The sequence below is a fragment of the Nicotiana sylvestris genome, chromosome 3 (assembly GCF_000393655.2).
Source record: "Nicotiana sylvestris chromosome 3, ASM39365v2, whole genome shotgun sequence".
NCBI lineage: Eukaryota > Viridiplantae > Streptophyta > Magnoliopsida > Solanales > Solanaceae > Nicotiana > Nicotiana sylvestris.
Window position 1 is genome coordinate 124,730,004 of NC_091059.1, and position 71,497 is coordinate 124,801,500.

The following is a 71,497-nucleotide window of genomic DNA, read 5'->3' on the forward strand; positions in this document are numbered from 1 at the left end:
ATTCCTGAATTTGTGCACAGAGACCACAATGGTGGGGTTGCAATTATAAATAATTTACAGTAGTCCAGTATCGATTAAATAAATAAACTATAGGACCAAGATATATAGCTTTACTAAAAAAAATTGGTGTTGATGAGGTCAGTCCTTACCCCTACTTGTTTATGGAGACAAGGCAGACAATCATGGCATCTTAAGGACCATTAAAAGATCACGCAATCCTAACAAACCTATCTTCCCTTCTTTATTATTGCAATTATATATCTCCATTACTTCTTAATATATAAATACATATCACCTCTAGCTGGAAAACTTCCTCAACTGAAGAAAGAAGAAGAAGAAGACGGAGGAGGAGGAGGAGGAGGAGGAGGAGGAGGATAAATAATATGTATTCTTTACAAGAAAATGATGAGTTGGTGTTTCAGATTCTGTCTAATCCTTGCCAACAAAGCAAGATCTCCCAAGATCTGGTTATGGATTATGCTTCTCTGGAGACACGTACTCATCATGATCCTTTAAATATTAACAATTCCCAGGTCAATAAGAGACTACCCAAAAGAATATTAGGTACTACTGATAATAATATTCCAGATCATAAGAAAGATGAAACTGCTGCTGCTGCTCCTGCTGATGATTTCAAGCTTAGAAGAATTATGCATAGAGATATCGAACGTCAAAGAAGACGAGAAATGTCTGCCCTTTACTCTTCCCTCCGTTCTCTCCTTCCTCTGCAATATGTCAAGGTAATATCATTACACACACAGACACACATATATGGTGTTTTCTTGTTAATTGGAGTATATCATACTCCTGACTAGTACTCTTCAGTAAAACTTAAATACCATTAAATTTAATTTAGGTATTAGTTAGGCTAATCTGATCAGTTCTTTGTGTTTATAGGGCAAGCGTTCGGTATCGGACCACATGCATGAAGCCGTGAATTACATAAAGGAAATGCAAGCAAACATCAAAGAATTGGAGAAACGGAGAGACTTGCTAATTAAGTCGTCTTTACCTGATTCAATCCCACATGGAACTGGAAATTTTAGATCAAATAATTTCACACTTTCCCCAGATTGTGTTACGGTAAGCCCCTGCCTGCAGGGTGGCATAGAGATCTTAATCAGCGTTGACTGTAAATCGCAAAGTTTTCCACTTTCAAGAGTGCTGCGGGAGCTTCTGAAACAAGGGATTAATGTCGTCAGTTGTGTCTCTGCTAAAGTGAATCAAAGGTCCCTCTACACAATTCAGATCGAGGTGCTGTATATGTGTATTGAATTAAGATCTAATCATATTTTGTGAATTAAGTGTAAGGAATTATACTATCAGGTTTAGTTAACCTATAACAATGGGCTAATCTCATCATATAGTAACCTGAAAAATAGAGATTATAACATGTAATAACCGGTTAAATTTAATAATGTAAAAGTTCTTTATCCTATTATGTAGTATAGAATAACTTGAGCTCAGATAATTGGAGAAAATTTTCTTTCATGCTTTGTTAATATGTTTCTTGTAAATTGGCTTCGTAATCTAGTTTAAGCATTCATTACCTTCTTTAATGAATCATCCATCCTCCTGCAGGTGTGCGATATGAACAACATTGATCACCAGGCATTGCAACAAAAAGTGATTGATTTAATCAATGTGGACTTGTAGTTCTCGAGTTATTACAACTAGTAACAGACCATGCAGGTGCATTCATCTTACAAAATTTAGCATTTAACACATGGTCAGAATTCAATACTCAGAACCGTTGCCATATATTGTTTGTAGAGAGTGCATTATTGCAGCTTTAATTAATAGTGTGATGCGGTGAATGCCTCCCTCCTCTATATATCTTTTCTTTTAAGGGAAAAATATCTTGATGGACAATAAAAAAAATCCATCTTCCTGTAGTTTAGACAAATTCTGATTTCCATGTTATACTTTTATAAAAAGTCGGAGTTCAGTTGATTAATAAAGCATTCAGAAAAAAAGATTTTCTTCTTTTACTTCCGAATTTGACTATCAATTGAGCTCGTTATATACTATTTTTGATATGCAAGCTATCAGTATGAAGATATATAGAAGATGCTAATGGATACTTACATGTACTTTGCTCATGATCTTCTTTAGACATGAAGTGAGCAATTAATCTTGTTTTGATTTCAAAGTTAATTCCTCTAAAAAAATATTAGTGCAACTTAACTAATAATTAACTAGATGCTCATGCATATTGTTGAATGTCAAACTAGTCAAAGAAGAAGATATGGAATGTAATCCTCTTAGGACATGCAATTAATGTTGAAAAGCACAAATATCTGTCTGATGTGATTGCAGCCACTATTAAACACATTCAGATGGAGGCAAATAAATGTACATTTTTTCTAGCACATAATTGGTCATAACCATGAAGATGATTAGTTAATTAATCCGGAAAATTGTGCTCAAGAAAATGAAGTTTATTCTCCAATCAGATTTACCTTATATTCTACATACAAAAGGTTTTAAAAGCTTTTAGTTAATTAGTGCTCTTTACAATGTAACCTAGCCCTGGGTGTGGGGGGAAGATGCTCAGATCTGTGGAGTGTTTGTTCTACAGACTTATCTGTTTCCACCAATATTGGATTCTGTGGCTTATACAGGAGCAGACGTTTTTTTTATGTGTTTTGACAGGAGAAAAGGAACACGAACTATTAAGTGAAGACATAACAGCACTCCAATCATTAGCAATCTCCCCCTGTGCTTGTGTGTTTTTAAGCAAGTAATAGTAAATATACTACTATCTCTATTCTAGCCATCTTGTAACCAGCTATATGTTTGGTTTGAAGTTCTCTTTATATATCTTGAGTAATGGTATATTAAACATTTGTCCCTAGCTTAGTTTCATTTTATTTATCTTTGTTAGAAGTATTTCAGCTAGTACTTGTAATATTTTGGCCCGCTTTGAAAGCAATTATGCTCTAAGTAACATGAACACTTCAGTCCGTAATAGTCTTAACTAGTTATTAATATATTATAACTAGGGAAAATATCCGTGCTCCGCGCGGTTATAAATAACTCTAATAGTAACAATGAAATTAATATTTTAATAACTGAACACTATAAATAGCCAAAAGTTCAACTGTATATTTTTAATGTACTTAAATATATAAAGAAAATTCCTTTTGAGCCCTTGGCTTGTCAATTTATCGTTGAGATTTGTTTTGTTTTGAAAAGTAAAAAGTATTCCTTTAATTCCAAACTTTGACATAATTCCATCATTATTTTATAAATATTTGATTATAGTTACTACTTATATTAGTGTAATTGTGAACATTTACTACTTATATGTGTAATTGTGGACATATATTTACATACATAATATTCTTTAATATAAATGTTCATATTTCTTAGTACTTTTTCTTGAAGGTTTTAAAAATAATTAATTTAATTTAATGTGTCTTATCTAACCAATTCAATCGGTTAGAAACTCCAATTTAATTTATAGAATAACATTAAACACAAGAAAATAAGCAATCTATATAAAATATAAGAAAGTTCCAAACCCCTTTTACTTCTTTTTTCCTTTTTCATGAATAAACAATCTAGAAATTTGTAATAATATGAACTACTCTACTTGATATTTGCAATTTGATTCTAATTATAACGACTAAAAAATAATTGATCGCCAAAAACCTATAACCTTTTGGGATATTCATTAAAAAATCATCTTGAAAATATTTACAATACTCACAAAACGATCAGGCATAAGACAATGTCTTTCTCAAAGCTGAATAGATCAAGAGATGTCTTCCTCAGGATCAAGCGAAATGCAGCCGGACACTTCTTATGGAGAATAATCTGGAGAGGATCAAGCGAACAAACCAATTAATTATAATCAAGATTGACTGATAAGATTACTCCTTTTCTAAATAAAAAATAAAGAATAATTCATGGGCTAAAATCGGAAGAAACTACATTAATGAAACATGGGAAGCCTATTTCATACCCTTTCATAGATATTTCTTATTTCAATGCACAGACAACGTGTATAGAATAAGATTTTCTAATCATTCTAGATTGCAGATCTTACCCTTGTTTAATTCACAAGTAATATACATAAATAATACTCCCTCTGTTTTAATTTATGTGAACCGTTAAATGCATGATAAATTTTTACTCTACTGATTAGAGATATTCTTTTGATTTAATTTTCTTAACATTTCTTTGCTTTCTTTCTTTTTCTTCTTTCACCCGCCACTAATTTGGATAAATTTGAAATAACAGCTTTAAATATAGCCAAATCTCCTTTTCTTCTACAAGTAAAATATCTTAATAATACTCCATCATCTCAGAAGATATATTTATCATTTATAACATTTACCACCTTCTTCCATATAAATACTATAACAAAGAAGAGTAACCATATAGTGGCCACGTTTTCACTATGGTCCTTAAGAATCAACATACCACCAGGATTAAGCACAAGTAATTTTTTTTTTTTTGGGGGGGGGGGGGGGGGTTAAGCTTTAGTTTCTTTGAGGAACGCCCATCTTAATTCCGTGTTCTTTTCATCTTAGAGACCAGAGCACTTACATCAGTATCAGAAAGCACGCTCTTTAACTTCATGTTGTAAAAGTGTGCTTGCCAATATTCTTGAATTTTCTAAGAATTGAAAATAGTATATATTTTAGTAACTATATTAGTTAAGCCTTAATCTCAAGATCCACATATATTATCGTTCTATTGTAATATTAGTTTCATGTGTCAAACTTTCCCCTTGTTTTTTTTGTAATACCAGCTTCTCTTTAATGTTTCAGATCCTATCTATGAGTCTATTTAATTAAACTAAACTATATTAAAACATGAAACTATTATATATTTTTGTACTTTTCAAGATTATATAAAGATAAAAATAAGGTACTATTTTTGTATTATTTTTTTTTACTTTATGAAAGGTACATAAAATAAAATATTTTTGTAATTTTCATTTTCTTGTAATAAAATAAAGTAAAATAGTCAAATTAATTAAAATAACTATATTAGGCCTAAATTAAATATTTACATGCTAAAATATAAAAAATCTTGGGGAGGGTCAAAAATCACATGTCTACAAGCCTTAATCTCAAGATCCACATATATTATCGTTCTATTGTAATATCAGTTTCATGTGTCAAACTTTCCCCTTGTTTTTTTTGTAATACCAGCTTCTCTTTAATGTTTCAGATCCTATTTGTTTCAATTGCATCAAATAAATCAATATTTATTCAACTACGTACAATAACTTGGAGATTATCATCGCATTTAAATGATAGGTAGAGACTCAGATGTTTTTGAAGTTTTGTACATCCCCAAAGGCATATATCTCGCCTTCCATTAAATCTTTGTTAATTAGTTCCAGCAGGCTGTTAATTTCGTTGTACTATATCCCTCTTTCCCATGGATATCGACGTTATGCACACCACTCCATTGTTTATCACCACATGCAAATGAAATAAAATATGAAAGACAGGGAGGAAACTCTATACTTTAAAACCCAAAGTTAGTAAGTTATATAAAATTGAAGAACATTAAATGATAACGTTACCTAGTTATTTGAGCAATTAATTTGGATGAGTGATCAAATGTGAGGGAGGTAAAGATAACGTGGAATATTAGAAGTCATGGAAGAGAAAAAACTACTAATATATTAAATGATTTTGAACAAATCTGTTCTGTCAAAAATGTAACGGTTTGGAGTAGTTGTAATCGAAAGAATGTGTTTGATCACTTGTTTAGATAGATTAGAAACGGTGCAAAACAATATGATTACTACTTAATAAGTGAAATTAAGTGGAAATTGAGTGAAATTATCAAAAAATTGAGAAAAAAGATAAATAACAATGCTAGTCATTGGGCCAAGTCACATTTTTCATTCCCTCCTTTATATATATAGACTAGTTATTAGAATAATATATTACTCCTTTTTAAAAAAAAAAAATAGGCATGAAGTACCCGTTGAATCATGTGGTATTAAACATGTTTTGTTATTCCTCATTAAGGATAAACTAACTAATGATAGAAAAATGCTATTCTTTTTTAAATAGACCAAATAAAAAAGTAAGCCATTGAAACAAAATAAGTACTCCTTTTGGGATGTCATTCTGCACTCTCTTTGTAGGCAACCCTCTTAGATTGATCATCCCAAGTTTCAGACTGCAGAACTTACAAAGAGACACTGTAGGGCGACCCAAAGAAGGTCAAATTCAAAATGTTTCCTCTCTTCAAGTTCTCAATCAAATAACGTTCCTGAAAATGAGAAGTCAGTAGTGTTATGGATTTTAGAAAATATATAAGCAGCAAGAAGGTTGAAAAATAGGATTGAAAAGCTGTCTCTAAAATTTTATTAATCATAGGGCTTTAAATAGCCAAATAAATAAAGTAGTATATATACTCCTCCTACAACTAAATTATTAAACTCTAACTATAATAAAAATTCTAAATCTTCTAGCAGACTCCTCCTAAAACTAAACAACTAATTATTCTAGAAAACAGTAGCAGTAACAGATGCAAAATCCAACACTCCTCCTTGCTTCTGTTGCTGCAGTCTAAAGAAGGTCATCCTCAATTCCTTCTTCTGCTATTAGTGCTTGTGCATGAGCATCTTTAAACTTACACACTTTTGTAACATGACTTTTTTGCTTGCAATTTCCACATAATGCATCAGGTCTCCACCAACAAAATTTTTCTAAGTGTGTTTTCTTTTTGTAATATTTGCAATAAGGATAATCGACTTTTTCGTTTTGGTGTTTCGCATAAAAAATACCCTCAGTAACTTTATCTTGTCTGAATGCCCTTCTTTGCTCTTGTGCTTGAAGAACACTTATTAATTCTACAACAGAGATGGTAGAGAGATCTTTAGACTCTTCCAGAGAGGAAATTTTGGATTCAAATCACTCGGAAATTGTCACAAGAATTTTTTCAACTATCTTGTCGTCTTTGAAATCCTCGCCAAGCAACCTGATTTTATTGACAATTAAAGAAATTCGGTCAGAATACTTAGCGATGGTCTCATCATCTTGCATTCTAAGGGATTCAAAATCTCTTTTCAAATTTAAAATCTATTTTGTCTGCCTTGTTCACTTCCTTGATACTCCTGTTTGAGTGTTTCCCAAGCTTTTTTTGCTGTCTCACATGCAATGATTTTAGAGAAGATTGAATCTGAAACTGAATTTTGAATTATAGTTTTGACTTTGTATTTTTTGGTTTTCTCATCTGAATGAGCTTTGATTTGGGCAAGGGTAGGATTTGCAGGAAGTGGTTGTATAAGTCTGTCTTCCATTACAAATTCCCATAGATCATAAGCTTCAAGATAAGATTTCATCTTCACTGACCAAATCTGATAGTTTTCACCAGTGAAAGTTTGTGGGGTATTCAAAGAGAGACCGTTGCTTGCCATTGTTAAAAATTTGGTTAAAAATCGGTATGGGTAAAAATGCGTATGGTTTAAAAGTGTTGAAATTGGTTGTTTTTCAGCGAATTCAGAGATCCGTCAAGATCAATCAATGGAGGCTCTGATACCACTGTTATGGATTTTAGAAAATATACAAGCAGCAAGAAGGTTGAAAAATAGGATTGAAAAACTGTCTCTAAAATTTTATTAATCATAAGGCTTTAAATAGCCAAATAAATTAGTAGACTCCTCCTACAACTAAATTATTAAACTCTTACTATAATTAAAATTCTAAATCTTCTAGAAGACTCCTCCTAAAACTAAACAACTAATTATTCTAAAAAACAATAGCAGTAACAGATGCAAAATCCAACTAGTAGCAATATTAGTACGCCATACAGGCTCCAGAAGATATAAAATCTAGTTTTCTCAAGGGATGGGTGCCAAGTAGAGAATGTAGGGGTCGTTTGGTAGGGGTATAAGAATAGTGTTTAATATGATAAAAGGCAATGCAAAATTGATGTGGCAAATGCACGAAACTATCATGGAGATTAGAAGAATTATTTTGCGGGCTAATGTGTTATTCAACATTGCTAGAGAGAGGCAAATCAAGTTGCCGATGCCCTTGCAAAATACAGTATTTAAGACATGGAAGCAGTTTTCTATGATCCTAAAGATCTTCCAAGGAATGCGATAGGCCCTTATGTTCTTGATAAAGCTCAAATTGCGTCAATAAGGCATAGACAAAGGAAAAATCTTTTTGTGTGATCTGGTATTTTTTGCTGTATCTATCTTAGATTACAAGACACTTTATAGCAGGATATACTATTACTTGTCTCTACTATGTTGTCCATTTGTAATCAGTTGCATTTGCCGGAGGTTTTGGCTCAAAAGCCCCCCTCAGTTTTTGTATAATCTTTTGGTTTGCAATAAAGGCCAGCGCCACCTAAGACGTGAATTATATATATATATATATATATATATATATATAAAGGAATAGGGTATATTAGTAATGCTGACATTAGTTATGCAGAGATTATTTCTTATCCACTGTTTGATTTGGTGTATTAAAGCATTACATAATTTCTAAAATATGAGTTGTTTACAAAAATACCCTCGTATTGTTTAACTTTGTACACTAGACAACGTTTTTTTACAGTAGAGCAAAAATAAAATAGAAAACCAATTGGAATAGTAAAGGTAAAAAAGAAGGAAACTTAATTGCTATGACATATAATACAAAATACCAATTATTAAAATAATGGGTAGATTTTTAACAAATAACGAAAACTTCAGTGTATACTTTGACCGAATTCAAAATCAACTTAGTATTAAATATGATATAATCTAACATATGATATTATTTTGATTATAGTAGAATGCTAAAGCGAAAAAATTATCACAATATGACGAAAAGTAATTGGAATAGATTTTGAGGGATTTGAGGGGCAGTTATGTCTTTAACTACATTTATGCAAGTATTAAAAATTCTTACATTGCTGATACCATGCTTTGCTATGTATTAGTTATACATTGGATAATACAAAATAGAATGTATAATTAATACTTGTACTAGTTAAACAAATGCTTGTATTAGTTTTACATAGATTAAAAAAATGTACCAAGCAAGCAATTAAATAATGCACAAAGCTAATGCTTGCTTTTTTTTTTTTTTCTATTACTCACTACCAAACTACTAAGAAAGATAAGAGCTTTTTAAGTTATTTTTGTGAAAGAAAAAAGTGTTAAAATTATGATTATTTTTCTTTTCACTTTTCAGACTTTTCAACGAAACAAGTTTAGAGAGTAGTGTTCCAAGTTTTAGAAAAACTGAAAACTCTCTAATAGCTTTTGGTTGAAAAAACATTCCGATCATTTTATTTTTCAATTGTTTTCCCCCAATTTTCTGACAAATAAGTGAAGTGGTCAAGATATTTCCATATACATTTTTGGATGCCCTTTTATAGAGAAAATAATCTAAATCATAATTTGAAGAAAAGAAACTGACATTACAAATATATCATGTACTTTAGTTACTTAATTATCTCCTGTAAAAAAAGCCATACAGCTAAATAATATTGTTAATGGGCTATGGCAACCTTACCCAAATGTAGTGTAGGATGTTAAGGTCCTGCCGTAGGTGTTACATGATTTTAGTTTTACAACTGAACTTTAATGCAGGTTTACGTATTTAAATTGGCGTGCCAAAGGTTTTAGTACTGTATGAAAAGACTATAAGTATCAAATAAGGGATAAAGCAATGCTTCTTCCGTATTTTATAACAGATCATTAAACAGCATCGTATCTGCTACCAGTGTAAAGAGATCCGAATTTCATATTTTTTATGTTTGTTAATTCCTTTTTTTTAAAAAAAAATAATTTATTGTTGTAAAGTAGCAGCTAGCTAGGGTATTAGGTATTCGACACCCAGTCCAGTGAATGTTACTAAACCCTACAAACACTTTTGAACCTTCTCTTGTTTCTCCTCTGTCCTCCATCCTAAGGGCATATATAGTATATAGCAGCCCTTTATGTTTGAATTTAAATTTAGAAGAATCAACCCCCCTCCCCCCATCCCACACAACCGCTTAACTAAAATAAGCTACTAGACGTATAATTCGTGTATAATTAATACATAATTAATTTATGGATACCGGCTAGTTAAAAAAAGTAAACATTAAACTCGATCGGTTATTTGTGTAGAGATTCCTTTAATTTATGTACTAATATTGTAATATATTTCTACACAATTAATATATTTTAACCAATTATAATATGCTATTCAATTCATTTTAAATTATTAAGTTAAAATTTACAATATATATGGTTACCTTAATGTAGATAATTTTAATATAGTGTGGAAAAAGAATTGTACGGAAGTTGAACTTTTTATATTTGAAATTATTGGTCCTCTTAAACCCAATTTCTATCCTTTAGAATTATGCAGTTGAGTGTTTGCTCACGCATGTGCCATATTTTATAGATAGTCCAAACACATAAACCACTTAAGACGACGCATTTACAAAATAATGATCCCTTATCAGAGGCAACTTTTGATAGATGAAATGGTACAAATTAACTAAATAAAATTTCAATAGAAATTATCGATCTCTTATGTTTTAACCAGACAAATTCTTGGGAAATAGATCATATAACTAAAAGAACATCTGTAATAATTTATAACATTAAACTCCCTTTGATACTCTCAAAAGAAAATGTAAAATTAAATATCAGAATTTCTTGACTTGAAAAAAGAAAAACCAAAAAGCTATGTTTACCATTTGGCATCATTGGACTATGTGTTGGGAATAAACCCCTTACCAAAATAATATTCACGGTAATAAAGCGGAATAATAATGTAGCACCGAGATACGGTAATTAACAAGAATAAAAGAGTAACAATGACACCAAGATTTTTACGTGGAAAACCCTTCTGAATAAGGGAAAAAAAACCACGACCCCGAGAGGAGCAACTGATATCACTATAGTAAGGAATTTTACACTTTGTAGGTCGGAGGTAAATACTCCAAAGACCACTACAACACTCAAAAGAAATAACCCTCTTTTGATATTCCCACCTCACTACAATATCGCTCACTCTCTATTTTCCTCACAGACTATTTTCTTATACCTTGTCTGTGAAACCTCACTCTTTCTTTCTCTCTTTGTTGGTGTGAAGAAATGAGAGTTGAAGCTCTCCTTTTATAGCCAAAGCTTCACCCTCTAAAGCCTACAATATTTGACAATTTACACACATTTTTCACAATTCAACAAAGTTGGCTACCAAACCAAAGAAATTCAACAAGGTTGGCTACCAACCAAACCAAGTCAACAAGGTTGGCTACCAAACCAAAGAAAACTCTTATTAGGCACATGCCTAATACTTCTTCAATGAGATGGACATCATCAATCTCCCCCTCCAGTCTCATTCATCCAGAGGAGGTAGCACTGTCTTCTAGTTTGAATGCATGCCGACAAGTTCTTTGCATAGCTCGAACTTGTTCCTTGGTACCACCTTGGTCAGCATATCTGCGGGATTCTCATTTGTAGAAATCTTCAAGACTTTTAGAGATTCATCATCTACCATTTCTCGAATCCAATGATATCTCACATCAATGTGTTTGGTCCTTGCATGGTACATAGAGTTCTTGCTAAGGTCTATTGCACTTTGACTGTCACAATAGACGACATACTCCTTCTGATGCAATCCAAGCTCTTGAAGGAATCGCTTGAGCCATATCATCTCCTTGCCAGTTTCTGTAGCAGCAATGTACTCTGCTTCAGTTGTTGAAAGTGCAACGCACTTTTGCAACTTAGACTGCCATGATATAGCTCCCCCTGAAAATGTAAACAAATATCCAGTACTGGATTTTCTGTTGTCAATGTCACCTGCCATATCAGCATCTGTATAGCCCTTCAAGATTGGATCAGATCCTCCAAAGCACAAACAATCTCCCGTGGTACCTCTCAGGTACCTGAGTATCCACTTGACTGCTTCCCAATGTTCCTTTCCAGGATTTTCAAGAAACCTGCTGACAACACCAACTGCGTGAGCAATATCAGGTCTAGTACATACCATTGCATACATCAAGCTTCCGACTGCTGAAGAATAAGGAACTTTAGCCATGTTCCCTTTCTCTTCCACTGTTGTAGGACACATCTTTTTACTCAACTTTAGATGACCAGCAAGAGGTGTGCTGACTGGCTTAGCATTCTTCATGTTGAAGCGTTCTAGTACACGTTCAATGTACTTCTCCTGAGATAGCCACAACTTTCTACTTGTTCTCTCTCGAACTATCTTCATCCCTAGAATTTGTTGTGCTGGGCCCAAGTCCTTCATATCAAATGACTTGGACAGATCTCCTTTCAACTTTGCTATCAACCCCTTGTCTTTTCCTACAATTAGCATGTCATCCACATACAACAACAATATAATAAAGTTATTCTCAGAAAATCTTTTGAAGTATACACATGGATCAGAATAGGTCTTTAGGTATGTTTGACTTTTCATGAATGAATCAAACTTCATGTACCACTGCCTTGGTGCCTGCTTCAATCCATAAAGACTCTTATTCAATTTGCACACCATGTGTTTCTTTCCAGCTACTTCAAATCCTTCTGGTTGCTCCATATAAATCTCCTCTTCCAAATCTCCATGAAGAAATGCAGTTTTCACATCCAACTGCTCCACTTCAAGATCTAGGCTAGCTGCTAAGCTCAAAATTGTTCGAATAGAAGTCATTTTAACAACGGGGGAGAAAATTTCGTCAAAATCAATACCTTTCTTCTGTTCGAAGCCTTTAACCACCAATCGAGCTTTGTATCTGACCAGCTTGCCATCTCCATCTTTCTTGAGTTTAAAGACCCATTTGCATTTGAGTGGTCTTTTACCCTTTGGAAGTTCAACCAGCTTGTATGTGCCATTTTTCTGGAGAGATTCCATCTCTTCTTGCATAGCTTTCATCCACTGGTTCTTTTCTGGATGGGACAACACCTCCTTAAGACTTTCTGGCTCCCCCTCATCACTGATGAGGACATACTCTGTGGAAGGGTACCTGCGTGACTCTACCCTTGGCCTCTCTGATCTCCTCAGAGGTTGATGTTGTTCTTCTCCCTGAGTGGGGTGCTCCACTTCCTCGACACCTTCATCAAGTTGCTCCCCCTGCTCAATAACCTCACCAGGTTGCTCCCCCTGCTCGGCAACCTCGTCGGTCGTACTTTCTGCACTTGTGGGATTGTTAGAAGTAGAAGGAATAGTAACAAAGTTAGGAATTATACCATTCTTCGCCTTTTCTGACATATCAGCAGCAGTTCTAACTTCACTTTCTCGGAAGACTACATCTCTACTTCTGATGACCTTCTTCTTTACAGGATCCCACAGTCTGTACCCGAACTCTTCATCTCCATATCCGATAAATATGCAGGGAATAGATTTATCATCCAGCTTTGTTCTCTGCTCTTTTGGTACATGTGCAAAAGCTCTGCAACCGAACACCTTCAGATGCGAGTAGGACACCTCCTTGTTGGTCCAGACTCTCTCTGGGATTTCAAACGCCAACGGAACTGATGGACTCCTATTGATCAGGTAACAGGCTGTCTGAACTGCTTCACCCCAGAATGACTTAGGCAGTTTAGCCATTCTGAGCATGCTTCTCACCTTCTCCACAATGGTGCGGTTCATCCTCTCGGCTACGCCATTGTGCTGTGGGGTTCCAGGAACTGTCTTTTCATGTCTGATCCCATGACTTGAACAATACTCTTCAAATTCCCTTGAAGTGTACTCACCTCCATTGTCACTTCGGAGACGCTTTAGCTTTCGACCCGTCTCCCTTTCTACTAGAGCATGAAACTTCTGGAAAACTTGAAACACCTGATCTTTGGTTTTCAAAATATAAACCCATAATTTTCGTGAAGCATCATCAATAAAAGTAACAAAATATTTGTTACCGCCCATTGATTCAATTTCCATTGGGCCGCAAACATCAGAATATACTAAATCAAGTATATTCAATTTTCTTTCAGACGATGTCTGAAATGAGACTCTATGCTGCTTACCAAATAAACAGTAGTCACAAGGTTTTACAGTTGTACCTTTGGCATAAGAAATGAGTGATTTCTTGGCAAGAATCTGCAATCCCTTCTCGCTCATATGACCCATTCTTTTGTGCCATAAATCTACAGAAATCTCATCTTGTGCCGCGTTCAATTCACCTTGGCATATTTCTGCATTTGTCCTGTACAACGTGCCACGAGCAACTCCCTTTGCAATCACCAATGATCCCTTAGTGAGTCTCCACTTTTGATTTGCAAAATAACTCTCGTATCCATCTCGGTCTAAAGCAATTCCCGAGATCAAGTTCATCCGCAAATCAGGTACATGCCGCACATCCTTTAGAACCAATGTGCATCCGACATTTGTCTTGATACAAATGTCACCAATCCCCGCAATCTTTGAGTAACTTGTGTTACCCATTTTCACTGTGCCGAAATCACCTGCTACATATCTGCAAAAAAGATCTCTTACCGGTGTGGCATGGTGAGATGCCGCTGTGTCAACCACCCATTCCGACTCTGGACCTGACAGGTGCATGCATTCCTCTTCCTCATTTATAAAGAGGACAACATTATCATTATTTTGCACCATGGCGGCTGTGTTGTCGTCATTCTTCTGGCCACTGGTTTCACCTTTGCCCTTCCTTGGATTTGGGCAATCTCTTTTGAAGTGACCTGGTTGATTACAGTTGTAGCAATTTCTGACTCTTGATTTGGATCGGTTCTTTGACTTCCCACGAGCTCCGGATCTACCATAGTTGTTCGAACTCCTTTGATAACTCCTGCCTCTACCTTCTGTGATGAGAGCCTGTCCTTGATTTTCAGGCTTCTTTCTCATCTTCTCATTGAGTAGAAGAGCCGATGTGACATCTTTCAACTCAATAGTAGTCTTACCGTGCAGGATGGTTGTTGCCAAATTATCGTACGAAGATGGCAACGAGTTCAATAGCAAGATGGCTTTATCTTCTTCCTCGATTTTCACTCCGAGGTTGGCAAGCTGTGTGATTAGTCCGTTAAACACATTTAAATGTGACAAAAAATTCGTACCTTCACTCATGTGTAGGGCGTATAACTGCTTCTTCAGGTACAATTTATTTGTCAGCGTTTTGGACATGTATAGGCTTTCCAACCTTGTCCAAATTCCACGTGCAGTGTCTTCATCAATGATGTTATTTACCACATCATCTGATAAGTGCAACCTGATTGCACTAGCAGCTCTTTCATCCAAGTCAGCCCAATCCTCAGCTTTCATGGTATCAGGCTTTTTGGAATCAACATCTAGAACCTTGTGTAATCCTTGTTGGATGAGCAGATCTCTCATCCTTCTTTGCCATGTTGAGAAACCGTTATCTCCATTGAATTTTGCTACCTCGTACTTTACTCCGGACATTTTTATTTTTCACCAAGTATAGTACTACCGACAGTGAATAGTATTTCAGTGAACGAGCAGAACCTGTGCTCTGATACCAGTTGTTGGGAATAAACCCCTTACCAAAATAATATTCACGGTAATAAAGCGGAATAATAATGTAGCACCGAGATACGGTAATTAACAAGAATAAAAGAGTAACAATGACACCAAGATTTTTACGTGGAAAACCCTTCTGAATAAGGGAAAAAAAACCACGACCCCGAGAGGAGCAACTGATATCACTATAGTAAGGAATTTTACACTTTGTAGGTCGGAGGTAAATACTCCAAAGACCACTACAACACTCAAAAGAAATAACCCTCTTTTGATATTCCCACCTCACTACAATATCGCTCACTCTCTATTTTCCTCACAGACTATTTTCTTATACCTTGTCTGTGAAACCTCACTCTTTCTTTCTCTCTTTGTTGGTGTGAAGAAATGAGAGTTGAAGCTCTCCTTTTATAGCCAAAGCTTCACCCTCTAAAGCCTACAATATTTGACAATTTACACACATTTTTCACAATTCAACAAAGTTGGCTACCAATCCAACAAGGATTCAACAAGGTTGGCTACCAACCAAACCAAGTCAACAAGGTTGGCTACCAAACCAAAGAAAACTCTTATTAGGCACATGCCTAATACTTCTTCAATGAGATGGACATCATCACTATGCTGTTTAGCTTGGCCCATCACTGCCCATAAGCTTATAAGCGTGAGCTAAGATCAATTTTTATTAATTGGTATATAGATGGTAATATTTAAGAGGAATTGAAAGGTGAAAAAAATAACATGAAAATAATTCTCATTATCTGATTTGACCAACTAACAATTATGAGGCTTTTCCCGAAACCTAAAGACGAGCTTCTGCAAAACCTATGCATTTACGTCCTTAAATAACAGTATAAAAATTAAATTTGGCGACCATATGCATGCCGTTTCAAAAAAAATTCAAAATTAGATTGTGCCTTCCTGATCATGTGTAAAGAGAACCCTAAACCCGAATCTTAGAGTAAGGCTTACTATTCCGTGATATAAAAGAGTAAGAATACGACAAGCACAGAGTGCGAAAAGGATTTCAAAATTATAAACAGGTCACGCAATTATTTGGTCAAACCAACTTCTAATAGAATTAATACAGACAATATCCCTATAAGTCACCAATGTAATCAGATCGCAAACCTAAAGATATGCTCTTGTATTACATAATAACATCTGCTTGGAGTAGTTGGTCAAGTAACAGTATTAATTAAATCAAAGTGTTTGGTCACTGTGCTACGGAAAAGATATTGATAATTAGTTTAAAAGATACTCTAGGTATGGTGTTTGGTCCACCTGTGTGAATGCACTTAATTAGCCCGATTTGGTTTAAAGGTAGTACACAAGTACAGTGACCAAACACAGCATTAAAAATAAAAATTTAAAAAAAAGATTTGCTAGTGAGATTCATTCTTTTTCTCTTTGATTTGATCCTGACAACAAAGCCCCTCTCCCCTCAAGATTTCCCAAGTCACAGCCTAGTAAACAACCTCTTTTTTCTTCCTCAAATTCCTTCATTTAATTAGGGTTTGTATTTATTAAGCTTAAAACGTATAATTAACTAGTGGAAGCACTGATGATGGATAAGGATAATTTCCACTCACTTTTTCCTTTTCAACAAAATGATGATAATGATAATCACCGGCTCCTTTATCCACCAACAAACACCAATTCTTCGTCTTTTCTATATTATCAAGAAGACAACATCCAGCTGCAAGATCTGGTTACAGATCTTACTCCATTCCATTCATTGGAGGTGGACACAAACAATGTTCAAGTGAACAACACGAACAAAATTAATAAGAGAGGCAAAAAGTCGCAGAATTCATCATCAGCTGTTTCTCTTCAAGTTGATGAAAACAATGCTGATCATTGCAAGCAGAAGAAAATAATACATAGGGAGATCGAACGGCAAAGAAGACAAGAAATGTCTAATCTTTATGCTTCTCTTCGCCAACTACTTCCTCTTGAGTATCTCAAGGTTCAAATATTCTTTTTGATATTATTGTCTTGTATTTGCATTTCTAATTCTCAAATCTTCCCCTACCATTCTATTTAATTAGAAGCTGACGAACTTTCACTAAGGAAGGGAACCTTAGAACAAAGGTAAAGTTGTTTCCATGTGACCTATAGTTCGCAGGTTGGAGTCGTGAAAACAGCAATTAATACTTGCATTAGGGTAGGCTGTTTACAACACACCTCTTGTGGTGTGGCCCTTCCTCAAACCCAGCGTCAAGACGAGATGCCACTGCTTTTTTTTCAACTTTTTCTAAGCAAATAGGTAATATTTTGGAATCTTTTTCAGGGAAAACGTTCCACATCGGACCACATTCTTGAGGCTGCGAATTATATAGAACACCTGCAGAAAAAAGTTAGTAAAATGGAAGATAATAGAGATAAATTAAAGAAGGCATTAAGTTCAAGCGATGTTGAATATCCCAAAAGTGGATGCTCGTCATCGGCAGCAATTATAACAGTAAGGCTATGCTTGGATGGCATGGAAATATTGACAGACTGTAGTGATACGAACGAAGGGTTTTATATATCAAGGGTTCTTGAAGTACTACTTCGTGAAGGTCTTAGCATTGTGAGCTGCAGCTGCAACAAAGTTAATGGAAGGTTACTTCACACTATCCGAACTGAGGTATATATATAATTACCCTAGTTAGCAAATTGATAAAATCAACTCATATAAGTATGTGTTGGGTATTATTTTTTTATTAAAATTAACTCCTCGTGGGGGGTTTTCTATTGATCCTACCTTGTTTATTATCCCAACTAAAATTACATAGGAGGGGGACACAGAAACCTAACCTCCCTAGCAATATACAAGTAGGATACAGGAAACAAAGTTATTAGTGTCTCCCATTAGATAGTTAGCTTACAAAAATAGAGGTTTAATTTTCTGACCAGGTTAGGATTAACTACTGAACAAAGATTTTATTTTTTTATTTTGTGTTGTGAATATTGTTGCAGGTTTGTTCTCCCTCAAGTATTGATGCATATGAGCTCCAACAAAAATTGGCAGCTACGGTTAATTCAAACTGATATAAGCTTCAAGTAACTCTCCGTTGGATTTTGTTAATTTAGTACTGCAGCACTATAGGATATGGATTCTTCATATATCCACTGCAGGTTTCCTGAGAGCTTTCTTGAAATGTGACATATTCCACATATTTCTTTTATAGCCTTAGCCGTTCTGTTCAATGTTTGCCTAATGAGTATAAAAGGAAAGTAGCAAATTGGCTGCTAACCCTTTTTTCATGGTTGTTTTAGCCGCAACTTGGCTTGTGCATGGTTGTGATGCTGGCAATAATAGGTATGCATTTCAGCTATATGTTCTTGTTAAGACAAACAGGCAGTAAAAGACACATCAATTAAACACTGTATAAAGACCAAGACAGAAGAAAACATTAGCATTAGAAGTTCCTCTACGGTGTACCTCTGCTCTCAATTCGATAGTCGTGCAAATTGCAATGTCTCACAAAAAATTCTATCAATAATACATCTAGCTTAACAGCTTGTTTGGATGGTTGTTACCAGTTGTATTGTATCGTATTGTTACCTGACATATAATGTTTGTTTTGATTAATTGTTACTTAAATTTTATTGTATCGTATCATTAAATCCGTCATTACGTAACGACGAAAAATGTCACTTTATGGAACGACTGTGTCACGACCCAAAAACCACCGGTCGTGAGATGGCACCTAACTTGACCCGCTAGGTAAGCCAATTAACTAAAAGAAACAAACCAAATAACTTATAGAAAAAGGAAGTTAGAATTTATTTGAAATTTCACAACTTTTACCCAAGAACTGGTAGTACAAGTCATGAGCATCTAGAATTTAGAATTTACAAATCTAATACAAGCTATCACACGATCTGTTTGAAAACTACATAAACAGATTAAAAGTGTCTACAACTACCAAGGACAAGTTGCATCTATATCCAATCGCACGAACATATTCCGAATCCGCATCCGACATCACCAACAACTCCGCTCCAAAATCTACACGAGACGTGTAGAAGTACAGTATCAGTACAACCGACCTCATGTACTGGTAAGTATTTTGTCTAACCTCGTCGAAGTAGTGACAAGATTTTTAGTTAAAAGATGTTTATTATTATAACATGTACATTAGTTTAGCAGTAAAAGCAGTTCGAAGCATAATAGACAAAATATCATAAACAACTCGACGAGACAGTCAAAATTTGCAAAAATGAACCACAGTAGAATATTTACGATCTTTCCTGGTATGAAATATATGTCCAAAATGTCAATTGAGAAATTATATGGCACGGTAACACCATTCGTGCTTCTATCTCATCCTCACCATGTATAAATAAATTATGTAATATTCCAATTAGCATGGCAACACCCTTCGTGCGTTCAACTCATCCTTTCAAATGAACGTATCATAGAACCCGCCATATGACAGAAATTACAAAATAGGGAATACGCAAATAACAACAATGAAAAAGGATATACATGTGAGCAACAATAAAGAACTAAACCAAAAGCACATGGATAATAATAACAACTGAAAATCAAGGAATATCAACTTCAATTAACTAGCATATTGGAGGCCTAAGTACATTTATAGCAATTAAAACGGGAACATGTGATCTTCGCAAGAACAAGTAAGGGCATGAATGGCTAGCATGGTGAAAGACTTAAACTGAAGCGCAACAGAATAGATACAACATGAGTATATTTATCAAAGCAGGAAGTAGACACGGTATTCGCAAGTTAAGCAAGTAAAAGACACGGACAATGTAACAACAATTGAGATAAAGGTCAAGTACAGGAGAATAACAACAAGTTACACAAAACACGTAAATACAACAAGTACAGCTCAAGGTAAGGCACAAACGTATACACGGAAAACAGATATCACATCATAATGCATGCCCCTCGTCCTCACTTGCACGAAAACACTCTTCGTGCCATGACCTCACCACAACATACATCATAACAATATAAATGAAATGTCACGACATCACCCTTTGTGCTTTTACTCTCAAATGATATGGCACGACATCACCATTCATGCTTTTACTCTTAATAATATGGCACGCCATCACCATTCGTGCTTCTTTTTTTCATGAAATTTTCCCAGGTTGCCTGAGGGTGTTGTATTAGTAAAAATAGAGTTTGATCATACAATACAAGGGTAGATAAGACCCTTCAAAAAAAAGTGAGGCATAGGCGATTATAAATAGTTCTCCCCCTCACAGAAATTACAAACTAGCTAACAAAAAAATTGGCCTTGTCATATTTGTTCCTTATGGAAGGAACCTGATCTTTGTCCAGTAAAAAAGGGCCTTTTACCTGACTAGGTAGCTGTTGGATAGAATAGAAGTAAGCTGACTGTTGAGTGTTAACTGCCATTTTAGCCAAGCAGTTCGCTAATTTATTGGCCTCTCTATAACAATGGTTAATCTAAATATTGAAGGTGTTGATAGCCTCTCTGATCTTGTTGACTATTTGACTAATCTTGTAGTTGTTGAGCTTTCTTTACGAATGATCGCTATAATGTAAAGAGAGTCCAATTCAAGAATGACTTGAGTGAAACCATTTTGTATGCACCAATTAGTACCAATCCAAGCTGCTTGAGCCTCTGCGATGTTGTGGTTTTCAGCATTGTATGGAATCGAGAAAGCCATGATAGTATCCCCCTGGTCATCTCCGATGACTCCTCCTAGCCCTGCTTTTTCTTCCCCATGTAGAAAGCTCCCATCAGTGTTTGTCTTGACCTATTCCCTATCCGGTTTTTTTCAGAGAACGACCATGATTTTGTGCATAGGTTGAAGCCTTGTTAGAAAGTCATAGAAGCGGTTCCATGGAAGTTTTAGATTACAATTGGGAAAAGCTTTGCTGACTGCAGTCTCAATACTCCAAGCTATTTGTTGTTGTAATTTATAACTGTTGAAGCTTTTTTGATCTCCGTACTTGCACACACAAAATTCTTTCCAAAGAAACTAGCAAATAATGATGGGGTGTAATATTTAAAATAAGTCTGTGGACATCATTAGCAGCCTTAGAAGCCCACCATTTATTAAGCATATATTTAATTGGGTAGGGGTGGTACTCTATGCCAAGAGCTTTTCCAAAAAGTTTCCAAGTGTAACTAGCATCTTGACCCTCTACAAATACATGGTTCATGTTATTTGTAGTTGGATTTTTGCAATGGTTACATCTGGAAATAATTTATTTGCCAAAATTAATAATGACATCATCAAAAGGAAGTTTACCATACCAGAGCCTCCAAGCCAGGAAAGACATTTTAAAAGGGATAGTAGAGTTCCATACCTTGTTGATGAATTGCACTTTTGGACTAGCTTTCCATACCAAACTCCATGCACTTCTGTTTGTGAACTTACCATTTTCGGATATTTCCCAAAAAACTTGATCCTCCTTGGTTTGATTGCCTATAGAAATGGTTTGGATATGTTGTACCAAATGATATGGTAAGAGTTCCTTAAGTTTGTTGATGTTCCATTGACCATCAGATATGAGCTCTCCAACCAAAATTTTGGCACTCTTTGGAATATCAAGTACCAGCATAGCCAAAGGTCCCTTAAGAGACCGATTATCCCACCAAAAGCTACTTGATCCTGAATTTACCTGCCAAACAATATGATTCTCTACAATATTCCTTATTTTGAGAACATGATTCCAAGCATGAGAATCTCCTGGAGCCAATTTTTTGAGATCAAATGGGATTTCACACTGTATTTGTTACTAATGAATCTAGCCCAAAGAGATGATGTGGATCTTATCCTCCACCACCTTTTCATAGCTAACATGTTACTAATATCTTCCAATTTCCTAAGACCTATGCCTCCTTCATCAATAGGGAGAGCAATATGGTTCCAAGAACTCCAATGATACCTCTTGTGTTCCTCTGAGGTACCCCAGGAAAAATTAGCAAAATATTTCTCAATTAGTCTAAATACTCCTTTAGGGGGAGTCATAACAGAGAGAGTGTAGATAGGGATAGATTGGAGGACACTCTTAATCAAAGTAGCTTTACCACCATGAGAAAGCAACTTGCCTTGCCAGCCATTTATCCTTTTAACAATCTTACTAATTATGTTATCAAAAAACTCTATTTTTTTCTTCCCACATATAGAGGACATCCTAGGTAAGCAAAAGGAAAAGTCTTGTCCATAAAGCTAGAACACTTTCTAATCCTGTTAATTCTAGTTGCAGCATTATTAGGAGCAGTCAAGAATTAACTTATATCCCTATTAACCAATTGACCTGAGCTTTTTTCATAACTACTAATAATCTTCATGACCAATTTACCATAAATAGATCTACCACTATAGAATATAACAATATCATCAGCATATGCTAGGTGGTTGATTCTAGGAACATTAGGAGACATAGAGAAAGGAATGAAATTAGGATTTCTATAGAGAGAGTTAAGAGATCTTGATAAGACCTCAACACCAATTATGAAGAGAGTTGGGGAGAGAGGATTCTCTTGCTTAAGCCCTTGAGAAGAAGAGAAGAAACCATATCTCATACCATTTATTATAACAGAGTACCACAGATTAGAGAAAAGATTATAAACTAGACCAATCCAATTTTCTGAAAAGCCAAATTTCCTAAAGACAGCCTAGATAAAATCCCAACCTATTCTATCATAAGCCTTAGCCATGTCAAGTTTAATAACAACATTACCACCATTATTTATATGAGTAATATTGTGAACAATTTCTTGGGCTAACAGAACATTCTCAGAAATTAGCCTATCTTTAACAAAGCCACTTTGATTCAAGGAGACTAGCTTATGCAACTAGGTGTTTACTCTAAGAGAAACAAATTTTGAAATAATCTTATTAGTAAAATTAGATAGACTAATAGGTCTAAAGTCAGCAAAAGTAGCAGGATTGTCAATTTTAGGAATTAAAACTAGACAAGTGTGAGAGTAGAATTTGGTCAAACCTTTTTCTTTGAAGAACTCTTTCACAAAAGCAATGACTTCCTTTTTGATTATGTCCCAGCAATTCTTAAAAAGGTGCCATTGAAGCCATTTGGTCCTGAAGTGCTGTGAAGGCTAAGGCTAAAAACTGCATCCTTGATTTTATTATCCTCTGGAATTTTGCTCAGCATGTTGTTGTCCTCACTTGAGATGCAATGAGGAATATAATCTAGAATAAAATTGTTGATCGTAGTAGGAGTAAGGTTGAAGATTGTTTGAAAGTGCCTAACAGCTTTCTTGGCTATCTTCTCATCTCCCTTGATCCATTTTTCTTTACGGTTTTTGATGCGATTTATCTGTTGCCTTCTTTTTTTTTTTTTCTCTCTGAGAATAGAGCCAAAGTATTTAGTATTCTTTTCCCCTTCTTCGAACCACTGTGACTGAGATTTTTGTCTGAGCATGGATTCTTGAAGACTGAGCCACCTAACATATTGAGCATGAGCCTTATTGACATTTTCTCTACTTTTTCCGAGTTATCTTCAATATCTATGTCCTCTAGCTCTTGGAGTTTGTCCTCCCAATTTATAACAGCTTCATTGATATTCCCAACTTCATTTCTAGACCATTAGGAGAGCCTTTTACTAAGAGCCTTGAGCTTATTTTGAAGAATCCACATAGGATTCCCAGACACTTCAGTATTCCAGGCCTCCTTGACAATGTAGTGAAAACCTTCAATGTTTGCCCAGCAATTCAGAAATCTAAAGTAATTAATATGTTGTTCATTACCAACCAAGTTCTTCATAAGAAGTGGTCTGTGATCTGAACCAGTCCTTGCAAGGTGCCTAACAGAACATCTTTGGACCATTAACAAATATTCTGTCTAATCTTTTCCAAATCCTCTTTGCAGGTCTTCTGTTATTACACCAAGTGTAACTGGAACCATTATAACCAACGTCAATGAGACCAGAATTATTGATACAAGTTTGAAACTCCAATCTTCTATACATTCTATGAGGCTTACCCCCAAGTTTTCATTAGGATCCATAATAATATTGAAATCCCCCTATGCACCAAGGAACATCAATCACCATATTGTCCTGTTCAAGATACTACCAAAGGTCCCTCCTGTCTTTGGATTTGCATTTAGCATAAACGGCAGTAATGCAAATATCCTGCATATCAATAACATTATTGATTTTGATAGTAATATGTTGATCACTGGAGGCAGTATCCTTGGAGGAGTTGAATGCATTCCAAAACACCAAATTTGACCATTGTTGTTGAAGCAACAGTGTTGGAATCCTAAAAATTTCCTGCAGCCATCTAATTTTTCTTTTGAAACAAAAGATTCAAAGATAGACACATATTGAGTGTTATTGAGGTTGATCAGTTTCTTTAGCCTGTGAATGGCTTTTTTGGATCTAACTCCCCTAATGTTTCAAAATAAAGTACTAATCATTGAAACTATTAGGGGTGTTGTCCTCTTTTTGGTTCCTTCTCACTGAAGGTTGAGTCTTGTTCCTGTGTCTTTTGCCACTTTTCCTTGTTTCACTTCTCCTTCTCTTTGTATTTTGTTGTTGATCATCAGTAAGAGTGTGGGAATCTTGATCTTCCTTTCTCAAATCTTGCTGGTTGCTAACTTGATCAGCTTCTTGAAAACTATCTGAGCTATCATTCTCCTGATTAGTGTTGTTGCAGTCTTTCTTGTTCTCATATAAGTCCACGGCCAATTGAAGCCCTAGCTGATTCCTTATCTCCGTAGGGACAGTAGAAGAGCTAGACTCACAACACTGATCCAGCTTTTCTATCCCCTCAATTCTGTTCTCTTGACTGACTTGCCTAAGGCCATTTTGCATTTGTTGATCTTTTTCTATATCAAGCTCATTGGCTTCAGAAAAGGTTTCATTGTTGTTATTCTCCTCGCTCTGATCTTGCTGTAAGGTTTTGTCTTTTGTAGTAGGGCTTATGATACTTTCTACTATGGATTGCTTTGAGAAATCATTTTGTTTAGCTGCAGAATCAGACTTGTCTTTTCTTTTGCTGCTGGCTGGTTTGAATAACACTTTGCTATTCTTTTTTGGCATTTCTTAGTCTTTTTTTCTTGGTCTTCTTCCTGCTATCTTTTTTGATTTGAGTTTGTCATCTTCAATTTGTTGATTTTGAGTGGACTCTGAATTCTGAAGTTTTTGGACTTCTTCATTACTGTTGTTTGTTGGAATGCTTCCCTCTTTCCCTGTGGATAGCTGAGGGTCTTTATCCTGAATCTGAACTTCTTCTTCTTCTTCTTCTTCTTCTTCTTCTTCTTCTTCTTTGTTTTCAGCTTTCCTTTTTTCAGGAGCCCTACAATTGACCATATAATGACCAATTTTCCTGCAATGTTTGCAATATTTTAGGACCCATTCATATTTCAACTTTTGAGTGTAACCTTTGAGAGGTGAACCCTCATACTCTTGTCCAACAAAAACACTTTGAGGTAATGGCTTCAGCAAATCCACTTCTACTCGGATTTTAGCCATGCTTGGCCTTGTTCTACCCATAGTTGCAGCATCCAAAGCTAGAGGAGTACCGACTGAGCTTAGAAGTTATTTTATGTAGTGCCAATCATGCATATGGAGGGGCAAGCTGGGAAATAAAACCCAAGCAGGAGCCATCGGAAGATCATCCTCTGGTTTGAAATTTGGAGACCATTTTTGCAACCACATTTGCATTCCGTCAATTTCAATGACTCGCCGGAACCACACAGTTTTCCAATCATCCTCGTTGAATAGATCAATAAAAACATTGTGATTATCAAAAACCCCAATTCTTACTGACCCTTTTAGAGGAATAATTTCTTTAAATCTAGACCTAATATTGTCAATTTGGGGACGGGGTCTAAGAAATCGACCCACAATCATAAATTTGAAAGATTTTTCCATAATCCCATAATAATCAAAAACTTTGAAGATGGCTGCAGGCATACCATTGTGAGTTGTGTGTCTAGCTTTCACCTTCTCTTTGTCTTGTTTGAAATCAGCCGGAGAAGAGCTTGATGGGGATGAAATTTTATCAGTATATGAGTGTTTTCCTAGGGGATTTCCTTGCATGTGAGAAGTCTCTCCTTTAGACTGATTTTGTTCATCTTGACGCGCTAGTTGGAGGCCTTCTGGTGGCTCCATCTGGTGGAGCATGGTCAGAACTCACTTAAAATAGAGCCGTTAGATAAGAGACGTTGAGGAGAGAAGAGAGAGGATAATGGAACTTGAGGGGTTTATTGATACAACAAGGTAAAGTATTTGGACTAATGTTCATTCACCCTTCGTGCTTTTACTCTCAATAATGTCGCACGACATCACTCTTCGTGCTTTTTGCTCTCAATAATATGGCACGATATCACCCTTCGTGCTTTTACTCTCAATAATATGGCACGACATCACCCTTCGTGCTTTACACTCTCCCTCACATGATAATGTATAAACAATGGCACAACATCACCCTTCGTGCTTTACTCTTCCTTACCAAGCATATATAAAACAAGGAAAAGCGAGGCAGGAAGCATAAATGACATCAAGGAGAGTGTTTTAACGGATATTCCAAACAATTTCCAATCACAACTTTCCAAGTCAACAATGATTCAACAATCCTCAAGAACCGTATTATTCCAATACTTCCACAAATATCATAAATGATCCACAACACAAGTATAGAGTCTAGCATCTCAAGAATATCGTTTATAGAAATGTAGTAATGATTTCGTTTTGCATAGAGATGGCCGGATTAGATACATTAATGTATTCTTACAATTTTCATCAAGTTTGATAAAGTTATAACAAACTAGGTCTAAGAGTCAAGTAAGGCATTTAACAGAATGTCACAAAACTCTACAAATACAAAGATAACATAATCCACCCCCTGAGCATGATTAACCCTGGCACATACATATGCGCTCATCACCTCATATATGTATCACTCTCGCTTGTGGCAAACAATGGCAAATAAGAGGAAAAATTCTCCCAACAAAGCTAGGCAAAACACTTACCTCAATTTGGCTAATCCAACACTCAATTTAATCTTTTCCTCTACAAATTCGCCTCCGCTCGACTCAATCTAGCCAATGACGACTTGAATGCACCACACAATGCAAGAAAAAAATAAATTCAATTAATAAAACTATGATTTTCATTCAATTTCTAAAAAGTCAACAAAAGTCAAACCCTGGGTCCGCCCAGTCAAAACCCGGGTCTAAGGGTAGGTCTTGACTACCCATAGCCTCACGAGTCCAAGTATGTGTTTTGTTTTCAAATCCGAGTCTTATTCGACTCTTAAATCTCAAATTTTTATTTGTCAAAACTTTGACAAAATTCCCAAATTTTTTCATAGATTTCCCATGAATTTGATGTTAAATCTTGTATAAAATCATGAAATATAGTTGAAAGTTGGTTAAAGATACTTACCCAGTGATTTGGTATGAAAATCCCCTCTCAAAATCCCCTCACCTCGAAGCTAGGGTTCAAAAATGTGAAAAATAAAGCAAAAGTTCGGAATTCTCAGCACTTAACAGGCCGCAGATGTTGCATTTGAGACAGGGGGTTCGCAAATGCGACCCTCGCAAATGCGGCAGAGTCCTTCGCAAATGCGAACTCTGCCCAGCAGCTCAGACCTCGCAAATGCGATGGCTGCTTCGCAATTGCGGCTGGTGCATTTGCGACCAATACATCACAAATACGATGATACCAGTACCAGCTATCAAAATCTATGAAAAATCATTCTGAAACCAATCCGAAACTCACCTGAGCCCTCGGGGCTCCAAATCAAATATATACAATAAGTCTAAAAATACAACACGAACTCGCTCGCACACTCAAATCATCAAAATAACTTCTAAAACCATGAATCGGACGCCAAAATGCATGAGAATCAAACTTAAACTTCAAAAACTTCTAGAATCACAACCGAGCATCCGAACCCTATCAAATCAACTCTGAATGGAGCCAAAATTTGCAGACAAGTCCCATATGACAAGACGAACCTACTTTAAGCTTCAAATTACACATGGAAACCTCGAACCGATGAATCACACTTCAAGCCGAAATTAATGAACTTTGAAACTTCAACTTCCATAACCGATGGTGAAACCTATCAAATCACCTCCGAATGATCTCAAAATTCATGCACAAGTCACATTTGACATTACGGACCTATCCCAACTTTCGGAATCGAAATCCGACCCCGATATCAAAAAGTCCACTCCCGATCAAACTTCCCAAAAATCCAACTTTCGCCATTTCGAACCAAACTCAACTACGGACCTCCAAATTACAATCCGGACGCGCTCCTAAGTCAAAAATTACCCAAAGAAGCTAACAGAACTGACGAAACTCTATTCCGAGGTCAAATGCTAGAAAGTCAAACTTGGTCAACTCTTCCAACTTAGAACTTAAATCTTGAAGTTCATTCTTCCAAATTGCTTCCGGATAACTTGAAAACCAATACCGATGATTTATGCAAGTCATAATACATCATGTGGAGATACTCAAGCCCTTAAAACACCGAGCAAAGTGCAGATTCTCAAAACGACCAGTTGGGTCGTTACAGACCGATTTGGTGTGGTCGCGTCGTTTCTATATATTTTTCTCTCATCTTGCCCTTCCTTGTTATTAAATAATCTTATTTTATCTTTTACTCTATCTTTTTATATAGCTTACTTTTTCTTAATAATATTGCAAGTTTATTTTTTATATTGTTGGTGCATGCATGACATGATGAAATGACGGCAAACAATATAATCTATCCAAACATTGTATGCATCAAACCAATACAGTACAATATAATGCGATACATTAAGAAACGATGCGTAACAACCATCCAAACAAGCTGTAACTGAACTTTTGAACTCTTGGAACTTACAGTCAAGCCAGCAAACCCTTCTCATTATCTGTCCCTTATATATAATAATGCTGGAAATTGTTTGTGAAGTCCTTAATTATATCACGAGAACGTTAATGGTTATCGACTGCTATTAATTTGTTGGAAGAGAGACATGAAGGAAGATGATTGATCAACGTTATCATAGTTAATTTGCAATATGACTGTAATTTTTTTCCGATTTAATTTTACTCAGCTTTCTGTTCAAATTTTATATATGTAAGAATCAAATAAACTAAATTCAATTTGAATGAAATGAATTTGGTCCATCTTACAGTTGACAATTAATATTTCAAAGAGATCATATTTTAATTTGGTCCATTTTCACCCTACTCAGTTACTTTAGTACTGCTATACTACAGAGTAAAAATCTTTTGAATACAGCTGATGATGTGTATGAACTATGAAAATACTACTTGATAGTTCCATTCTGGATTCATGTACTTAAAATCTATATATTTACATGAAGATTATCTTATGCATGCATTTATAAATCATCGGAGTTGTACTCTCACGGTTAATTAGAACTTTGCAACAGTTCCCTTATTGGCGAATTGAAAATTAGCATGCTATTGAATCAAATTGCGGTCATAAGCAGTGTATACTCAAGCATCACCTTGAACTCATGGGGATTTGAAAATTTTAAATAAATTGAGCCGTTAGAATAACAGTATTGTGATTAATAAAATTGAATAACACATGGTTAATTGGCTGAACTTTTCTCTTATGGTGGGGGAGAATAAGATAAAGAATAGCTTCTGTTTTTTTTTTTCTTTTTCTTCTTCTTTTTCTTAACTCTTTTAGAAATACAATCGATTTAGATTCAAATCATTGGACGGCACCAACAACGTGACACTTCTTTTGGTTTTCTTTTTCATCATTTGGCACGTCGCATTGATATATAATTATCAGTATATAAACATGTAAACAGTGTCGCGTCAAAGTCATCCCCTTGACGTGGAAAAAATGGTAAAAGTTCTCTTGGCGAGTTTAAAAAGGAATGACGATGAAATGCAACTTCGGAGAGGAAATATAAAAAAATGGTCCCTATATTCGGGGCAGGTCTAAAATAATCTGTCAAATATATTCTCGAGTAAATTTGATTATTCACGTTTTCAAAAAATTAGCACTTTTGTTATTCGTCAAATATCTTATTGATGAATTCTGGCAGTAGATTTAACGAGAATTATGAAAAACATTTAATGAGACCTCGTATTTGGGGGTACAGTTTTGTAGTTTATGCTATTTTTGATATATTCCTGGTGTTTTTTGCATCTTTTAAAGCGCAATTTCTGTTATTTTTGTACTATTTTTTGTGTCTCATTTAGTTTTCAGTGTTGTAGTTCCTGAAACTAATGACTTTTTTTGTTGTTTCTGGTTAGATTTTGTTTATACTTCCTGTTAAATCTAGTAGTTAGAGTTTATTATTTTACAAAGACCAAAGTACTTACTTTTGATAGATTTAAAGGACCAAAATTACTCAAGAATATATATAATGAACTATTTTAGACACACTGCCAAACATAAGAGATCATTTTGTCAGTACACCAACTTTGGAAAAGTATACTATCCGTTGGCGGTTTTTCACCCATGCCCTATGTCCCCTTGGACGTGCCCCATCGCGTCCTGGCATGCCTCCCAACGCCTAGCGCCATGGACGGCCCCGTGGTCTTGGCCGCGCCAAGTGACAAGCGCCTATGTCGCCCCACCGATAACCTTCGCCAATGCCCAACCGCAAGCAGATGCCAACAGCACCGCGTGCAGACTCTGATGTTAAAGACAATGTTGCTGTCAACAGACTTGCTTCTACTTTGGAGGAATCTAAGTCCTTTCCATTGTAAATATAGAGTAGTTTTACTTCCTGTATTTTCATTATGTCTCTCTAGTTAGGTCAAGTCCTGTAACTTTACTTTATTTTTTTAAGCATTATTAGGGGGGAAACAATCAAACTTTCAAGCAAGCAAATAATTTTATGTACTGGTGTCTCTCCCCCTCGACACCATGTTGCTTTTCTATAATAATTTTTCATTAATGCAATCAAACTTTCTTTCATTCACAATTCCCTTTTCTGTTCTCTCAATTGCTCTTGACATTGGTTTTTTTCATACAGCACTAACAATCTTGTTTAGAGTATGGAGGGGATCCCAATTGGCAGATAATAACTGTACAAGGCATCGGTTTCTTAGCCTTACGTCGCCCTTCCAAGGAACCTCAAGAAGGCGCCGCGTAACAGTTGGTATCAGAGCCTAGGATCGACATTGGATGAGGGAACACATTGCCATTACCACCATTTCTGGTCATGTGAATAATGGGGACCACATTGTGGCCCTTGAAGAGACGGTTGATGTATTACGACCATCGTGAATATGGTGCCTGATCTAAGAACCAGCCTAGTGCAAAGGTTGGACGACCTGGACGCAGGATGCGGCAGACCTAAGGTGACATCGCGAACATCAGTCGCGAATTTGAAGGAGACCGGGAAATGGTAGCCATAGAGACAGCCGAACTTTTTGGTAAATTCGAGAGCCTCCAACAGGAGCGGACCGAGGATTTATCCTATAAGGCACAAGAGGCAGACAGGGTGACTGCCATGCAGCAAACCATAGATAACTTGACAGGCCAACTCAATATTTGTCAATATTTCACTGCAAGGCCTACTTCGAGGAGGCCAAAACCAGATCGGGGGTGCTGTCAACCTCGCCCAAAACCATACAATGGAGCTCAGAATGCCAAGGAAGTAGAGAACTTCATCTTCGACATCGAACAATACTTCGATGCCGTGGGGGAGTTAGAAGAAGCAAAAAAGGTAGCAACAACTTCCATGTATCTTCAGGGTGATGCTAATCTCTGATGGCGGGTGAAATACGAAGCCATCAGGGTTTGGTGAAGATACTCTCGAGACATGGGCAGAACTGAAGGCATCCATATACCTACAGTTCTTCCGAGAAAATGTTGAGTACAAGGTGCGGAGAAAGCTATGAGAGCTCTACCAGACCAAGTCAGTGTGGGATTACGTGCGGAAAGTCTTCGTGCTCATGCTGAACATATGGGATATGGGGGGACAAAGAAAAACTCTTCACATTCTTGGAAGGTTGGAAACCTTATGCCCGTATAAAGCTGTAATGACAAAGAGTGGACACTTTACCCAAGGCGATCCATGTAGGGAATGCCTTGGGGACTATCAAGTGGAAGCTCGAAAAGATAGGTGTCACGCCCCGAGCCTGGGGCCAGATCGACACCTAGTGCCTCTTCTATCCTTATGTACCACTTGCAACTAAGAGACTCTGAACATATAATGTCATACTTTGGCTATTGTCCACATTACAAAATAATGTGCGATACAAGATATAAAACTTAAATGGAGACTAACACTGACTAATGTCAACATAAAGCTGGGCAGGCAAGGCCGTCATAACTGGACTGACTTAGACTTATTATAGAGTTAATATGACCTATGATGGGCAAGCAAGCGAGCTAACTATGCATCGGAAAGCTTTTTGTTGAACGAGAAACTAGAGTCAGACTTAGAATTACTATAATTGACAAGCCAACAAAATATTTGTACAGGGCCTACAAGCCCAACATACTGCACTAACCGACAAGATATGTCTACAAGCTCTACTGACAGATGTACTATGATCGGAATAGGGCCCCGACCTACCCGTAACCTATATACATATATACACAAGATATACACCACACTGCTGGACCCGAAAACTCCGAAAGAAGGGGTGATTACCGATAAAGATGAACTCGAGCAACACCTACTGAGGAGGTGTATGCGTCTGTCTATCTAAACCTGCACGCATGAAATGCAGTGCCCTCAGAAAGGGACGTCAGTACGAAATAATGTACCAAGTATGTAAGGCAATATACTGGAGCTGAAACTGAACTAATAATATAATAACTGAAAGCAACTGGGGATCAAAGATAATCTGAAGAGATGCTCATCAACTGATACTGACTCATGACTCAACTCTTTGAGTAAAATAGCTGTCCGACCCTATAAAGCTCGTTATACATATATATCTGCTCTGCCATAGTAGGCTTGCTCATAAGCGCTCGACCATACTAGGCTCTGTATCTCAACCAACTGGGCTCACTCATAGGCGCTCGGCCACAACATGCTTGGTATATAACTTACCATTTGATCAGAGGTTGCCCAATAGGAGCCTGCCCATCGATTATAGCTCGATGGTAATGAAAATACTGTGTATATAAATTTTATGCTCTTTTGATTGGAATAAGAAAATACTTAATTTAATAAGAAGTTCTGGTAAGGAGAATATTGTAACTTACAAAACTAGGAAAATATACGCAACTTGCGAGACTAGCATAATATACGTAATTCCGGGATATGAATTTTTCTTTATACTTCGTTATCAAACTTGTGTAATGATGAGATCATGCCAAATGAACGAAGAGCTTAGCCTTAATATACCTGTTCCAGGAATTATTTTAACGAACCTTCTTCTGCGAAATATGGACGAAATTCACACTTGGACAAACTTGAAATTTCGGACGAACTCAATCTACTTTTAACATTTTTTTGAATGAAATGTTGCTGAGGATTGAATTTGAACAATATGTTCCTACTCTCTCACATTTGTTGGTTAAAGTCAGAATGCCAAAAGTTTATTCTCTTGTTTTTGGTTCAAGACAGAATCTAAGAATAGTTCTTGATCTTGAAAATGAAGTGTTTATCACCTTTTGATTGATAAAGCTCACAAAAAGTCTTGATAAGACTTTGAAATTAAGACTTTTAACACATGTAAAGCTCAACAATGACTCATCTTATACTAAAGGGGGGCTGCCACGTTTCTCTTTTGGGGGGTGGGGGGTGATTTTGGTAATTTATCCACTTATTTGTTAACTGGGTAATATTTTATTACCCAGTAATTAATCTATTACCCGCATAATTTAAAAATTATCACAAATTACTTAAAATTCTATTTATTTTGAAAATACTTCATATATACTTTATATATTACACTACCGTGGTCATATGGTACCTTACATGATACTAGTTCATAATTATCGGGTATTATCGCTCGACCTGTATTTTTATTCCAAATTGTCCATTTTCAACGAAACTCAATTTCTTTAATTCGTATACCCCTTTATCCTTCATAATACTTATTTAACGCTTGTTATAAATGGCATAAGTACGTTAATGTCAAGATGATCTCATCCCCGCGTCTACGTCGGTTAACTGAAAATGAAATTATAACGTACGAAAACACGAGATGTAATAATAGGCCTCTGGTAAGTTTGGATTGTGCGGCCGCAGAACCTCCAAAAGGGAAATTTTGTTCGAAATTTCCAGTTGTGTATAAATAGACTTCTTTCACGAAATTAGATCAAGTTTTGAATATCTGAACATCTGTAGCCGTTTTCCTTTACTACTTTAGGAACCTTTAGCTTACTTTAGTGATTAAACATTAGTATTTTGTATTTTAATCTTTGAATATGAGTTTAATTATCTTTTATTCTCTATTTTCTTCATTACCCATTATGAGTAGCTACATTCTTAGCTAGGGTTGTTCCCAACCCTAGTGTGTAAACCTTATGGGTGATTAATTTTATGCTTGTTTTATGAATGGATGTTTTTTATTTAGCTAGGTTTATGCTTTATTTGTGAATTAATGGTTGCAAACATTGATTTATGCCTTTTTGACTTAGTCTCTTCTTGAGAAAGAGAAACCTAGTCTAGGTCAACTTAGCTAACAAGGAATTAGGTCATGGTCACAACCCTAGTCCTTTTACAACATTTGAAAAACAACCAAACATATCATTTTTTTTAGTTTCAATTACTTGGTTGCACTCTTAGTTTAATTTAGCTATAAAACCTATCAAGTTTGTAGAAGTGCAATTTAGGAAAATTCAAGCTCATATACCATAATATATACTCTTAAATCCCAATCTCATCGCTCCCTGTGGAATTCGACTCCAACTTAAAGTTGGGTATTACTATTGCATCGACCATTTCACTACCTCAATAGAGGGTGTGACGTGGACGAGATCAATTTTTGGCGCTGTTGCCGGGGAGCTAAAAACGGATTTAGCTATATATTTAGTTTTGTGTGTGAATTATCTTCTTTTCCTTCTGAGTTACTAATCTTTTTGAGAAACAATTGTAGGTGAACAATGGCTCTCAACAACAATGATCCTCTTGGAAACATGCCTATGGGGATGTGGACCTGGAAGATGATTAAGTTGAGGAGGTTCCTCTTGAACCTCAAGCAAATAGACGGGGCCGACCGCCTCAAGACAATGTTTGCGTTCCACCCCCACATCTACCAATAGTGGCTCCACACCGGGTATTGCCAAATGAAGAATACGCAAGTGCCATAGTCCTGACTTACATTAGGGCAGGCAACTTTCAAATCACAACTGTTATGCTTACGTTGTTGGAACAACGGGGATTCTTTACCGGGGCTCCGAATCAAAATGCATACAATTACTTAAAAGGATTTATTGACACTTACTGGGGGAGTAAACATACAAACGTCTCCGTGGATGCTTTATAGTTGAGGCTATTCCCTTTCTCTCTACGGCGGAAGGCCTTGGATTGGTTAGAAAGACTGCCAACTCATTCTATCCATACATGGGATGAATTGGCCGAGAAATTTAGTTCCTAGTTCTTTTATCCAGGGCATATGACAACTCTTAGGGATGAGATTCTAGATTTCAAACAAGAACCCGACGAGCCTTTGCATGAGATATGGGAGAGGTACTGAACAATGGTCAAAGATTTCCCCAATAATGACATGACGGAGACTATGATTCAACAAACTTTCTATAGGGGGATCAATACTACCAATCAATGCGTAGTCAACCAACTTGCCGGTGAAAATTTCATGACAACACCATATGCGAAAGCTTGTAAGATCTTAGATGAAATGGTGGATACTTCATCGGCATGGCAAAGTAGAGCAAATGTTCCTCAAGGTGATCCAAATGTGATTCACTTGCATAAAGAATTACATGATCATGGGCAAGAAATTACCGAATTGACCACCACAATGAATCAACTAGCCAAAGCTCAACTTCAACAAGTGCAAGGTCCTAAGCAAGTCGATGAAATGGAGGGAGCTAGTATGATGGTAAACAAGAGAAGGCAAAAGGCTCCACAAGTGCAAAACCATGTTGAAAATTATGTGCAAGATGATAGTGGGTTTGATCAAGATGAACAATACAATGAACAAGAGGAGGAAGTACAATATGTGAACAACTTCCAAGGGCAAACAAACAACAATCAAGGCCCGATTCAACAACAATGGTGACCTCAAGGAAATCAAGGGAATTGGAATTCAAACAACCAAGGGAATTGGAACAATCAAAACAATCAAGGAAATTGGAATGGTCAAAGAACCAAGGCAATTGGAGTGGCAATAGTCAAGGATATTGGGGAGGCAACAACCAAGGAGGGTGGAACAACAACAACAATTAGGGGTCGGGTTTTTAAAGGCCCCCGTTGTATCAAAAACCGAGTAACCCACCTTCCTATCCTTCCCAAGGTCCGAGTTCTTCCAACAATGAGATGGGCCGAATTGAGAACATGTTCAAGCAAATGATGGAGAAGAATTCCAACTCCGATGCTCAACTAGCCTCTCACAACACTTCAATTCGCAATTTGGAAGTTCAATTGGGGAAAATCTCGCAAGCTTTGTCATCCTAAAGGGGTACTACCAAGTGATACGGTGGTGAACCCAAGGTGTGGGAACAACGCGAGACATGCCATGACCATTACTACAAGGAATAGCAAATGTGGGGAAGCAACCACCTCAAGTCAGAAAAAAATTGTGGATGATGAGCAATTGGTACAAGAGGATGAGATCTCGGAAAACGAAGTGCAAGAGAATGGTAAGGTGAGAATTGATATTGATGACACTGTGGAGGAGACTCATGAAGAAGTGAACCCATCTATGGAGCACATTGTTGACATACCGGAAATGGTAGTGCCAAAGGCTAAGACACCAATGCCAAGGCCTCCTCCTCCATACACTCAAAGGCTTGCCAAGAAAAATGGAGAGAATCAATTCAAAAAGTTTATTGACATGATAAAGAGTTTATCCGTCAATGTGCCATTGGTTGAGGATTTGGAGCAAATTCCGAGTTATGAAAAGTTCATGAAGGACTTGGTGACAAAGAAGAGATCGTTGAATTGTGAAATTATAAAGATGACTCATCAAGTGAGTGCAATTGTGCACTCTATGGCTCCTAAGTTGGAAGATACCGATGCTTTCACAATCCCTTATACCATTGGGAGTTCCAACATTGCCAAAGCTTTATGTGATCTTGGAGCAAGTATCAACTTGATGTCCTACTCGGTTTTCAAAACATTGGGGATTGGGCAACAAAGGCCCACATTTATGAGGTTGCAAATGGCGGATCATACCATGAATAGACTGTTAGGTATTATTGATGATGTGTTGGTTCGTGTTGATAAATTCATCCTCCCAGTGAACTTTGTGATTCTTTATTGTGAAGTAGACTATGAAGTGCCAATTATTTTGGATCTACCTTTCCTTGCTACGGGGAAGGCTCTTGTTGATGTTAAAGCCGATGAGCTCACTTTCGGGGTGGGTGATGAAAAGGTGGTTTTCCATGTGTGCAAATCTATGAGGCAACCAAATAGTAATGAAGTTTGTTCATTTGTGAATTTGGTGAACGATGTGATTATTGATGAAACAAGTGCCGTGATGAATGTTGATGATACTTTGGAGGCCGAATTGCTCCATTGTGATGATCAAGAAATGGAGGGTTATGTAGAATGTGCGAATGCATTTCAAGGAATGGGGTCGTACACTTATGAACCCCGCAATTATCCTTGGATATTGAAAATTGGAAGACTCCTCCAACCAAGCCTTCAATTGAAGAGCCTCTCATCTTGAAGTTGAAGCCATTGCCTCCACATCTCAGGTATGAATTCCTTGGTGCTTGTCTACTTTACCAGTTATTCTTTCCTCTTATTTGACTAACATGCAGGTAGACTCCACATTGGCAGTGCTACAAAAGAGTAAGAAAGCTATCAGATGGACATTAGCGGATATTCGGGGAATAAGACCCACTTTTTGCATGCACAAGATTAACTTGGAAGAAGGTGTCAAACCATCTATTGAACATCAAAGGAAACTCGATGAATCCATGCAAGAGGTTGTCAAAAAGAAGGTCATCAAGTGGTTGGATGCCGGGGTTGTTTACCCCATTTCTGATAGTTCGTGAACTTCCCCGGTGCAATGTGTCCCAAAGAAAGGGGGCATGAAAGTGGTCACCAATGACAAGAATGAGTTGATTCCTATAAGAACGGTGACCGGGTGGAGAGTGTGTATGGACTATCGCAAGTTCAACAAAGTCACAAGGAAGGATCATTTCCCATTTCCCTTCCTTGATCAAATGCTTGATAGGTTGGCCGGCTGTGCTTTCTATTGTTTCCTTGATGGGTATTCCGGCTCCAATCAAATTCTTATTGCTCCGGAGGATCAAGAGAAAACTACTTTCACATGTCTTTATGGTACTTTTGCATTTTTGCAGATGCCACTTGGGTTGTGCAATGCACGAGCGACTTTTCAAATGTGTGTGATGGAAATCTTCACGGACATGGTGGAGGATTTTTTTGAAGTCTTCATGGATGACTTTTCGGTGGTCGGGGATTCTTTCGATGATTTTCTAGCAAATTTAGACAAAGTGTTGGCAAGATGTGAATAGACGAACTTGGTATTGAATTGGGAGAAATGTCATTTCATGGTTGAGGAAGGCATTTTCCATGGCCACAAAATTTCAAAGAATGGCATTGAGGTTGACAGGCAAAAATAGAGGTGATTTCTAAACTTCCACCTCCAACATCCGTGAAGGAAGTGAGGCATTTCTTGGGTCATGCGGGGTTTATCGCTGTTTCATCAAGGATTTTTCCTAAGTGGTGAACCCCTTATGTAAGCTTTTAGAGAAGGATGCCAAATTCCATTTCAATGAGGATTGCATGAAGGCATTTGAATGGCTCAAGTTCAAATTGACAACTACTCCTATTATCACCGCACCGAATTGGAGCTTGCCTTTTGAGCTCATGTGTGGTGCAAGTGATGTGGCGGTCGGAGCAGTCAATGTATAAACAACATCTTCCATCCGATCTACTATGCTAGTAAGACCATGAATGATTCCCAATTCAATTACACGGTGACCAAAAAGAGCTCCTTGCTATTGTTTTTGCTGTGAAAAAAATTTGCCCATACTTAATGGATACAAGGGTGATTGTCCACACGGATCATGCAGAACTTTGGTAATTAATGAGCAAAAATGATTCAAAGGCGCAATTAATGAGATGGGTACTTCTATTTCAAGAGTTTGATCTAGACATTCAAGACCGCAAAAGTAGTGAAAACCAAGTAGCGGCCACTTGTCTCGCTTGGAGGAGGAGGGGAGGCCACATGAAGGCCTTAAAATCAATGACTCCTTCCCTGACGAGCAACTTCTACTCATTTCAATGACCAAGATGCCATGGTTTGGTGATTTAGCAAATTATCTTATGAGTGGTATTGTACCGGATGAGTTCTCTTCAAACCAAAGGAAGAAATTCAAATGGGATTGCCTTGACTACTATTGGGATGAACCGTACCTCTTCCAGATTTATACCCATGGTATGATTAGAAGATGTGTGCCAAATGAGGAACAAGTTGAAATTCTTGGGTCTTGCCACTCTTCACCATATGGTAGTCACTATGGTTGAGCAAGAACGGAGGCCAAAGTCTTAAGTTGTGGTTTCTATTGGCCCACTCTCTACAAGGATGTTAGTGAGCTTGTCAAGAGTTGTGATGAATGCCAAAGGGCCGGTGGAATCTCAAAGAAAAATGAAATGCCCCTCACCACCATCCTGGAGATTGACATTTTCGATGTGTGGGGTATTGACTTCATGGGTCCGTTTGTGAGCTCTTGTGAAAACACCCATATCCTAGTCGCGGTTGATTATGTGTCCAAATGGGTTGAGGCTGTTGCTTTTCCCAATAATGAAGTGAGGAGTGTGGTGGCATTTTTGAAGAAGAACATCTTTGCAAGATTTGGTACTCCAAGGGCTATCATAAGTGATGGGGGTTCGCATTTTTGCAACAAGGCTTTTGATACCTTACTCACCAAGTATGATGTCACTCATAAAGTGATGAGCCCCATTATCCTCAAGCAAGTGGTCAAGTGAAAGTCATCAACCGGGAGATCAAGAGTATTTTGTCAAAGACACTGAATGCCAACCAGACGGATTGGTCGAAGAAACTTGATGATGCTTTATGGGCCTATAGGATGACTTACAAAACACCGATTGGGATGTCCCCATACCGGTTGGTGTTCGGGAAGGCTTGTCATCTACCTGTGTAACTTGAGAAGGCCATGTGAGCTTTGAAGAAGTTGAACCTTGAGTGGGATGTCGCCGCAAACTTAAGGGGGGCACAATTGAATGAGCTAGATGAATTTCGGTACCATGCCTACACAAGTTCGTCCCTATAAGGAGAAGATGCAGTACCTCCATGACAAGTACATTCGGAACAATGAGTTTAAAGAAGGTGATCTTATGTTATTGTTCGATTCTCGGTTACGGATGTTTCCGAGAAAGTTGAAGTCAAAATGGAGTGGCCTGTTTGAGATTGTTGGTATGACACACTTTGGTGCTTTGGACTTGAAAAATGAGAATGGTGAGGTGTTTAGAGTCAATGGGCACCAGGTGAAGCACTATCTTGGAAAAGTTGATGATGGCCACATCGTGGTGGTTCTCCATTTTAAGTGATTGGTAATCTGCATTGTGCCGCGATGTTAAATCAGGCGCTTTTTGGGAGGCAACCCATATGTCTTTTTCTTTATCTTTTTCTTCTTCTTTAGATAGGTTTTGTTTTGTGCTAACTGGTTTTGAAGTGTATGCAGGAATGAGTGTGCTTTGTGGGGACTGTGCCTAAAATTTTTTTGTTAAGTATGGAAATTATGCGGACCACATAAAATTGAGTGCCACAGCAGAATGAACTCTGCGGTCTCACAATTATTGTGCGGACCACACAACTGGAAAGTCAAAAGTGCACACTCTCTAAAGTTCGTCTGTCAATAAAAGGCCAATCTACGGTTGCACAAGGAATTGTGCGGTCCGCATCACAATCTGCGGCAGCAGATCTTCAAAAGGAAAATGTTCAGAGTGCGGACCGTACATGAAATATGCAGCCACACTCGTCTCTTGAATTGTAGGCCATCGTGTTATCTATAAATAATGAACTCCTCACTACTGGTAAGACTTTACGAACTCTACAATCTAAACACAAAGGCGAGCACAATACTTTCTTCTGATACAAGCTTCTAATACTCATCCTATCATATTAATCTTTCCCTAGCATCACTACATAACCAGTAAGTTTAATTCATCCTTTAATATTTTCAATTATCTTAAGTTTTTTCTTAATTAGTTATGTTCTTTTTAGACCTAATGTAAAATTCAACATCATGCGAGCTTAGTTTCATGTGGGTAACTTCATACTTGCTAAATGGGGGATGGGCAAACTAGTTATCATATCTTATTGGTATTACCTTGTCTAGTTTTTGTTTCGAAGTTAGAACCCTAGGTTAACTGCCGATTTGTTTAGAATTGTGCGGCTGCATAAGAAATTATGTGATCCGCAGATCACTCTTCTAAGGCATTTGATGTGAATTTATTGTGTGAACCGCACTCAAATTTTTGCGGTCCGCTAAAATGGGAATACGGTCGTAGAAAACCGTGTGTGGTGGCAGATCGACCAATTCTCTATTATCAGAGAGGTTCTTGTTTGATGCTGGAATTGTGTGACTGCATTCAAAATTGTGTTGTCCACATTTCAATTATGCGGACCGCAGAATAAGGTCTATGGCCGCACTTCAAAATTGTGCAGTCCGCACTTTCCCATGTGCGGTCGCACTCACTATTGTGCGGACCGCATTTCTTTAGTTGCATCTGATTTTTCCTGGTATGTTCTGCAATTTTCTACAACTGTCTAATGCTATGAGTATTGAACTTAATTGAATCCTGTTTCTATGACTTGCAGACAATTGTGAGATCTCGAGGTAGAGGTGATACATCCAAAGGGAGAGGTGAAACCTCCAGAGGCCGGGTCAGGGGTACCCTACCACTCTCTACACAAAGAACTATAACCAAAAATCCCACTGTTGGGAGAGCCCCAGAGAATACAGAGTCTACTGAATATTTTCCGTCTAGGGAAACCTCAGAGGGAAATTATGTGCAAGAGCAACCCAATGCACAATCTTAACAAAAACAGTTTCCGGGTAGACTACAACTTAGAGATGAGCCTTCCTCCTCAGCTAGCTCTTTTGAGGGTTCGGAAGAGGATAGCCAAGGTTCAAAGCCTTCTTCCTCACATGCCCCCGCAGCACCTATCCCAGGTGACGATGATGATGATATGCCTGATGACTGTAGATGGGGTGATACCCGAGTTGTCGACCTAGAGAGGTTGAAGAAGAAAGAGGTTTGGGATGACAGATTCGTGAGTTGACCACTTTCAACAAGTTTATAGAATAGTGGACTCAAAGATCGCTCACTCTTGAGTGTAAATTTAATTTGAGGGATTTGGATAGATACAACCCGAACATGGCAAGACAGTTTCGAGAAAGAAAAGGGTGGTCATGCTTCACTCAAGCCGTGGTGGATGCTGTCGCGCCCCCTTTTTCCTTCGCGGGAGTCCGGGCTTCGACGTTCATGGGGAAATAACTCATTTTCTTTTGGGAATTGGGTATTTGGAGAGTCGCCACCTAACGGATTATGGTGCGTTAGGGAACCTAGGGCGATTAACTCATGTAACTAGTTTGCATTACTAGAGGTTAAAGTAAGGGCTCGAAATAACCTTGAGGGGAAGGTGTTAGGCACCCCTCGCGGTCCACAACGGTGGGTCCCGATCGAACTTAGACTATGTGAATTAGTCATTTTAACGAATACACAATTTTAACACATATTCGTAAATAAAGGCATGTTTTGACATTCTACGTACATGTATCATTCAAGTAATGAAAACAAGGGAAAAGGGTTGAACAATTTGCATATATATATAAAGAAAAGTAAATTCATTTAAACAACGAGAGTTGGGAAAGAGAGGTCCTAGGTTTGTTAGCCTAAAGGATCATACCCACACAATGCCCGGTAATCACTCCTCAATGAGGGGCTACACGTGACATTAGCGCGTAGTCATCATATCCTTACTACCCAATTCCCTCCCTTGGTCATAGCCTAAAGAGTTCTAGCAACCTTGAAAGATATCCTATGTGTGAACTATCCGTCCCTTCCTCGTGGCCTTGGAGGTATTTAGGACTTCTAATTTAGGTAGTTCATGACCATCCTAAGGTACTTAAAGGAGAAAATCTAGGCGTCAACCAAAACAATTGGGACTGCATTAAAGAGGGAACAATTAAAGGCTCACATTTTACCTCCACAAACAAAGCAAGTAAGTGCACGTCTCAAACAACAGTTTTCAGATATTTAAGAGGAACTCTAGAATAGGATATCTAGGTGAGCAGAGAATATGCAATATTAAGTTTGGACCAAAGTGGCAAAGACCTATTCAGCTTGCCTACGGATTATAGACATGTTGAATATGAGCAGTCACAGATAACAGAACATGGTTTTGCAGTTGCAGGATTTTTAATCGCCCTATAAGCTTGCATAGGCATATAATAGTGATATCCTATGAGCATGGTATCTAATCATTAATCAGGAATGCAATGAGACAGTGAACAATTTTAGACGGGCAATTTGGATCCTATAGGCATGCTCTCTAATAATATTAATTAAGGCAGCATTGGAAACTTATTAAAGAAACGAAAATATTAGTTAATTAAACCGATTTAGAGTTTACAAACATGAGTTAAAGTTCAAGTAAACTGGTTTTAGATCTTATAGGCATGATTTCTAATTAAACATAAGGCGAAGCAAGCAGAATTTATTTGACCAAAGTGAAATCCCTATAGGCATGATTTCTATTAAAGCTGATTTAAACCCTATAGGCATGATCTCTATTATTAAAGCCGCTTTAGATCCTATAGGCATGGCTTCTAATTGTGTGAAAGTGAAGCAAGCAGAATTTATTTGAACCAAAGCAGATCTTATAGGCATATTATCCAACAAACACATTTTTTGAACCAAATGAAGCCCTATAGGCATGTCATCTAACAAAACACATTTGAATTGAAATGGACCATATAGGCATGTTATCTACCCTAACTTTACCCACAATATATGACTACCCACCCTTTTTCACTAATCACCCCAATGTTTATTTACAATAATTATTACAGACCAAGAATTGAATATAAATTACATAAATAGAATAGACGTTAAGCTATAGGGAGCCTGAAGCAGGCCCAAAACAATCTTGGTGTACCAAGCCTTCACTAGTCTCAAATGCCCAAAGTTCCATAGCCCAATTCCTGTCTAGGTGTGTCAGAGTTCCCTAAGGACCTCAAGGATCTCGGGCAGTGCTCACACCCAGACTTTTCTCAAACAAAGACTGATTATGTGCAGTGTGGAAGTACCAGCCCTGATATGCTAGAGTTCAGAGAGATCTCAAGGGTCTTAAAGCAGTACACATATCAGAGGGGAAGGACTTAGCAATCTAAGAGTAATGTGAGAGTGCATAACGATTTGAAAGAGTTTGGTAAACAGTATAAAGAAAGGAATTAGGAGTAAAAGCAGTTTTTTGAAAACCTGTACTGGTTTGAGTAACACAGTAGTTGGAAAAGCATGAAAAAGAACATCTTGAAATCAGAATACCAATCCCAGAATAGCTTCAGAAAACACTTTGGCAAACATACTTCACACAAGGAGAAAGGGGTATGGGACACCTAGAATGAACCTTAGTGATAAAAAACAAATATATAGATTCCTCAAGAAGTTATGGAATTAATAAGTTAGTTAAAAAGATATGTTGAGAACACATAGGTCTTAGACATGACCAATACACATAACTAGAGTACCTTTGAAAGGGCTAGATGTCTTAGCAGGATCTCATTAGTGAAGTAGAGTAGGTAAGAATTAGATGAACAGACTAAACAAGCACTTCATGAAGCATTCAAAGTTTTAGAGATACTAATCACATGTAGAACAAGCAAAATTTAGACATGCTGGGTGAGACAGTAAACAAACAATGCAGCTTGGACATACTAGTGAACAAATAGGATTAATGCAATTATCTAAAGCAGGATTGGGCATGCTAAACAGTATACTAGTTATAGCTTAGAACAAACTTAAACATGCTGAGTGATACAGTAATTAGGCAGTGTAATCTAAGCATGCTGTTTACACATTGAGCATATGACAGTAGAATAACAAATAAAACTGGAAATCACAACTAATGAACTGCAACAACAAAGAAAACACATATCTTTGGAATGTGAATTGAATCAGGACATACCATTTAAGGAGAGAATACAGAGTATAGAGTAGAGATAGTGTAAATAGCCAGCCTTAGCTTACATCCGACTGTATTAGTGAGAATTGCAAGTAATAGAAGAGAATAGAGAGTGTGAGAGTGTGGAGGAACTAGTGTTCCTGTTTTTGAAGTGAGGAGTAAAGGAGAGTCTATATAGCAGTTAAGAGTAAGGAAAATAAGGTAAAGGGAATCAACCCTTGTGCAATTAAGGAAGCTACAAAATCAATTATACACCAATTAGTGTAATTTTCCATTAATTAAGGGTAGTTAACCAACGATAAAAGCAGAATACATTTAAGGAAAGAAAATCAAATGAGCAATTAGGGGTAGATAGACAAAATTTTAATTAAGGAAATGATTAGTGAAGAATCAGTAAATATCATAGTTAATCGAATAAGGTAAGAAAGCTAATCAAGATTGTAAATAAAGAAAATAGTCAGGAATTAGCAAATAGGTCTTAACAATGCAAATTGATAAATCAGGAATCCAAATCAGTTACTAATTTAAGGAGAAAAGTATAGGTTTACCTATATAGGCAAAAAATTAATATAGACATATAGAATTAGTAGAAAAAGTCGAATCAAGGACCTTAGTAGAGGCACATTAGGATAAAATCACAAGACATCTAAAGCTAAAGAAAAAATCACAGGAACCAAAGCATAGGACGACGTCAGTACACAAGTAACCTAGAAAAACTCAGAATCAAAACAATAATGTCGAAAAATTAGGGTTTTAGCATAAACAAGTTAGGGTTAAAGCAAACTTCATGAAATCGGTTAAAACACATAAGAAACAGAAGATTAAACACTCAAACTTATCAAACGTTTTGGAGAAAGAAATTTTTGGGGGACCCTAGTTTTGAAAAACTTAAAGAAGAAAACTGGAAGGCATGTCAACATACAGAGATTCGAACAAACAGAAGTCATAGAAGTCAAAAACCTGAAGTATTGTAGTGTTTAAAAATCGGTCAGTAGTAGAGGAATAAGTGGAACTTAAAGAAAAATCACAGAAACTTGAAGACATTTCAAGTATGCAGAGATTCAAACAATAGATAGCAAAGAACCCAAAATATAGTGCTAAAATCGGTTAACAATAAAGAAAGAAGAGATCTTTAAAGAAAAGTCATTGACAAACTCAGAATCATTCCAAATCTACAAAGACCGGGACGGATTCATGTCCAAAGATTAGGGTTTTGAGGGGAAAGGGGAGGGGTAAAGAGAATCTGGTTTTGAACTAGAGATTTGAACCGTGGAACTTCAATAAAAATTACTCACAAACCATGGACGAACTCTTGAAAAGCCTTGAACGAGATCTGGACCAGATCTCTTCGAGATTCTTCCACAAACACCACATAATCGAACAACCAGGGAGATAAGAGACAAGTAGAGGCTTCGTACAACCATGGAACGCCATAGATCGGACAGGGATTCAAAGGATTAGGGTTAATTTTGGGTGACGACGATTAGGGTTAGGGGTTGGTCTCAGAGAGAACCAGAGAGGAGAGATTCAAAGGCGGCTGTATGGAGGAAATGATTAGGGTTTAGGGGGTTGTTTGATTAAAAAAGGTAAGTATTGATGTGGACCATTGGTCTAAAGGATCAACGACCACGATTTGATGGGGATCTTGGGTCGGGTAGGTATAGATTGGGCTTGGGTGATTTCAAGACTAAATCGAAAATAGAAGAGGTTATTTATTAAATACCCCAAACAATTGATTAAAAAATAATTTGTAAAATACTTACTAATTATAAAATAAAATTTCATGCGTAGAAATATTTTAAAATAGTTATTTAGTGTTTAAAAATGCAAATGACTAATTTCTGGTAAAAATAACACGAAAATGTGTGCATGGACTATAATTGCAAGGTTATTGTAATTATAGCCAAAAGGTGGCAATTTGGCTATTTATGAAATAATTTGGACTCAGTAGAACCTTTAATAGTAATATTAAATCAAGACATGTTCTAAATTTATTTGTGATGTAATTTTACAATTATTTATATGAAGAAAATATTAAAATAAATTATTTTAAGGGTATAAAAATTATGGAAAAATACCCATTGATGCTAATGCATGGTTTTAAAGGTATATATGCATTTCAAAAATATTATAGGGAAAAATTGGGTATCAACAGCTACCCCTGTTTACCCGGAAATGATGAAAGAGTTTTCGGGTAAAGACATGATCGCCAATTTTGACAGGATGGGATGTTTTGAAAGATAGAGACCGTACTCTGGTCTTTGAGCTGCCTACATATCCCTGGTTTTACAGGAATCAGGCCATGTGTAGTTCACGATTCATTGGCAAAATATACCGATGAAGTCATTACAAGAACGAACATGAGATTTTGGAGTGGATGCAAGAGTGGTTATGGTGAATGGTCCAGGTTTGAGATAGTTGAAGGAACTAGAGCGAGGTCGCTCGTACTAGGATAACGGTTGCTTGCTGGTCACCTGCAGATAAAGAGATGCTACAAACATGTATATGTGCGAAAATTTAAAGATGCTGCAGATTCCCTTTGGACCATGAAAATTGTCTTCGGACGGTTAAGGATGACATCCTCGGACCATGATGGCCTGGGACATGAATTGTTTAGTGAGGTATTCGTAGGCTATGAAATGGTGTTCTCGGTCCATGACAGCTTTGAATAATGATATGCGAATTTGAGAGATCCTCAGGCCCTAGCATGGTGTCTTCCGGCTATGAGGATGATGCCTTTCAGACTATGTCGCCTTTGGATAGATTGGTGATATTTCATCCCATGAGATGCAATAATATGATGTTAACAAGATGAGGCTTAGTCGTGTGAAATGAAGGGCAAAGCTTAGCCCGATTAAAAAGCAAATAGATAGTACTAGAATAGAGAAATATTTATACAAGGAGGGACAATGTTTAGTCGCATGCAAATTTGGAGGTAAATATTAGTCCCATGAAAATGTGGAGACAAGGATTAGCCTCATGCAGGTGTGGAGGCAGGGATTAGCCTCATGCAAATATGGAGTCAAGGATTAGACTCATGCAAATATGGAGGCATGGATTAGACTCATGCAGATGTGGAGGAAGGGATTAGCCTCATGCAGATATGGAGGTAGGGATTAGCCTCATGCAAATATGGAGGCAAGAATTAACCTCATGTAGATATGGAGGTAGGGATTAGCCTCATGCAGATATGGAGGCAGGGATTAGCCTTATGCAATTATGGAGGCAAGGATTAGCCTCATGCAAGTATAAAGGGAAGGATTAGCCTCGTGCAGATATGGAGGCATGGATTAGCCTCATGTAAATATGGAGGCAAGGATTAGCCTCACGCAGATATGGAGGCAGGGATTAGCCTCATGCAAGTGTGGAGGTAGAGATTATCCTCATGCAAATATGGAGGAAGGGATTAGCCTCATGCAAATAAGGAGGCAAGGATTGACCTCATACAAATAGGGAGGCAAAGATTAGCCTCATACATGTATGGAGGCAGGAATTAGCCTCATGCAGATATGGAGGCAAGGACTAGCCTCATGAAGATATGGAGGCATGGATTAGCCTCATGCAAATATGGAGGCAAGAATTAGCCTTATGCAAGTATAGAGGCAAGGATTAGGCTCATGCAGATATAGAGGCAAGGATTTGCCTCATGCAAATATGGAGGCAAGGATTAGCCTCATGCAAATATAGAGGCAAGGATTAGCCTCATGCAGATATGGAGGCAGGGATTAGCCTCGTGCATATATGGAGGCAGGGATTAACTTCATGCAAAAATGGAGGCAAGTATTAGCCTCATGAAAGTATGGAGGCAAGTATTAGCCTCATTCAAGTATGGATCCAAGGATTAGCTTTATGAAGATATGGAGGCATGGATTAGCCTCATGCAAATATGGATGCAAGGATTAGCCTCACACAAATATGGAGACAAGGATTAGCCTCATGCAAATATGGAGGCAGGGATTAGCCTCATGCAGGTACGAGTCAAGGTTTAGCCTCATGCAAGTATGGAGGCAAGGATTAGCCTCATGCAAGTATGGAGGCAAGGATTAGCCTCATGCAAATATGGAGGCAGGGATTAACCTCATGCAAATATGGAGGCAAGGATTAGCCTCATACAAGTATACGGGACAAGGCTTAGTCCCATGCAAAGAGCGAGTAGTAAATAAGAGTAGTATATTTCTTAGTTGGAGATATATTCGGTGTCTGATGGCCTGATTGATAGTGAATTTCCTTTGTGTATACTTGTTTGTGAATGCTATCGCTACGACAAATGTGCCCGCGTTCAAAGAAAAATTGTAAGTTTTGTGAGGGGAGGTTGGTTCGTGCTTCTGTCTGCTGGCCTTGCTTAGTTTCGTTCTGGAGACCTTATTTGAGTTTCCCTGGGTAACACCTGACTGTTATGAAAATAGAGTTTTTGAATATATGCAATTATTGATAAAATAGAGTTGTTTTATAAACGTATTGAAATATCGAGTAATTTTAGATGAACTAGTGACTGTAACGCATTTTAGAGACATTGCAGCTTCCTCTTGTTAGAATTTTGAGGGTCCTCCTCAAACTTCTGCCCCAGTTTGGTAGATGATCTTTTGGCCATTTGAAAACTTTGTCGAACCTTCCTCGGAATTTTGAGAATCCTTCTCAAAATTCTACCCCAGTTTCTTTACCGATTTCTCACCATCTGGTATATGTTGGCATTGGCTGGACTTGCTCCGGAATTTTGAGGGTCCTCTTCAAAATTCTGCCCCAGTATCTGATCTTGGGGAAATGGAAATTTTATTATGATATGACTGAACCCATAAGGCTGTCTACATATCCCCACTTAAATGGGAATCAGGTCAAGCGTATTCAATTATATTAGATGAGAACATGTAAATAATCTAAGCATAGTATCTCTTGACTGCATCTGAATTGATTGGTTTTGGCTAGATTTCTCCATCCATCTCAGCGAGTATGAGTGCTCTTCATGTTAGCACCCTATGAAGCATGTAAGGACCTTGCTAGTTGGGAGAGAATTTCCCTTTGGCTTCATCTTGGTATGGGAAGATCTTCTTCAGCACTAGCTGTCGTGGTGAAAATTGTCTTGGTTTGACTCTTTTGTTGAAAGCTCTAGACATTCTGTTCTGGTAAAGCTGACTGTGACATACATCGTTCATCCTTTTTCCATCTGTGAGGGCCAATTGTTCATAGTGACTCCTTATCCATTCTGCATCGCTGAGTTTAGCTTCCTATATGATTCTTAAAGAAGGAATCTCTACCTCGGCTATGATGACAGCCTCGGTACCATAAACCAGCATGTAGGGGGTTGCCCAGGTTGATGTGCAAACTGTGGTGTGGTATCCCAATAGTGCAAAAGGAAGCTTCTCGTGCCATTTTTTGTGGTTTTCTACCATCTTCCTTAGTATCTTCTTGATGTTTTTGTTGGCGGCTTCTACGGCTCCATTCATCTAAGGTCTATAGGCTATGGAATTCTTGTGTTTGATTTTGAAAGTTTCACACATGGATTTCATCAGATCACTATTGAGATTAGCAGCATTATCAGTAACAATGTACTCGGGTACTCCGAATCGGCAAACAATACGATCTTTGACAAAGTCTGCGACGACTTTCTTTGTTATGACTTTGTAAGATGCAGCCTCTACCCATTTTGTGAAGTAATCAATGGCTACTAGAATAAACCTGTGCCCGTTTGAAGCAGTGAGCTCAATTGGACCGATAACATCCATTCCCTAGTCGGGGAATGGCCAAGGTAAGTTTGTTGCATTAAGCTCATTCGGCGGCACTTTTATCATATCGGCATGCACTTGACATTGGTAGCATTTGCGGACATACTGGACGCAGTCTGTTTCCATGGTCATCTAAAAGTAACCGGCCCTGAGTATCTTCTTGGCTAAGACAAAACCATTCATATGTGGGCCGCATGTCCTAGCATGTATCTCCTCAAGTAGCTTTGAAGCCTCTTTTGCGTCGACACATCTTAATAGTCCTAAATCAGGAGTTCTCCTGTACAAATTTCCTCCGCTCTGGAAGAAGTGATTGGACAATCTCCAGAGTGTGCATTTCTGAGTGTGGTTCGCATGCTCCGGATATTCACCTTTTGCCAAATACTCCTTGATATCATGGAACCAAGGCTTTCCATTTGTCTCTTCCTCGACGCGAGTACAATAAGCGGATTGCTTATGGATTCTCACAGGGATATGATCAATGAAATTCTTATCTGGATGTTGTATCATGGATGACAAAGTGACCAATGCATCGACAAACTCATTCTGAATTCTGAGCACATGTCGGAACTCTATCTTTGTGAACCTCTTTCTCAATTCCTTCACATGGTGCAGATATGGCAATATCTTGGAATTTTTGGTGGCCCATTCTCCTTGTACCTGGTGTACGAGCAAATCTGAATCATCGATTACCAACAGCTCCTGAATATTTATGTCGATTGCCATGTTGAGTCCTAGTATGCAGGCTTCATATTCTGCCATGTTGTTGGTGCAGGGAAATCTGAGTTTAGCAGATACCGGATAATGTTGACCAGTTTCTGATACCAAAACTACTCCAATGCCCACTCCTTTGAAATTTGCAGCTCCGTCAAAGAACATTCTCCAATCGTCGTATGCTTCGGTAATGTCCTCTCCTACAAATGACACTTCTTCATTAGAAAAATATGTTTCCAAGGGTTTGTATTCTCCTCCTACAAGATTTTCAGCAAGATGATCTACCAATGGTTGTCATTTGACCGCCTTTTGAGTTATGTAGACGATATCAAACTCACTGTGCCACTTGGCTAGCTTCCCAGTTGGCATGGGTTTCTGAAATATGTACTTCAAAGGGTCCATCCTGGATATGAGGTATGTAGTATAGGTACATAAGTAATGCCTCAACTTCTGGGCCATCTAGGTCAAAGCACAACAAACGCGCTCTAGTAGAGAGTACCATGCTTCGTAAGGTGTGAACTTCTTACTTAAGTAATATATAACTTGTTTTTTTCTCACTGTCTCGTCATGTTGTCTTAGAACACATCCGATGGCTTCATCTAATAAAGATAGATAGAGTAACAAAGGTTGTCCCGATTCTGGCGGGACCAAGACTAGTTGTATGGACAGGTACTCCTTGATTTTGTCGAAAGCTTTATGACAATCCTTAGTCCAGCTTGTTTCAGCGTCTTTCCTCAGCATTTTGAAGATGGGTTCACATATAACTGTGGACTATGCTGTGAAGCGATTGATATAGTTGAGACATCCTAGGAAGCTCATTGAGTCCTTTTTGCTCCTAGGTGGCGGTAATTCCTGAATAGCCTTGACTTTAGACGCATCTAGATCGATCCCTTGACGACTGACAATGAATCCTAGTAACTTTCCTGTGGGGACCCCGAATGCACACTTTGCGGGGTTCAGTTTCAAGTTGTACCTCCTTAACCTATCAAAGAACTTTCTCAAGTCCTCTATGTGATCTGCGGCCCTCTTGGATTTGATAATGACGTTGTCCACATACACCTCTATTTCTTTGTGTATCATATCATGGAAGATGGTTGTCATGGCTCTCATGTAAGTAGCCCCGACATTCTTTAGACCAAATGGCATCATCTTGTAGCAGTATACCCCCTATGGTGTAATAAAAGTAGTTTTCTCTGCGTCTTCTTCGTCCATCCAGATCTGATGATAACCTGTGAAGCAATATACAAAGGATTGGAGTTCATGCTTGGTGCAATTTCGATCAGGATGTGTATATTCGGCAGTGGGAAGTTGTCCTTGGGACTAGCTCTGTTTAAATCCCGATAGTCAACACATACTCTAACTTTTCGATCTTTCTTCGGAACTGGCACAATGTTGGCTAACCAAGTTGGATACTCAACCACCCTAAGAACTTTGGTTTTGATATTCTTAGTAACTTCCTTCTGGATTTTTAGGCTCATATCTAGTTTGAATTTTCTGCGTTTCTGCTTCACCGGCGGACATATGGGATTATAGGCAACTTGTGAGCCACTATGGACGTGCTCAAACCAGTCATGTCATCATATGACCATGCAAAAATGTCCTCATATTCTCTGTCAGCGATAAGTAAATGCTGATGCGAGTCTCCTTGATGGTCTCGGCATCCCCCAAATTTACTACTCCGGTTTCGTCCAGGTTGGACTTAGGCTTATTCTCAAAGTTTTCAACTTCCCTCACAACTTCCTCAGGTATCTCATCTTCTTCATCCGAATCATTATTCTCATGTTGCGTTGCCTCATTATATGTCACAGTCATCGGTTCATCGGGAAAAGTAATAATAACGCTGTAGAAAGAAAACTATGAAAGATAATAATAAATAATAAAAAGCAATGCCTTTGATTAATACTTAAAACATCCAAACGACTACGACTCTATGAATCGACCATTAATTTTGAAAAAAGTAAATCTTAAAACAAAATTACTGAAAATCTTAAATGCCTAGAACGACTATAGGAATAAAATCTGCCAAGCTAACTAAGGACTCAGCGGGCCCGGGATGGTGTGGCGGTCCAGTTCCTAAGAACGGCTCCCTTCTCCACAGTCTAAATAGTGAGGCCTTCTTCCTCCTCCTCCTCAATTATTGCATTGTAGTCCATGTCTTCATGCTCCAAGACCAGATTCCTCAGCCCTGCTAATTCTTTTTCTTCTGCAATTCCCCATATTGTGTCAGCTTGGTGAAAAGTCTGATCCCGATGCGGCACTGGTTGCTCGAGAGGGTAATAAGGTCCGCACTATGTAGGCGACCAATTATCATACTCCTGCCATGTATACTGATATGTGAGCCCGAAGGTAGTACCATGATGCTTTAGTTGTATCGGCTTAGTAATACCCTGGAGATTCTTTTCGAGCCCTTTGCCTGGTTCATACCCGGACCATGCCAGTATGATTTCTATTTGCTACTCCACCATTTGTCCTTTTCAACGGCATTGACACATTTGATTTGATGATAGGTTTTTCCTCCTAACCTCCTTCCGTTCCAATAATCGGGATGGTTTGACTGGTGTAAATAAGGTTACTCCCATCTCCGTGAATGATTACTTTCTGATGGTTCCATTCAAATTTCATGCGTGATGTAGTGTGGAAGCCATGGCCCCGGCGGCATGTATCCATGATCGGCCTCACAGAAGATTATATGAGGCAGTTATGTCGAGCACTTGAAATTCAACGTCGAACCAAGTTGGCCCCATCTATAGACAAAGGTTAATTTCCCCACTCGTGGCCCTTTGGGACCCATCGAAAGCTTTCACATTCATGCTACCTGCCCGTATTTCATGGAAACCTTTGCCCAGTCTTTTCAGAGTATCCAACGGACAAATATTAAGGCTTGAACCTCCATCAATCAAGACCCTGGCAATGAACTTGTCTTCAAATTACACTGTGATATGCAATGCTCTATTGTGATTCAACCCTTCAGGCGGCAACTCATCTTCGTGGAAGATTATCTTATGACTTTCCAGCACCTGCCCTATCATATTGGCCATCTCTTCGCAGGTGATATTGTTGGGCACATAGGCTTCACTCAACACCTTCATCAAAGCATTCTTATATGCCTCTGAATTTTGCAACAGTGACAGTATAGATATTTGAGTTGGGGTTTTGTTCAAATGATCAATGACGGAATATTCCCTTACTTGCATTTTCCTCCAAAGGTCATTTGGTTCTATTTCAATGATAGGCTGCTTGGTAGCAACATCCTTACTTGGTCCTCCCAAGTGTTCAGGTGTATAGATTCTCCCGGTCCTGGTCATTCCTTGCGCAGCATCGGATTCCTCTATCTTTGTCTTCCCTTTTTGCCTAGCCTAGACAACATAATCCCAGGGTATTGCTTTTGAGTCGAAAGAAGGTGTGGTTGATACTATCACCGTGAAAGGTGTGGCCACTTTCACTTCAAATGGAATAAGGGTGGCCGCAAGTGGAGCCACATCTACCTCAAATGGAACCGATGCAGCTACCTCAACCTCGATTGGTGACTGAGTTTGTAACACAATAGGAGTGAGTGTGACTGAGGCTTTAAAGTCATCATCTTTTAGAATAGGGCCAATTGACCTCTCAGGATCCTATTCCTCATCCAATTCTATCATATGTATCCCACCACCCCTATGATTAGGGAGAGGTTGTTGCGGATACTGGGTACGGCTTCTTTTGCTTGTATAACCTTGTTGTTAATCAGCGTTTGGATCTTATGTTTCAATGTTTGGCACTCGTCAATGGCATGCCCTTTCATACCAGAATGGTATGCATAGGTTTTGTTTGGGTTGACCCATTGGGATGGATTCTCTAATTCCATAGCGGGAATAAGGGTCACATAACCAACGACTTTTAACCTTTCATATAGCTAGTTGATGGGTTCAGCAATAGCAGTGTACTGTCTAGGTGGCTTACGGTCAAAGTTTGGTCGTGGTCTTGGAAAATTTTTGTGAGTTGGAGGTGATTGGAAATGAGATAGTTGGGAATTATAGGTATAATAGGCAGTGGATGGTTGGGAATATCTGGGAGATGAGGGTTGATATGTAGGTGGTGATGCTTGGTATGTGGGTGGAGATGTTTGATCTGTAAGTGGAGATTTCGGGCCTTGAGCCACCATTACTACCACAACGTCTCTTTTCTTTAATATGTCTCCTGATTGTAATGCCTTGTTTGTGGCCTATAATGCCTCAAAGTTTGTCACCATCCCGCTCTTGATTCCCTTCTTCGATTCTTTCCCCATGTTTGATGATATCAGAGAATTTATGGTTTTCAATGACCATCAACCTTTCATAATATTGTGGATCCTGTGCTTTGACGAAGAACTTGTTCATCTGTTCCTCATCCAAAGATGGCCTGACTTTGGCTGCTTCTGACCTCCTACAAGTAGCATACTCGCGAAAAGTCTCGGTGGGTTTCGTCTTGAGGTTCTGAATGTAGAAAACATCTGGTGCATTTTCTGTATTGAACCTGAATCGGTCCATGAAATCTGACGCCATACTCACCCAATTGGACCATTTCTTGGGATCCTGGCTAATGTACCAAGATAAAGCATCTCCCGTAAGACTTCTCATAAAGAGCTTCATCTGAATCCTTTCATCCTTTCTGACCCCAACAAACTTGTCACAATAGGTCCTCAAATGAACCCTGGGATCACCTGTACCGTTAAACATTTCAAACTTGAGAGGTTTGCAACCCTCTGGCAGTTATACATCTGGTTGTATGCATAGGTCTTCATAATTCAAACCTTTTATTCCTTTGCTGCCTTAGACACCCTAAACTCGACTTGTCAACTTATTGAGTTCTTCAGCCATGTTTTAATGAGCAGGTCCTTCTCGGAGGATTCTGGTGTATAGGAGATTGGTTGGATAAAGTGAGGTACGGTTTCCACGTATATGGGGTTGTTTTGGTGAGTGCCATGTGCCTTGGTGTAGTGGTGGTTATTGGTTGAGTTTTGAGGGTCAGGAATGGGTTGTGGTTTATTCCGGGGAGTATGATAAGTGGCGGTTGGTGGGTACTGAATTGGTTGATGGTTGTGTTGTGGGAGAGTCGGTATTGGTAGGGGATTGAGATTTTGGGGTAGGGTTGCGTATTGATGCGGTGCAGGAGAGTTTTGCGGATGTTGGTTTGGTGTGTTTTGGGGAGGTGCTAGGTTCTTTGTATTTTGTTGGTTAATGTCGGGGACATTCAGGGTTAGTGATAAGTTTTCCAAGTTGCGGACCTACTCAAGATCTCCCTGTAGCTCCAATATCTTTTGTTCTAACCTCAAGACTAGATCATTTGGTGCTGGAGTACTTCGACCGTCTGAAGGTTCTGCGTTCTCAGCATTATCCTTTCGAATCCCACTTAAGTCATCCATTTTTGTTTTTCCTTTGCCTTTTGTATTACTTGGAGGAGGAGGATGTGGACGGCCTCTAGATCTGGTGTGATATGCTGACGATGCCAGTATGAGCGAACTAACCTTAGGGGATGAGAATAAGAAATAAAGAAAAACAAAAGGTAAACAAGTCGGTAAGGATTCTGAAATATTTGTAGTATTTAAACATATATTGCAGGAATGTGAATTCACGCCCTAATTTGGGAACCTCGTTGTGCTCAAGGTAGGCCTAGCGACAAATAAATTTGGAGAAATTTAATGCCAATAATTGCCTCATTTCATTAATGTAAAAGTAAATGAACCAAAACAAAACTAAATAAGATAATGTCACTAATAAATCTTGGCCTTATTACATTTGAAAAGCAAGTAAATCTAATCTATTTGGTCCCAGAAGGACCCTCTCCATACTGGATGCTCTTGTCTATCAACTCTCCCAACTCGTGTAGGTTCAGCAGCAGGAATGCCCTTGTAAGATGCCCTCCTTCGTTTCTTTTAGCGTTTCGTCAGTCAGTGACCCTTTTTCTCATCTTCCCTTCCAACTCCATTAAACTTTACTCCAGATATTCCAGCCTTACACTGGATTTAACAGCTCTTTCTTTCCACTCGTTATTCATCTCCATATCAGCCTTGTGCAGTGCCATATGCTCGACTTCAGACTCTCAAACTCTTTTCCGCAGCTTGTTGTACTTCACCTCTGTTTCAGCAACCTCCTTTATGACCCTGTTACCTGACCTAGCCCTTGGCTCAAAGACCCCAGCTATGTTGTCCTCCAACCACGAAGGGTAAAGGTACGAGTGGCCTGTATGATATCGGTGTGGCTCGATAGTATCCTTCTCCATAATAATCTTTAAGGTCCATATATGTTGTGCTTCATTCTTATACGGGATGGTGTCACCTTGGAAGTTTGCTCTTAAGTGACACATCTTAGCGACCTGGGGTATGATTTGTCTCCTGCCTACTTCTCTCATAACTCTGAGAGGAGCGTAAGGGTATATGCCCCTCAACCCAATCAACACCAAGTGCAGAAAATCCATGGATCTTGTCACACCTCCTTTTACCACCCGAGAGGGTATATAGGGGGGTTTTTCCAATTAAAGTGACATTATTCGAAATGGGATTATTTTATTTAATTTTTCAGAGGCGCCACTTAGAATAGTTTATTTGGTGTCTCAAGTCACCTTGTTTATTTTAAATCTCAAATCGAGGAAATTTCTACTTTGTTTTAAAAGTCTGTGAACCAAAAATTCTATGTACGGTCGCTTAAACTATTAATATTGGTCGATTATCTGATTTACTACATGTTTTAAACCTATTGTGCATTTTTAGCTTTATAACCACTTTTAATTATTTTAACTGCTTTTTAGGATTTATGGAATTATTTCTTGAATAAGTTACGATTGTCGTACACTTGCCATTTTGGAACATACCGCGAAAACCACGCTACATGAAATGCATCCGTGATTCGCGATATGTTTATTTTTATTAAAATTCAAAGTTGTTATGATCGGGTCACATGAAATGCACACCCGAATTTGGAAATCATGTATCACAACTACGTCATGGGAACCGTACCCGTAGCTATGATGATTTTATTATAACGCGCCTAAAGCAACTAGCATATTTAATTATTTTCCTAATCTTTGAAGTTGTTGTGATGCCAAATTTCTGAACAAGATATTATTGGGGAAAATAGACTAGCTAACATGATCTATTACTTGGCCCAGATTCCTTATGGTTCAAGACCCACCTTATGGCCCATTCTTATTCCTTGCCAAGAAAGAAACAACTTGAATTTTTCTATCTACCCAATTAAAAGCACTTATTCAAGAACCAAGACTACATACATCACAATCGAAATAAAACTAATTAAAATAATTTAAATGAAAACTAAGACATGCTACTCAAATAACGTAGAATCATAAATCAACCAACACACGCACCCAGCTATCATAACACAATAAAATGAGAATAAAAATTGAGAAATAGACCTTTTATTGATGAACAAAGCTGAAAATGGCAAATCAATTGGGCTAAACAAAGCAACAATCCTTGGACCGAAACACCGAAATTAACGATCTGGAACCTCAAATCGACACCGGAAAAAACGAAACCCAAACTCGAAGCAACTGCTATCCTTTTTATTAATTCTTCTATTTCAAAGATTTCCAATAGAACTCCTTCCACACACGGTGCTCAGAGGCAAGACGATACAATAATGTACCAGCACACAAAACAATACCAAGCTCCTTCGGTTCTAAACTGCTAAGTATCTACGAGATCAATACATGAGGAAGTTTAGTGATAGACCGACAATCAGGAAGAACCTCATTAACAATAAGCAGATCTTTGCATTTAGAATTCACAATACCACCTTTTGAATCTAATTTATATGAGGGTTTTCTTTCCTCTGCTATGTCAAATTATCTCGATTCTTAGCAGGTTCGATTGAGCAAATTTTCAATAGTCGATAAGTTGAAACCAAATGGATGGGTTGGATCCAGGGAACTTGTAGTGCAGCTTCCTTTTCTCTGAAAAAAATGGAAGTTCTTTCTTTTGCCAAAAAGCTGCGGTTCTTAACTTTAGTTTAAGTCTTAGGTCTTTGGGAATTGGGAGTCTGCCGTTTATTTTTTGGGTCTAGAAATTGAAAACTTAGAGTAGGGTTTCTATAATTGGGTATTTTATATGGAGGTGGGAAGGGATAATGGCCATCTGATTTGAAGGAAATAGATGGTTAGGATTAAATCTTGCACTTAAGTGGGCTAATGGGCTAAGGGTAATTGGGTTGGACCATGTCTTTTGGGTTTGAACTTAGGCTAAAAAGACCAAATAATACAATGTGTCTATAAAAATTTAAAAATCACTCTAAATTAAAATAAACTAATATAAAACTAAATACTACGAGTGAAACTAATTTTTTTGTATTTTCAAATGTTATAATACTATAAATATAAATATACTAATTGACTTTAACCTAAAGATAAAAAATATTTTTTTTGTAATTTTTTTTTTGTGATAAAAATAAAGTAAAAGAGTCAACACTATTTAAACAGAGATAGTAAACCTAAATTAAATATTTATGCTAAAATGTGTAAAATCTTAGGGAGGGTCAAAAATTACATGTCTACAGTTGCCCCTCTTTGACTGGAAATGCGAAGAGTTTTCATACAAAGAATGGCGAGACAAGTTTTTTGACCCGACCTTTATTTAGAGAGACCAAAAATTAAGAGAAAGGAGAATGTGATCGAGCCCTGGTATCTGAGCTGCCTACATATCCTTGGCTATAAAGGAATCAAGCCACGTGTTGTTCAGAATTAGGAAGAGTGAAGGAGTACTAAGGTGGAGAGCCGATTGAGGTGTCGACAAGGTTCCGGTCCGTGGTCCTGTTATTACATCAAAATCATAAATGAAAAAGACTAACTAAGCCTATCAGCTACGAGTTACAAGATTCTTATCTATGAGTCTTCTGAAGCTTGATCTTGAGTTTTGGTTGGTTCTTCATGCGGACTCTGATCTGAATCTTGATGCTTGTTAGTTGTAGGTGTTGGTTCAATCTTCTTCATCTTTTAGGATCAAGGCGAGACATGCAAAGCTTGTGACTTCAATCACGTCTTGAGCATTCCATAGATTTTCTCTGCTTCTACACTTTGAGTTCACTTCTTTTTTTTCTTTTATTCTGGATTGAGACTACTTCTTTTGGTCATCTCGAACCCTTTGCCTCGAGATAAAACCTGCCCAGATACCAAAACAAATAAACGAACAAAATTTTTCTGCCCCAGTTTTTAGTAGAAAAATTTTGTGAGTTATTGTAACAAAAATCTAAACTACTTCTTTATTGAAAGAAATAAAATCAGGATTGTGTATCCCGGAGGAAAAGAGATTAAGGAGTGGAGACCCTATATTAAAATGAAATCAAATGGGGATATGAGGCCCCAAGTTAGGAAGATTACCAGGTTATGCTGGAAAAATGACCGGGTTATGCCGGAAAAGGTCCTCGGGTTATCCCGGGGAGGTCCATGGGTTATGTCGGGAAAGTCATCGGGTTATGCCGGAAAAAGGTCCTCAGGTTATGCCGGGGAGATCCACAGGTTATGCCGGGAAAGTCATCGGGTTATGCCGGAAAAAGGTCCTCGGGTTATATCGGGGAGGTCCACGGGTTATGCCGGGAAATTCATCGGGTTATGCCATAAAAGGTCCTTGGGTTATGCCAGGGAGGTCCACGGATTATGCCGGGAAAGTCATCGAGTTATACCGGAAAAAGATCCTTGGGTTATGCTAGGAAAGTCATCGGGTTATGCCGAAAAAAGGTCCTCGGGTTATGCCAGGGAGGTCCACGGGTTATGTTGGGAAAGTCATCAGGTTATGCCAGAAAAGGTCCTCGGGTTATGCCGGGGAGGTCCACGGGTTATGCCGGGAAATCATTGGATTATGCCGGAAAACGGTCCTCGGGTTATGCCGGAGAGGTCCACGGGTTATGCCGGGAAAGTCATCGGGTTATGCCAAAAAAGGTCCTCGGGTTATGTCGGGGAGGTCCACGGGTTATGCCGGGAAAGTCATCGGGTTGTGACGGAAAAAGGTCCTCGGGTTATGCCGGGAAGGTCCACGGGTTATGCCGGGAAAGTCATCGGGTTGTGCCGAAAAAGGTCCTTGGGTTATGCCGGGGAGGTCCACTGGTTATGCCGGGAAAGTCATCGGGTTATGCCGAAAAAGGTCCTCTGGTTATGGTGGGGATCAACTAGGAAGTGGAACCTTATACTAGAAAAGACTACCAGGCTATGCTGGCAGCGACTAGGGAATGTGACCCTATGTTGAAAAAATGTAGCTAGAGATTGGGGACTCTAGGCTACCATGATTTTGAATTTTTCTTCTTCTTCTTCTTCTTCTTCTTCTTCTTCTTCTTCATTTTCATCATTTTTCTTCTTTTTTTTTAATTATTTTTTCTTATTTCATAGAATGAGTAAATACGGGAAAGAATTTTGAGAGAGACTTCCCTTTTGGATTGATTATTACTGCAAAGCTATTTCTAGCCCTTGCGCAGTTTCTTTTTGGTTGCACCTGGTTCTTGCAAGGTTTATTTGGATTGCACCTGTTTCCTATTTTCAAACAAAGAACAATTGTTAGTTTGAAACGATGGTTGTTTTTGTGGCTTTGATTGTTCTAATCACTTGATCTCGGCCCGACATCTTTGATGAAGATCTCAACTGCAACTGCTTGTTCCCTGAGGACCGATTTCATTTTAGGCCCTGGAGAACTTTTGGTTTTTACAGACTTTGCCATGATGGTTGGTCGGTTGAACTCAACCTTATCGACTTTATTTTGCCTTCGTAGGCCTTTCCCTTTCGACTTCTTTTTCTTTTTTATTTTTTTTCTTTTTAACTTCGGAACATTGGGGAACTTTGGCTCCTCAAACTTTGTTGCAACGGCTAGTCACGTGGGACTTAGCCTTTTTCAACTTTATTTCGTCTTCATAGGCATTTCATTTCTGGTTTCTTTCTTCCAACTTTAATTTCAGATCATTTGGGTACCTTGGCTTTTCAAAACTTTGCCGAGACAGTTAACCACGTGGGACTCAACTTTTTCAACTTCATTTTGTCTTTGTGGGCATTTGACTTTGATTTTCTTTCTTTTCAGGAGTTTTCAATTTCAAAGCATCAGCCGCCAGAGCCAGTCGAGGTCGACTTGATGCCCCCGACGAGGCTGGGTGCCTTTTTGCACATTATCTTGTATCAAACAAAAGCCCTGTAAATCAGTCTTACCATCCTTTCTTCATCTTAGTTTCAGAATAGAATTAGACCGAAAGGGAATCAAAGAAAAACAAACAATGAAATGGACAATGAATTTAAACAAAAGGTATCCCTTTCGGGGAAAGGAAAGAAGGACTTATCTGGAGTACATGCGGGCTTCAATGAACATGACATGCCTTTTGGACTGGATGCCTGATCTGTGTAAACCGTCCGACTCTCAGAAATTCATCACAACTTTTGCCTCAAAATCGAGAAACCTTGCCAGGACTCTATCGGTGCTGATGGATGTAAGGATCCTCTTTTCGATCAACGACGCCCTTTGCGGGTTTTCACCAGCTAACCTCTCTCATTTCTCTCCTCACCATCGCTTTATAGTGCTCTTTGCGAGTTTCCACTAACAAGACTCTCTCATTTTTAGTTTCTCTGCTTACCATCGCCTTACGGTGCCCGTGTGGGTTTTCACCAATAAGACTCTCTCATTTTATTTCTCTCATTTTTATTGCATCGGATCCAAGTAACTGTATTCTGTGATCCTTGAACATTCTCACCGATTGATCGGAAGGACTTGCAAGGATTTGGGTAAAAATAATTTGGACTGACTTACAACTTTCGAACCATTCAGGAGGGATCATCGCCGAACCATTATAACTTCTGCCCCAGTTTCAACTTTTGGGGAATTTGAATTTTTGTTTTGGTGTGACTGAACCCCAGAGAGAGGCTGCCTATGTATCCTTTCGGAATCAAATCGAACGTAGTTCAGAAAACTTTGTTTTTGGTTTTCTTTTGTTTTTCTGTTTTGTTTTGTTTTCTCTTTCTTTTTCCTTTCCTTTTTCCTTTTTTTTTTCATTTTCTTTGTCTTTTCTTCGCTTTTTTTTTGTATTTTTCTTTTTCTTCTCTTTTCATCATTTTTTCATTCTTCATATCCTTTTTTTCTAATTTTTATTTTTTCAATAACACTTTCAGGTTCCAAAGAGGGTAATCAAAGAAAAGTAACCGACTCAAAAGGGTTTGCAAAAGGTTTATAGTGTTAGGATAGTGATAAAGAAAGCCTTCTTCATCCCAATCAGAGAACATTAATGCTATATAGACGATCCAACACAGTACCTTTTGACTGCATTTACATTGACAGTTGTTTTAGCTACATTTTCTTTGATGTATCTCAAGTACAACGCACTCTTTTGGCAATACTCTTATTGCAATGTATGGACCTTTTCAAATTGAAGCCAATTTTACTTTAGCTGTTCCAACTCTTTGTTTTATTTTCCACAAACTTATCTTCTTTGCATTTTGACTCTTGATTCATTATTTCGATGTCTGACAGCATTTTGGGATCTGGGCATGAAGTCCGCAAGCATGTCGTGTTATTGAAATCTTCATTTAACAGAACTAAAAAGAGAATAAGAAAAGTGAAATTAAGAAAAGAGACATTATTGGACAATGAAATATTAATTTCATTTGATTTTTTGATTTTTTTCTTCTGATTTTTTTATTTCTATTTTTTTTTAAATTTATAGAAGGTTTTACATCGAAAAGTAAGACAATAAAGTAAAACATCCGTATCACAAACTGAGATAACTCGGATGCAGATATGATGGGGAACTTTCATGCTTGGCGACCATTTTTTGGCTTTTCTTCTGTTTCGGCAATGGTTGTAATGACTTTCAGTGCCGGATCAAATTCCTCATCTTCACAAATCATTCCGATTATTGGCCTGCTATTGTGGGCAGGCAACAGATTGTTCATCACATCAGGAGCTTCTTCATCCCAAAAAATGATTCTTTCAGCTTCAATAAAGTCTTCAACTGCCCTTTTAAGGGTCCAACAATCCTCCGTACTGTGTCCCACTGCTCCAAATTGGTATTCATATCTAGAATCATCTCGTTGCGACGGGAACTCGGGGTTTGGCTGGTTCGAGGCCACTGGCTGCAATAAATTTACGCTGATTTGCTTTTGGAACAAGCTTGAATACGATTCACCAATAGGGGTGAACTGATTCTTTCTGAAAGGCTCTCTTGGGCGAGGATTGTATTGGGGATCATTTGGTTGAGGATTATATGGAGCTTGGTAAAGATGGGCATTTCTAGGAGGTGGAGCTCGGTTTTGTGGATAATGTTGTGGCCGCGGGTAAGGTTGCGCGTTCATCACCGCATAGGGAGGCGGTTCCACGACATAACAACATTTTTGCGGGGATAATAGTGTGGTGGGACCATACGAGGCACATATGATTGGCTTAATGACTTGCGGGCCCCCTCAAGCTTGAGACCATCATGGCTCCCTTTTCAACCCCATTTCTGTTCATCAAACTCTCCGAACCATTCAAAGCAGCCTATGATGTGGCCTTAAAGGCAGCATGACTCAAGATTCACCCTGATTTTAAACCGTTTTCAACCATTTCCCCAATTTTGATAGCCTCAGCGAACGGCTTACCCATAACGAACATCATGTTCTGGAAGTAGTCCGCCTCTTGGCCATGTAGAAAGACCGTGGCCATTTCAATTTTGTCCATTGGAGGCTTTACCCTGGAAGCTTGCTCACGCCATTTGACAGCATATTCACGGAAGCTTTCCGCGGTTTTCTTTTTCAAATTGGACAAAGAGTTTCTGTCGGGAGCGATGTTCACATTATATTGGAACTGGCGGACAAAATCTCGAGCCATATCGTCCCACACGTTCCAATGAGTAAGTTCTTGATCTATATACCACTCAGAAGTGATTCCGGCGAGGCTTTCCCCAAAATAGGCCATTATCAGCTCCTCTTTTCCACCAGCGCCTCTCAACTGGTTACAGTATCGTTTCAGGTGAGCGATCGGGTCTCCATGCCCGTTGGACTTTTCAAATTTTGGCATCTTGAAGCCAGCTGACAAGTGGACATGGAGAAATATACAGAGGTCAGAGTATGAGACACTCTTTTGGCCACTCAGTCCTTGCATGTTTCTCAGGCTTTGTTCCAGGCTCTTCATCTTCCGAGCCATTTCCTCTTGCTCGGGATTTTTAACAACCTTTTCTTGCTCCCCCGAGAGATCATATTGCGGATGTTGAGTGAAAGAACACGTGGTCATATATGTTATTTCTGATTGAAGCCGTGGACCCTGACATGTGAACATTGGAGGCTCAATATATGGCCGTGGTAAAGTTGATTGTGCTCTAGTACAAATTGGTGCTGCAGAGAACAATATTGGAGGTTCCTTGGAAACTAGCGCCTGGGGGCGAACCACAGAGGCATGCCAGGAACATTGGACAACATTGGAGGGTGACCGCATGTGATGTGCGGATTGGGCACCCAAGGATTGCACTTGGTGGTTCCCCACCATTAGACCAGGCATCCCGCATTTCCAATATGCGGAGACACAACATCTTATTCTCTTCAGCAACTGCTGATTCTAGCTGTAGAATAGCCGATGTCGGGCTATCCTTAGGACCGATGATTGGTAGTTTACTTGCAGGGGCCATCTGTGCCTTTGGATCTTGTGAAGGATGGGAGGCTAGACTACTAACAAAATCAACCACCAAAACCTGGCTAGTTTGCACACCCAACAACCTTGTTAGCTTTTTAGGTATTTAACATATAGGAAATCGCACGTTGGGATGCAATGCACCTAACAGTTAAACGCTTCTAACATGTGTTTGAACGGTTGCATGTTTCATCTTGGCCTTAACTAGCTTTTCAGTATGTACCTCTTTTCTTTTATTTCTGCCTCTCTTTAATCACTCTTGAATTTTTTTCATTTCGTTTCTGTCGCTCTTTTATTTTTGGCACTCTCTTTTCTTTCTTTTTTTTACTCTTTTATTTTATGTCAATCTTTTTTCACTTTTTCTTTCTTTTTCATTCAATTTTTTTTTCTTTTTTTTCCAGTTTATTTGTTCACTCAATTAATTTTATAGCTATGATCGAATCCGATGTGGATTGCCTACGTATCATGACGCCGCATGAATCAGATCTTGCATAGTTTGGGAAGATTGAGAATGGAGTAAGTAAGCTAACTCTTTTTTTTGTTTGCTTTTATAAAACTCAGACCATGAAAGCTTTAAACAAAAGAAAAACATATTTGATTTTGGATTTTTTTTCTTTTGGAATTTTGTAAAAAAAATGCTTTAAAAGAAGAAAGGGAATTTTTTTTTTTGGATTTTTATTTTATTTTTGAAAGAAAGACTTCTAAAAATTCCTTTTCTTTTGATTGGAACTTTGGGATTTTCAAAAGTAAAAGGAAAATATTTTTGTTTGAATTTTTATTTGTTTTCTCCTTTTCTAAGAAGAAAGAAAATATTTTTTTGGATTTTCGATGTTGCCTCTTAATTTTCGAAAGAAGGACTTTTAAGAAAATAATTTGGATTTTTGAGTTTTTTTTTTTAAAAAAATTTACAAAATTACTTCTAAAGAAAAACGAAAATATTTTTGGACTTCAATTTTTAAATTTTTTTTTTGAAAGAAAGACTTTTAAACAATGAAAAGATTTGTTTGTATTCCTTTTTTTGAATTTTTGGGAAAAGACTTCTTAAAGAGATAGAAAAATATTTTTTTTTTGAATTTTGATTTGACTTGTGGATTTTCGAAAGAAAGACTTTTAAGAAAACATTTCTGATTTCTGAGTTTCTCTTGTTTTTAATTTACGAAAGTACTTTTAAAGAAAAGCGAAAATATTTTGGACTTTTATTTCTCAATGTTTTATGGACATTTACAAAAGAAAGACTTCTAAGGAAGAAAAGTATATTTTTGGATTTTTTTTCTAACTTCAAAATGAAGGAAACCCGTATTTGGATTTTGTTTTTTTTTTATTTTCTTTTTTTTTTTAATTTTTTTTTCCATATGAAAGACTTCAGAAAGAAGGAAACTACTTTTTTGAGTTTAAAAAACTTTTTTTTTTTTTGAGTTTTCTAAGGAAATGCTTCTAAAGAAGGAATTAAAGGAAAATATTTTTGGATTTTTAAAATTGGGGTCGGAACCGATGAGGTTTGTATACGTATCTCACATTCAGTGAGAATCAGAAAGGTCATTTTTGACGGAATAAGAAAATATGACTTGAAGATTTTGGGCTCATTTTGAAATGACCTTGAGCCCGTTTGGTTTAGCTGATTTAGAGTAGCTGATAAGCATTAGATGCTGAAAAACACTTTTAAGTGCTGAAGCTGGTTTAAAAAATAAGCAGTTACATGTTTGGATAAAAGTGCTGAAATTAATTAAAAGCAGTTGAAGAACTGGGTATACAAAGAGTTTTGCTTTAAAAAGAACTATTTTAGGGATAGAATAGTAAATATTTTGGTCAAACCTAAAGTGCTTATAAGCTGAAATTTGATAAGTTGGGGGAGACAAACTTATGGCTTTTGGCTAATTTTTGGCTTATGAGCACATAACTTATAAGCACTTTTAATTTTACCAAACGCGTAGATAAGCTAAAAACTGCTTATAAGCCAGTTTGACCAGCTTATAAGCTTGGCCAAACACCCTCATTGTCTTTTTCTTTTTTTTTTTCTCTTTTTTTTTTAGAATTTCGGCAGAGTTTCAGGATAATTCAAATACCTACCTCTCACTCTTGGTGTTTTTTGATTTTTGATTTTTTTTTGATTTTCTTTCCTTATTCTAGAAGCCAGTCAACATGCAAGCCGAAACAAGCAGATGCGCAAGCAGCTAAGATGCATCAGGATGGTCTTTTTAATTTGGATACACCTGTCCTAGACGGACCCTACCCCTGTGCTGAGTCCCCAAAGTCAAATGCACGTGATGCAAACAAGCATTCCTACTAGGGATCCCGCATAAGGCTATGTTATTCTAGGTTTAAAAACCTAAGTGTATTGTTCTAGACCTGGCTTACCCTTGCAGATAACTCAAATCGGGGGGGGGGGGGGGCAGCGTACCAAGAATATAGAAGCTTCACCGGCTTTGCAACTTATCCGAACCTCATTCTAAAATTGGGATATGACTCTAACAGAAAAGAAGTCACATGAACTGCACACTTCCCAGATGATTTAGAAGACTCAGAGAGAAGAGGGTTTCGTGACAATTTATAAACAGTTCAAACAGTATCAAAGCGGTAAAAAGCAATATTTAGCCCATTAGGCTCAAACATGTAAAAATCATATAATAAATAAAATCCAACTATAACAGTTATTCTAAGCTCGAATTCTGAACCCTGAATCAGAAGTTCTCGGTTCTTGTCACGACCCAAAAATCCCTCCGAAGGAGTCGTGATGGCACCTAGTCTCTAAACTAGGTAAGCCTAACAAAAACTGAAATAACATTGATGCTTACTAACTTTAAATTAACCAACTCTAAAAAAATCAAAATTTCCAAAACTTGTGGTACAAGTCACAAGCCTATCTAAGAGTACTTTCATAAAATAATATATTACCACCCGAAACAAAGGAGCAAATGGAAGTGAATACAAATGAAGGTGACTCCGAGACCTGCGAACGCTGTAGCAGGTTTACCTTGAGTCTCCACCGCGATAACCCGCACAACTACTATCAATCCACCTGGATCTGTACACAAAATTATACATAAGTGTAGTATGAGCACACCATGGCGGTGCCCAGTAAGTATCAAGACTAACCTCGATGGGGTAGTAACGAGGAACAGTCAGGACACCTACTGATCAAATGAAATGAACAGGATATGATAATAAAGCATCAAGATAAAGATAACAAAGTGATATCAACAGCGGAGAGAAAATCCAAGTACAAACAGCATAATTAATAAAGGGAGAACACAGATAGTAACAAACGGAAACCAAGTAAATCAGATAACCCAAGCAATTCAACACTGACGTAATAGAGACGGAGACAAGTAAGAATGTATCCAATTAAAGAAAACAATGTCAACTCAATCAATCACATCATGTTTAATACACCATTCCGACCATTTCAATCCTCGATTTCTCATATCATAATCTCAACTTTCAAACTTTCAGCACATATGGCACCTCGTGCCCACATATTTTCCATCTCATTCTTAACAACAAAATCCACATGATATACAATACAAAATGTCTTTACAAATTCACTTAAGATGTTCAAGAAGTCCTATTTACATAATATAAATTAAAGTTCAATTTCTAAATAAGTTTGGAAAATCGGTGAGAAAAGATGAAGTTATTTTTAGAAATCATTTCGAGTAATAAAGTACCCCTTTCAATTTAAAATACAACGTTGGAAGAATTATTACCTATAACAGGGGAGTTGATAACTTAAAACTTAGTAGAAATTCCTTTTTAAGAAAATACAACCTCAGACGGTTTAAGGGGATATAATTGAGAAACTAATTGAATTAAGGATGTAACAATTATTGAAGTTTGAAATATTGGAACGTATAAATAAATATATATAAATGCGGCGAGGTATTGAAAACATTGTGGGTCCTAACACAAAGGATCATAACAGTAAAGGAATTAAACAGTTTAAACATTCGAATTGATAACAACAAATAAACACAGCAGCAGAAAGTGCACGACATCACCCTTCGTTCTTTTACTCTCGTTCTCACTATAAGAATGAATATTCACTTTTATTCTTTCTTGTTGCGGCGCGCAACCCGATTCATATAATATTGTTGCGGCGTGCAACCCGATCCAAAACATATAATATTGTTGCGACGTGCAACCCGATCCAAATCATATAATGATATTGCGGCGTGCAACCCAATCCATATAATATTGTTGCATCGTGCAACCCTATCCATATAATATTGTTGCAGCGTGCAACCCGATCCCAATATACAAATCAACACTAATCACGAAAGAATCCCGGCAAGGGAATAATAATGAAATAACAATATCCCGGTAAGGGAGTCAACAACAAGAATAAACACGTCCTGGCAAGAGAACCAACAGTAAGAGTTAAATATGTCCCAGCAAGGGAATTAGCTATAACCAAACTTGTACCAACAATTAACTTCACAATGAAACCTCAACTATACAACAAGACATAATAAGCACGTGATAACTACACCGGAAACCACAACAATTGGACATGTAATCTATTTGCACGAAGTCATAGAGAGACTCACAACCAAGAAGTATCAAAACAATAAGGAAGGCAATCACTTCAATTAAGGCAATTTAGGGTCAATGTAACACATAAGAATTAGAGGAAAGCTAACAACGTCATATGGAGCATATAGAGTCAATTTAAGCAACTAGGAAACCCAATCATAACAGGATACTTTCCACATAAGAATCTATGAACCCTAGAGGTAAATTTTCCACAGATAAGTCCGAGCACACACTCATCACCTCGCATGCATGGACTACAATTAAGTGATGTTTGCAATTTTTATAATTAGTTAATTAG

At 37.8% G+C, this 71,497-nt stretch overlaps 7 protein-coding genes across 8 annotated transcripts; 3 read left to right on the plus strand and 4 right to left on the minus strand.

Moving 5' to 3' along the window:
- The first annotated feature begins 138 nt into the window (after positions 1-138).
- Positions 139-2,956, plus strand: LOC104247183 (transcription factor bHLH36-like). 2 transcript variants are annotated; one of them, XM_009803139.2, is made up of 4 exons: positions 139-740; positions 898-1,254; positions 1,582-1,692; positions 2,631-2,956. In XM_009803139.2, the coding sequence occupies exons 1-3, from the start codon at positions 384-386 to the stop codon at positions 1,654-1,656; spliced, it is 789 nt and encodes a 262-aa protein (XP_009801441.1). In that variant the 5' UTR covers positions 139-383; the 3' UTR covers positions 1,657-1,692; positions 2,631-2,956. The 2 variants fall into 2 exon arrangements, with proteins under 2 accessions (XP_009801441.1, XP_009801442.1); XM_009803140.2 differs by having other exon boundaries at positions 2,656-2,956.
- Positions 2,957-16,851: 13,895 nt separating this feature from the next.
- On the plus strand, positions 16,852-18,730 carry LOC104247184 (transcription factor bHLH118-like). The gene is made up of 3 exons (XM_009803142.2): positions 16,852-17,376; positions 17,701-18,039; positions 18,372-18,730. The coding sequence occupies exons 1-3, from the start codon at positions 16,972-16,974 to the stop codon at positions 18,441-18,443; spliced, it is 816 nt and encodes a 271-aa protein (XP_009801444.1). The 5' UTR covers positions 16,852-16,971; the 3' UTR covers positions 18,444-18,730.
- A 4,673-nt stretch (positions 18,731-23,403) lies between these two features.
- LOC138887983 (uncharacterized) lies at positions 23,404-24,197 on the minus strand. Its single transcript, XM_070169776.1, has 3 exons — positions 24,123-24,197; positions 23,922-24,061; positions 23,404-23,815 (listed from the first exon to the last, which is right to left on the minus strand). The coding sequence occupies exons 1-3, from the start codon at positions 24,195-24,197 to the stop codon at positions 23,404-23,406; spliced, it is 627 nt and encodes a 208-aa protein (XP_070025877.1).
- A 586-nt stretch (positions 24,198-24,783) lies between these two features.
- Positions 24,784-25,416, minus strand: LOC138887984 (uncharacterized). The gene has a single exon (XM_070169777.1). It carries the CDS (start codon positions 25,414-25,416, stop codon positions 24,784-24,786), a length of 633 nt encoding a protein of 210 aa, XP_070025878.1.
- An 11,562-nt stretch (positions 25,417-36,978) lies between these two features.
- On the plus strand, positions 36,979-40,424 carry LOC138887985 (uncharacterized). The gene is made up of 4 exons (XM_070169778.1): positions 36,979-38,007; positions 38,228-38,410; positions 38,774-38,932; positions 40,020-40,424. Exons 1-4 carry the CDS (start codon positions 36,979-36,981, stop codon positions 40,422-40,424), a joined length of 1,776 nt encoding a protein of 591 aa, XP_070025879.1.
- A 10,218-nt stretch (positions 40,425-50,642) lies between these two features.
- Positions 50,643-51,368, minus strand: LOC138887986 (uncharacterized). Its single transcript, XM_070169779.1, has 2 exons — positions 51,142-51,368; positions 50,643-50,778 (listed from the first exon to the last, which is right to left on the minus strand). Exons 1-2 carry the CDS (start codon positions 51,366-51,368, stop codon positions 50,643-50,645), a joined length of 363 nt encoding a protein of 120 aa, XP_070025880.1.
- A 132-nt stretch (positions 51,369-51,500) lies between these two features.
- LOC138887987 (uncharacterized) lies at positions 51,501-52,127 on the minus strand. The gene is made up of 2 exons (XM_070169780.1): positions 52,026-52,127; positions 51,501-51,911 (listed from the first exon to the last, which is right to left on the minus strand). Exons 1-2 carry the CDS (start codon positions 52,125-52,127, stop codon positions 51,501-51,503), a joined length of 513 nt encoding a protein of 170 aa, XP_070025881.1.
- Positions 52,128-71,497: the final 19,370 nt, after the last annotated feature.

Excerpts from the sequence above, each read along its gene's own strand:
- LOC104247183 (XM_009803139.2), top strand. The coding sequence starts at position 384 with ATGTATTCTTTACAAGAAAATGATGAGTTGGTGTTTCAGATTCTGTCT. Across the intron at positions 741-897 it reads TTCCTCTGCAATATGTCAAG|GGCAAGCGTTCGGTATCGGA; the intron begins GTAATATCATTA and ends TTGTGTTTATAG. Across the intron at positions 1,255-1,581 it reads TCTACACAATTCAGATCGAG|GTGTGCGATATGAACAACAT; the intron begins GTGCTGTATATG and ends ATCCTCCTGCAG.
- LOC104247184 (XM_009803142.2), top strand. The coding sequence starts at position 16,972 with ATGATGGATAAGGATAATTTCCACTCACTTTTTCCTTTTCAACAAAAT. Across the intron at positions 17,377-17,700 it reads TTCCTCTTGAGTATCTCAAG|GGAAAACGTTCCACATCGGA; the intron begins GTTCAAATATTC and ends AATCTTTTTCAG. Across the intron at positions 18,040-18,371 it reads TTCACACTATCCGAACTGAG|GTTTGTTCTCCCTCAAGTAT; the intron begins GTATATATATAA and ends ATATTGTTGCAG.
- LOC138887983 (XM_070169776.1), bottom strand. The coding sequence starts at position 24,197 with ATGGTCCAAAGATGTTCTGTTAGGCACCTTGCAAGGACTGGTTCAGAT. Across the intron at positions 24,062-24,122 it reads CACTTCTTATGAAGAACTTG|GTTTTCACTACATTGTCAAG; the intron begins GTTGGTAATGAA and ends CAAACATTGAAG. Across the intron at positions 23,816-23,921 it reads TTGGGAATATCAATGAAGCT|GTGGCTCAGTCTTCAAGAAT; the intron begins GTTATAAATTGG and ends TCAATATGTTAG.
- LOC138887984 (XM_070169777.1), bottom strand. The coding sequence starts at position 25,416 with ATGCCAAAAAAGAATAGCAAAGTGTTATTCAAACCAGCCAGCAGCAAA.
- LOC138887985 (XM_070169778.1), top strand. The coding sequence starts at position 36,979 with ATGACCATTACTACAAGGAATAGCAAATGTGGGGAAGCAACCACCTCA. Across the intron at positions 38,008-38,227 it reads ATCAAGAAATGGAGGGTTAT|GTAGACTCCACATTGGCAGT; the intron begins GTAGAATGTGCG and ends ACTAACATGCAG. Across the intron at positions 38,933-40,019 it reads CAAATTTAGACAAAGTGTTG|GATGTTAGTGAGCTTGTCAA; the intron begins GCAAGATGTGAA and ends ACTCTCTACAAG.
- LOC138887986 (XM_070169779.1), bottom strand. The coding sequence starts at position 51,368 with ATGGATGTTATCGGTCCAATTGAGCTCACTGCTTCAAACGGGCACAGG. Across the intron at positions 50,779-51,141 it reads AGTGATCTGATGAAATCCAT|TCAGCTTTACCAGAACAGAA; the intron begins GTGTGAAACTTT and ends TGTATGTCACAG.
- LOC138887987 (XM_070169780.1), bottom strand. The coding sequence starts at position 52,127 with ATGGCAGAATATGAAGCCTGCATACTAGGACTCAACATGGCAATCGAC. Across the intron at positions 51,912-52,025 it reads CAGATTTGCTCGTACACCAG|AATGAGTTTGTCGATGCATT; the intron begins GTACAAGGAGAA and ends CTCAGAATTCAG.